At 45.8% G+C, this 72,089-nt stretch overlaps 1 protein-coding gene across 1 annotated transcript; it reads left to right on the top strand.

Annotated features, from left to right (window-relative positions):
• Nucleotides 1–37,233: 37,233 nt before the first annotated feature.
• Il12a (interleukin 12A) lies at nucleotides 37,234–44,047 on the top strand. The gene is made up of 6 exons (XM_041659451.1): nucleotides 37,234–37,467; nucleotides 37,934–38,067; nucleotides 40,066–40,179; nucleotides 41,082–41,123; nucleotides 41,328–41,471; nucleotides 43,623–44,047. Exons 1-6 carry the CDS (start codon nucleotides 37,452–37,454, stop codon nucleotides 43,776–43,778), a joined length of 606 nt encoding a protein of 201 aa, XP_041515385.1. The 5' UTR covers nucleotides 37,234–37,451; the 3' UTR covers nucleotides 43,779–44,047.
• Nucleotides 44,048–72,089: the final 28,042 nt, after the last annotated feature.

Here is a 72,089-nt window from a genome sequence, read left to right as displayed (position 1 = left end):
GAAAACCAGTTCTGGCCTCTGAGAAGAAACTGTTAACCAATATACCACAGTGTTGTTTCATTTTTCTGGAAAATGAGTCACGATTTCTATCCATTAACCTCAGCTTAGTTTAAATCCCATTTCCCATTCTGTCTTCTGCCCCTGGGGCAGAAACCATAAGAAGATCAAGGCAAGATTTATGAACAAACAATCCTTCCTAGAAATAAGAATACAGATTGTATAATGATGTTATGACTGCAAGAGGTCTCTGATAGCCATCTTGGAAAGCCTAGATTCCTCTAATCCTTGTGACCACACTGATTATTTCGGTCCCAGCTGAATTCTGAGCAGTACAAAATGCCATTTGCACCGATGCTCACTTATTTCGTCTACACTACGACACGGCGCGTTCATTCTGACATAGGTTGGGGTGATGAGTTTTTCCGGATATTTTAGTTGAAGCTTTTGGTCGGTTGTCAGTATGAAATAATATCAGCAATTTATGAATTAATCACCTGACTGTATAAAATGAAAATAAGAAACCAAAGGGCTTTCCCGTCTGGAGCTTTGGTTTACGAAGAATTGCCAAAAGTGGTTGGTTGCAGTGAGTTCTCTTGCAGAACACACTTCTTTGTACGTTTCTCTTCTGGGTTCCCATTGAGCTCCAGTCATTGAGCAGGTCCTCGCTTTAAAGGTTAGGAAATCCATTTCCCTGCACCAGGCTAAAGTACAAAGTAGACGGGGGATGGTTATGGGGAAAGTGATTCTGGTTTCACAGTCCGGACTCAACTTTAGTTTTGATTATTTACAAGATTCCTTCATCCTTTATATTTAATCAATATTTTGTTTTCTGGCTTCTTAGAAACTAGACTGTGGGTTCTGACTACAGCAAGGCACAGTGAGGGTAGAAATGGGTCCCTTAATTTTTCGCTTCATAAAGTTACCTCCTTCCTGATGTCATTTCTCAGAAGAAATCACAGCCCGTAGTGACACACCATCTCCCCTTATGTGTGGGCTCTTTTGGTCTCTGAGCATCGCTGTGTGTTACGCATGGCATTTTAATAGGCCTAGCGCCCATCACCTCTCAAACAGTTTACGGAGAAGACAGTAAGGATGCTATCAGGAGACGGGGCTTTTCTGTTTATCGCAAAACATCCATTTTCTTTTTCCAGTGAACTAAAAGACGCTTGTCCCCAATGATAAGAGTTTATTATAAAGCATGTCACTATCTCAGACACAGGTCAGACCGAGAGCGGAGCACCAGGCAGCTCTGTCAGACCGAGCAACTTCTTCAGTACCATTTTCTAAACTATAATTATATAATTTCTCCCATTCCCTTTCTTCCCTCCAAGCCCTCCTATTTATCCATCCTCGTCCTTTCTCAAATTCTTGGCCTCTTTTTCACTATACACACACACACACACACACACACATATATATATATATACATGCATGTGTGTACACACATATTATGTATATCCATACATATATGTATTCCTATATACATAAACACAGTCTGTACAATGTCACCTGTATGTACATGATCTCAGGGAAGATTGCATGGTCTTAGATAACCAGTGGAGAGGGGAGATTCTTCCCTGGAAAAACCATAGCTCCATGCTCAGCATTCTCCAGTTGGCCACAGTTCTTGTGTCTATGGCTGAGGTGCCCTACTAAACAACTCTTTAAGGGAAGTAATGAGTGCTTCAGAAAAATCACTGGAAGTGGGGATGTTTGCAAGTCAGCCCGTGAGAGTCATAAACCCATTTCCGGCTAAACCAAGAGTGGGCGTGAAATGGCGCATGGGCCTTTCTGGAGTTCCCAGGCAGTGTTACACAATGCAAGGTAGAGTGTGGGGTTTGCATGGAAACCCAGCTTCAATGGTCAGGTCTCCCCCAAGAGCAGAAGAAGGAACCTAGCCAAACACAAGGAGTGGGGAGAATGGAAATGTGACTCAGTGCAAGGCCTGGGCACCCGGTGGCACCTCTAGACCTTGTCAGCTTCATCTGAGGCCTCGCCACAGCAGTTTCCTCTAAACACACCTTGGTACGTTGAACTGTCAGGCCAAGCAACCTATCGCTGGATGAAACCTGTTGGTGAGAGAGCCGGAAGATCAAAGCCTACCTTTCATCAGTCTGCAGTTGCCAAGGAAACAGTCTCTAGTCAGCACAGTGGTACCCACTGACCTGAGCCCACCCAGTTCCAGGATCCAGAAGGCATTTGTCAAAGGTGGCTGAATAATTGCACATATTGTAGGCGGCACATAAACAACCAAAAGCCTCTTTTGCTGCGGCTTGACTATAGCCCAGTGGAGAGAACTTGTCTAGCATACAGAGGTGTCCAATCTCCTTGATTGTGTGGTGAAAAGTCTTGAGTGCTCCCTCCCCAAGCTGATCTTAGGGCCTGTCTCCTCCCAAACACTAACGCACACATTATTTGAGTAATATAAATCAATGTAACTTAGGAAGAAGAGACAAAACCAGTAATGAAAAAAAGAGAACGCTAAGGGGCTGATTAACGCCATTTTTTTGGCTATACTTCAAGTTTAGTGTTCATTTGCATCGTCTATAAAGGAGCCCTAGGCAAACCATCTTCCTTTTAATTCTGAATTCTTTGCCTTGCTTTTTGTCTTTCTTGTTTCTTTTCTAATCAGCGTAGTCCCCTGATTTGCATAGATGATGTGTCAATAATGTAGTAAGAATGTCCTAGCTAAGCCACTAAAAAAAAAAAAAATGCCCACTTCCTTCTTTTAGTATGCATATATGTATCATTTCCTCAATCGTGCTTTTTGTGAAGGACTGGGGGGCTACAGAATCGTAGAAGCCTTGGTTGGTGTCTTAACACTATTGACTACTCCTGTCAAACATCACCAATGCCTTGACGACGCACGCCAGGACCCTCTGGACGGACACGCTGAGTCCAGATGGACGCCCTTCTCAGGATTTTGAAACTGAAGGGAAGATGCTCATGTAGAAATGCATGCAGTTGCCTTTAGTCTGACCAAGCAGACCAGTTGCATTGCTTTCCCAGTGCACCAGAAAATGAAAGGCAGACCTCAGGACTTCTTCAGAGTTCTAAGACCAGTACTCCTTGCCATTCCCATCTCAGATTTGCCCCAAGCTAGAGACTGAAAGGGTTTTCACTGGGAATTCCTTGGGCTTCGGTTTCCAGGCCAGTTATGCATGCCATCACAAACAGGGACAGTTCTCGACCCACTGCAGATAAGGAACCGTTAGGAAAACAGCGGCTTCGCCCCTCAAAACTCTGCAGCCAAAATCAGAAACAGGGTGAACTGTGTGAGAACGTCATCCTCCAAAATTCTGGCTGAGAACAGAAGATAGGTTTGGTGAGACTAGTATTAGCGACATCTGCAAAGAAGGGAAGAGGACATCAAAGTGATTCCGTGTGTTCATAGTGTATAATGGGAAAACTTGGACTACCATGATTACACACATCCTGCCAGGGGTCACGAAAGCACGTAGGGACCAGGCTGATAAAAGTAATCAAAAGGATGAAACAAGTTAATGGTAAGGCCATGGGGATGATAACAGACTGAGGGGATTCATAGCCAAGCAAATGCTAGCTTCGTCTGTGTGCTGAGCTGACCTGATTTCTACCACACTCCTTCTGAGACTTCAAAACAGTCTTGGTTTATCCATGGATGGTGGCACACACCTATAGCTCCCAAAGTTGGGAGTCAGAGGACTGTCAAGTATCTGAAAGTTGCCTGGGCTATAGAGGGCTTCAGACCAGCTATGGATGCAGAATAAGAACGTGGCTTAAGAAAACACCCATAGTTCCAGAGAATTCTGATAGGGAGCTTGTCCAACATTCACAAGGACCTGGCCTCATCCCCAGTGTCACATAAAAAGAGACACGGTAGCAGGCACTTGGGAGGTAGAGGAAGGGTGATCAGGGGTCCAAAGTCATGCTAAAGTGCACAGGGAGTTTGGAGCTACCCTTGGACACATGAGGCCCTGTTGCAGAGGAAATTTAATTATTAATTTTCATTAATTATATGAAAATAAATCTAGATTCTGAGAAGAACACATTTCTCCTACCAAGCAATGCTTGGCAGGACGGCATTAATCACTGAAAATCTCTTTAAAGTCTCAACAGAACTCGCATTTACTGATATTTGTCGTGTTATCCAATGACAGCTTTGGGAGCACAAGACAGATGCTTCTTTGTGACGTCGGTACCAGGAATACTCGACTTTCCCTGATGCTCTTTGATAAAGCTGCGGTTTCGACACGGGCTTCCAGGAAGCAATGAGTAAGCTTGCCGTCTGTCTCTGGCACACTGAGTAAAGGCTCCAGGTAACAGTCTTGACTTTGTTGCATTATTACTCTAAGTTGCTTCAAATTATTTTTCGGGAACCAAGAGAGTTGCCTAAGGAAGTCAATCTATCTTTGACTTGTCTGTTTTTAACTCACGTATTTATCTATTAACTCAGGCCTGGCTGGCTACTTGGCATTCAGAATCTTCTCCCAGGGCAGCACCTGGGGCAGGGAGCTGCCAGAGGTGGAAGTCTCTTTTCAAGACCATGGGAATAAGACTCAAGTCCTGCTATCAATTAGACCTCTGCAAGCATCTGTGTCATGTTTCCTGCATACATACAATAAAACATGTCATATCATATCATATCAAATATATATATATATATATACACACATATATGACATTTCTCCCATACAGACTCCTCAATATAGTCCCCTCCTAACTTGGTTTCCTTCCTTCCTTCCTTCCTTCCTTCCTGCCTTCCTGCCTTCCTGCCTTCCTTCCTGCCTGCCTTCCTTCTTTCTCCCTTTTCTCCTTCCTCCTTCCCTCCCTCCCTCTGTGGCTTAGTCCCCTCTGCTTCCACTGTCTTCCTCCTTCAGTAACTGCTCCCTCATTTTCTAGGTTTTCCTGCTCCCTGTGCACAGGGAACATCATTTGTCTTTGCTTCTTTACTTCCATTTCAGCAAATGACACTTACCTGGATATACATATAATTTACAGGACCGAATGAGTAAATGAATGTCCCGTATTATCCTACTGGGAAATCCTACTTCTCGCCTCTCAGCTTCCTTGCATCATTTCTTCCTTCAGTTCTGAGGCAAACACATCTGCTTAAACTTTTATATATGTCTTAAAAATTGCTTTTTTTAATGTGTGTGTGTGTGTGTGTGTGTGTGTGTGTGTGTAGCCACACGTTTCAAGGTGTATTCAGGGAGGTCACAGGACAATTTTTAAGTTCTCTCCTTCTACCTGGTGGGTCCTGGGGGGTTGAACTCAGGTTGTCAGACTTAACAGGAAGCACCTTTACCCGCTAAGCCATCTCACTGGCCCCACACTCCGTGTCTTCTCAGATGAAGGCCCCAAGCCGTTGTAAGGCAGTCAATCTTTTCATAAGATCTTGAACAAGACCTAGTTCTAACGTATGTTAGGCATACTGATTATCAGAACCTAGTGTGCTTTATCAGTGAGTTACAAAATTTTAGGCACTTTTAAAAGAGGAAATAAATCATGTATCATAAACTGACCATCCTCAGGTATCCAAACATACATGAGGGTAGCAATACTCAGAACTCCATCAATGGTTTTGAGTGTAGGTGGCTGAGACTTTGTAGCTATCTGAGAAGAGAGTTTCAACTTCCTGACTGTCTTGTGTACATTTTTGGTTGTTCCTGTTGATCATCAGGGTGAGACTTTGGATTTAGCCTTGATAGACAGTGGATTCCCTCTGCAGAGGCAAGTCTCATGCTGTGGCTTTAGGTTGCTTTTCAGTGTTCAAATGACCTAATTGATCCTGGAACAGGTGGGGAGTCAGTCCAGAACACAGGTAGAAATAAGGTGATCTTTCCTTTACCTCTTTTGGGGAACTAACCAGTTTTCTTACAGCCCCAAAAAGTTATTGAAACTTCCCAGAGATGTTCATCTCACCCCCAGGAAACACTTCAGGTCTTTTCACAACACTTCATTATCTCATATGATTACAGAATTTTCCTAGGAACAAGGAAAGGCAAGCTGGTGTGATCTTTATTTTGCAGAAAGGGAAATATATCTAGGGGGTAAGAAGGGCATTTCCCAAAGCCTCACAGTAACCATAGGATCAGAATTAGATGGCCACGTGTGTAAGTTTGTATCACTGGGCCACTTCTTTGCAAATCACCCCCCCCAAAATAAAACGGCATATTCCCTACTCATGTTTAAGCCGGCCTCAAATTTTCTGCCCTATGTTTAAAGAATTGCAAATAACATTATTTCCACAATTTCCTAAATGTAAAAAGAATTAAATATATCTCACATTGCCAGCCGTGTGTGCCCTCTAGATGCATACAGTGAGATGTGGATTCTAGAGCCATTGGATCATGAGATCCAGTTTGAAAAGTGGACTGAGTGTGTGATTGACAGCAGACCGCTTGCCTAGCCTGCCTGAGGCTCCAGGTTCTGCTTCCCGCAGACTTTAAGAAAATATGTTTGTGTATGTATATAAGCATACATACATGCAAATATCTATACATATATGTGAATTCTTTTCTAATCAGAGAGAAAGAACATTTATTTGCTAGAAGACAAAACTTTTTTTTTTCCTATTCTACTTTCTCCTCATATTTCATTCCTAATTGTCTCTGTGCTTCTCTTTTGGAAATGTTTTCTTTCTCTATCAAACTTTTTTATATGAATAAAATCACTTTAAAAAGTGCCTCCACTTACTAAACTGTGTCCCTGGCCCCGTTTCTCCTTTTCTTGAAGTGGCCAATAAAAGGACGGCTGGCCCGGTAAGGTGACTTTCTTTTTAAGTTCCTTTGAATCGCAGGAAAATAACTAGGTCATTCAGAATGACTGCATCCTCACCCCAGAATGTGGTTTCTTGTTTTCAGTCTGAACAGTTGTGAATGGGATGTTTCATGAATGGGCGGCATCCACAGTTTCATAGTGAATTTCACACCTGGAGTCTGGACCAGAGAGGCTAAATTTCCCATCAGGGATTAGCAGGATGACGGTCAGGAAGGTTCCTGTGTTCTGAGGTCTTAGGGTCTGCCTTCTGCTCCAGAGGGAAATCCCTGCGGTCAGATAAGGAGGTTCCTCGGAAGAAAAAAAAACAAAAAACAAAGTCGTTTAGCTACATTGGCACAAATGGAAACCGAAGACCCAAACAAAGAAAGTGTTTCTAAGAAAGGAGTTCGCTTTGGTTTTCATGCCTGTCCCGTGGTTTCACTTTTCATTTCTGTGGCATTTGGGTGAGGAGACATTGTCTGAATAGTTCCTGCTGATGGCATTCTTAACAAGAATCCCTGGAAACACTGCGGAGTAGAGGCTGAACTAACTCCCAAGAGGAGGTCAGCTTATAGCTGGCCTTCAGGCTGCAGGGAGCTCTCCCAGATTCTTGGCTCTATGGCTGGCTTACCTCCCTTGTATCCTGGGCCTGGGATTCCCACTTGCTTGTAGAGGTCTCTGCTACAGAGGTCCAAAGTCATGTCAAGCCTGTTCCCACTGTCATTGCCCCTACAACGTCCCACCCTCCGCTTCTTCCTGCTAAGCAAGTAGCCGCACTTTCCATCAGGGAATCCAAGCCTAAAACTTGGAGCTGATGTTGGACACATCCGTTGTCTGTCAGCAGTTCCAATGCAGCCATCACCAGGTCCTCCTCCTTCTCCTCCTCCTGCTGCTGCTGCTGCTGCTTCTGCTGCCTCCAAGCCGTACTTTCCTCCTGAGCAGGTCGAGCACCAAAGCCTTCTGGGCATTTGTTAGTTCTCTCCAGGGCCACTATAAAACCTCCTCAAAGTGCCATTCTCTGTGAGTCACCTTTCATTCATCCTTGACAATGTCCCTTGTGATCTTTTCAAATGGAAAACACAAATACTCACCCTTCCGCTCCTGCGGTAGCTATGGCAACCAGGGCAGCTACAGAACACGATGGCAGAAGCTGGTTAAGTCTTTGAACCTAACCTGGCATTCCAACCCTGCTACAGTCTTTGGCAATGGGATAGGAACCTGTATTTTATATTTTACCACGAGGCTCATGGCCTACCAGCAAGGCTGCAGCATGTCTGTCTCCGGCAGCAGCTTCATGGCTTCTCTCTGACTCCAGCCTTCTTTCTCCCAGCATTCTGTTTACTTTTCCCCACCTAGCTCTGTTCCCCTATAGCTCTGCTATAGGCCCAAAGCAGTTTCTTTATTCATGAATGGTAATCACAGCATACAGAGGAAAATCCCACAGCAAGCCCACCTTCTTTTAGAACCTGGGACCAGCAGCCCAGAGATGGCACCCACTTACCATGGGCTGGGCCTTCCCCTATTAATCACTAAATGAGAAAATGCCTTACAGCTGGATCTCAAGGAGGCATTTCCTTAGCTGAGGCTTCTTCCTTTGATGACTCTTAGCTGGGTCAACTTGACATGCAAAGCCACCCAGTACACCAAGAAGCTGAACAAAGGAGAGTTACTTATTATGAAACCTAGATTGTAGACATCCCCTGGGGTGGACCAAGTCAGTGCATCATCTCTCTAGAACACAATGACAAAACCAGACAATATTGTCACTAAGGATTTCAGGGCTCGTCCCTGGAAGCTGGCCAGGAGCAGACTAGAAGCTGAGAAGCAGTTCCTTGCCCGTGAGGAACTGCTACAGTTGGTCAGAGTCTAAATTATGTGAGTGTTCACCCGGTCGAAGCCACTTCCTCCCAGATTGTCAGGGGACATCTGACCTCGGTGGCAAGCGCAAAGGGAAGGCCATTGCTTCGGTAACTTGATGGAGCCCTTATTGGGGAATGTCACAGAAGAGGACAGCTGAGAATTCCAACAGGGAGTTAGTTGGTGGGACTTGTAAAATCCCCCACGTATGCAGCCATCTGAATAATACAGATCAGAAGAGATCCCCCTGGCCTAAGGTTGGGGCTTTGCAAAGGAGATTCAGAAGGTAGGTGGAGTACCCGCGGGCCCATGAAGGGCTTCCTAAGGAGATAAGAATGCTATTCATGGCAATGCACCTCACCTCCCAACTCAGGTTGGCTCAGCTCCTCACACAATTGTTGGTCAGTAACGTTGTCCACTGTAAAGTTCCCCTGGAAGAAAACTCAATACAGTCAAATGACTGATGTATTCTTTGCTCTGAGAATTTCATGTATGGTATGTTTGTAGAAATGAGTGTTCACAAGAGATGAGTTAAATGAATGATCTGCAAAAGTATCTTCAGATTGTGTGTGTGTGTGTGTGTCTAACTCCTGCCTCTGAAGAGTTGCTTCCCTTGCTTCTGGTCTCTGTGGACATTGCATTCACATACACACCCATACACACAATGTTAAAGTAATAAAAATAAATATATTTTTTAAAATGTACATGGTGTATTTATAAGGTAGTTAATAACCTCTCCAGGTAGATCAAAAGCTAAAACCTAATTCTTGTCCATTCCCAACAGAATCTTGATATGGAGGCCTTCTGACCGAAGACAGCTGCTTATAGAATCGTATACAGTTGGAATCCTGAGACAGAGCTGAAAGATCAACAAGACTTTGTTGTTGGAGACACTGGCATACTGTATTTGAAACAGTGTAGCAAATCTAGTGTTTCTCTTATATCCAGAGAGAAAGATTTCTTTATGAATATATCAAAATGGCAGCATAGGAACAAACACATATTAGGTTGGTGCCCGGGATCTGGAGCCAAATTCCTTCAGATTGAACCCTTGCCCCCAAGCATACCCTTTCTCTGTGTTGTCTGAACTCTTGGGCAGCTTCCACAAGCTTCCTTCGCCTTGCCTGCAACAGCTGTACAGTGAGGAACAGGGTGTGGTTAATAAAAGCTTTCCCTAGAGGGGTTGGTTTGTGCGGCACTTCTTTGAATTGTGCCTGACCCAAAATATCAGTTTAATAAATGTTACTTCTTATTAATATCTTTAATCATCACTATTTCTAGGGTTCCTCAGTGTATCCCTGGTAAGAAGCCGTTGGCCAGAAGAATCTTCTGGTCAGCCCTGGACCTCAGCAGGGCTGATGTCCCTTGTTCCTGGGTCTCAGGCCCCTAACCACCTGCAACTCCTTCCAGCTGAGCATCCAAGAATCACAGGTCTCCTGGCTTGGGTGTGTCCAGCCTTTCTATTCAGGTCTTGTAGCCTCACCCCTGCCCAGGCAGCTCAGTGGGTTTATTGGCTTGCCAAAGTTCACATGATTCCCTGGTAGATAGATGAGTACTTGCTTGAATTTTGGACGCCTGATCATGGCCAGTGCTCACTGAGATAACACTTGGGAGCCCCAGAATCTTACTAGACCTCATAGATTTGCCTTTCTAATCATCTGAACTAACCAGTCAAAACTCAGTTGAAAGCAAAAAGCCCATGTGTTCCCATACTCTTCGTACGGAGAAAAATTGTGATTACTAATTGACTATAGTTCTTGCTTATGGATGTGTTACCTACTACGGGATATTTGAAACACCTCTCCAACATTTAGAAATACGTGCCAATCCCTTTTGAGAGACTGAAACATACAAGACATACTAACAGCCTTTGTCACGCTGGATCTCACGTTCATATATTAGGACATAAATGTAGATCTATGCCCTATAAATTTACTTGATAAGATCAAGGTTTAGGTCTAGGGCAATTGCTCAGTGGGTAAGAGATTTTGCTCTGCAAACATGTGGACCTGAGTTGCAACCCATAATTCCCAGGTAAAAAAGTCAAACATGGTGGTACATGCCTGCAACCCAAGCACTGAGGGGTGGAGACAAGAGCTTGCTGTCAGCCAGCCTAGCCAAAAAACAGAGAGCTTCGCTTTTAGTGACGGGCCGTTTCAAGGTAATAAGGTGGGGAGTAAGAGAGGGAGGCATTGGACCACCGTTCTGGCCTTTGCACAGGTATGCAGGATGCAGGGGTACACGCACCAGCATACTCTCATGTACATACAGCATGCATGCACGCACACCCCAAGATTAAGGCACCAAAGCAAAGAATAGCAGTGCAGTAGGAAAGCAAAATGTATAAGGTGGTCTACGGTTCAGTCAGTGAGCACAGGATACAAATGTCTTCATCTACCAGGCAGCTATGTGAATCAAAGCCCCGAGCCTTCTCTTCCATCTGGAGAGCAGGGATAACAGGAATGTCTGTCTCCTGCAGTAGTTCTAGGAAGTGAAAGGCGTGTGTATGACATCCTTAGAACAGTGTTCCCCACATCTCTGATGCTTTTGGTCTTCAGCTATTGCTGCTCTCACTATTTACAGTCAGGGCCACCGTGTGCCATCTACCAAGGCATAGAACTCTAATTGGCCACGAGAACTTAACACTAAACAGCGTTCATCTTTAAGATGCAAACCCACGTTAATTTTAATCAAGAAGGTAAGTTACAGGGTTGTCAGTGGTTTCAATACAATTCGTCCTTTCACTAACAAAAGAAAAGCATGAATTTTCAAATATGTGACTTTGATCCAAATAAATGTTGAAGAAGAACAGGGTTCCCTCCTTTCAGATGACCCTAGCTTGTGTCAAGTTGACATAGAACTAGCCAGGACAATGAGTAACCCACTATTGACAAAGGAGAAAGATAAAACTTAAGGGGTAAACTGATGTTTCCCCCTCATTTCCTCCCTTTAAAAAAAATCAGAAAGACACATTAACAAACAGCCTTGTTCTTAGGGGATTAAATTGCACCTTTTTATTCAATAATTCAGTCACCAAGCACTTCCTCAAGCTCGCACAGCTTGTGTTAGGATGTGGTACTGTGGGGAAGCGCAGGCGTGCTCACATTCTCCCAGGACAGGCATCTTAGTAAGAAAAATAAACTAAGTTTGAAAGTATTTTTTAGCAAGTTGTAAAAGAATTACAACTTTCTATTGATGCTGTGGCTAAATAAATAAAAACTTAAGGCCGGGTAGCGAGCATCCATAGCAAAGTGCTTGTCTGGCTTGAGCATCCTGTGGGTTTATTCTCTAGCAGCACGCATACACACGCGTGTGCACACATGTCTACAGACATATGGGTTGCGTTGGATTGTTACGCATTGTTAATATATGCGTGGCTTATGTTTGAATACTCGTGGCCAGTGAAGAGTCCAGGAATAAGAATATAGAATGTAGGTTCCAGAAATAAGAATGTAGAAATAAGCAAATATAAAGTTGTAAGTCTAGGAGCATGAGAGCAGACTCTCAGCAGCTCTCTCAACAGCTTTAGGATTAACTGTTAACAGCGGGTTACTTTGCTTTATAACCCATAGCTTCATCTGCAAGGCTAAAGTGACCCTCTGCAAACTGAGGGTCCGCTTTTAGATAACTCCCCCTAAGCCACTCCTGACCAGCGATTGACATGAGCTGAGTTAACCTTTAAATGGTGGGTTGTATGTGACTTTTTGGTTATGCATTTCCCTGCCACGTAAAACTGGCCGTATCAGAGAGTGTAGCGCTTTGGTAAACCCCATCAGAAAGTGCCAGAGAGAAACAATGGTCTAAATATAAACACTAGTTTAACTAAAAAATACTGTTAATGAAACTTGTAAAAAAAAAAAGCAATTTATATCCGAGTTTTACCTTGAGATTGTAAAAATTCTTTTGTTTATGCCTAGTGCTTGCTTCTTGCTATAAAAAGGGGAGTCCTGAAACTGCCCATTGCCTTGGCTATAGAAGTCCAATCTCTGGCTGTGGTCACAGCTATAGCTGATAAGCTTCGTGTGCCCCCATGGAGATTTTTTTCTTTTTCTGGAATAAAATTTGCTTCTGGTTTAATAGACTTTCGTGGTCTAGCCCACATCCATCGTTGCACGACCTCTGGACCCAGTAGCGAGTTGTTGCTAGTTCAAGTCTGTCTTTTGTGGTACTGAGCAATAAACAAACACACACACACAAAATGCTTGTAAAAACTACTCTCTAGATTTATATTCTATGGACTACTATCTCTCATTTACACACACACACACACACACACATACACACACACACATACACACACATACACACACACATACACACACACACACATACACACACACATACACACACACATACACACACACATACACACACACACATACACACACATACACACACATACACACACACACACATACACACACATACACACACACATACACACACACATACACACACACATACACACACACATACACACACACATACACACACACATACACACACATACACACACATACACACACACACATACACACACACACACACACAGCAGATCTTTAGTTTCATTCTTTAATCCAAATTCAGCCAGATTCAATTCTTCTTTTCTCGGTATTTCTTACTCAGGGACAAGTCATTGGGAAAATTTCCAAAAAAATTCAAACAAAGACATTCATGGCACTTTGAACCTGGCACCTTTGCTGGCCTGTCCTCTTGAAGGGCAGGAAACTCTCCCTTCCTTGTTAGTGTGTGGTTCCCTCTCGTTACTCAACAAATGGAGGCAGGTAGTCTGGGAGAGGAACCGAGAGGATCAAGAGGAACTCTCAAATAGCAATAGTCAGCAGAATCCCATGTTCAGAGCCAAAGACACGGCCTGTAGACCCAACCACGATGTACAAGGAGGTGACTGTGAAATCAGGCAGTACAAGGACCAAAAGCCCCTGCAGCCACTGAGTGCCCAAACAGCTGAGGACACTGAGGTTCGCTGGGGTGTAGATTTAAGGGGCGTGAAAGCCTGACTTCATCCATGGCATCACACGGTGGGGGTTTTCTACCAATTCTTCTCTATTTTAATGATTTACTTTGTGTGCATTGGTGTTTCACCTGCATGTTTGTCTATGTGAGGGTGTCGGAGGGAACTGGAGTTATAGAAAGTTGTGAGTTGCCATGAAGGTAGGGGCTAGGAATTGAACCAGATCCCCTGGATGATCAACCAGTACTCTTAACTGCTGAGCCATCTCTCCAGTCCCCTCTCTGCCAATTCTTGAAGCTCACCCACAGAAAGAAAATTACATAGAGCGTGACCTGAGTATTCTTCACGACCATAAACAGATTTTAGTATCAATGTTCCTTAAATGACTCCAAGTACATGTTAAAGTAATATCAAGTATTTGAGTTCAGTGTGTTCTAAAAAGCTTTGAAAATTACAGAATAAGTTTTTTTTTTTTGAGTCAATAAAACTTATTGCTTGTTTTGGTCAACAGCCTCATCAACCATAGGTAGCAAATTTAATGTACTCAGTTGAACAGAATACAGAAGCATTATAGAAAAACTGAACTGACCCATCTGTGGCCTAACCTTGACTGCGGGCTCTAAGCGCCTCTGCTATGGATTTGATGAGATTGACAGGACTCAGGTGATGGATTGACAGGACTCCGGTGATGGATTGACAGGACTCCGGTGATGAAATGGCAATGCTTTGTTACACTCAGCTGCTGGAAGACAGGATTGTCATTTCAGGAAGGGTTTTAGGCTCAATATTTTAGAGCCCTGTTTTTAAAATTCAAACTTTTCTGTTATGTTAGTTCAAGCATGATAGAAAGAGAGAAGAGGAGAGGAAGAAGGGAGAAGGAAAGGAAATATAAAACCTGTTGTTTGTGTCAAAGGTAGTCCGCCAGAAATCCCCCCCCCCCCTTGTAAAACTTTTGTTTAAGAAAGGGCCTCCCTGGTTCTGGAACTTGACAGCCTAGCGACCCTCCTTTTCCCTATTTCTTTGTTTCTTTTGCACAGATGATTTTTAGAACCAGTCAATCTTGAAAGACCATGAGGTCAGACCCCATCCGATAGAAATGAGACACAGTCTCCACCTGCATCACTGTAAAACCAAGTGAACTTCCTGTCCCAGGTGCTTGGTAACCAGGCTTCAATGGCGGCAGTTGTTCATATGTTTCCTTGTGCTAAATCAAGATTACTCTTTATTTCTAACAGAAGGAAAAAAAAAGAAAGAGAAAGGGGGAGAGAAAATAGACACATTCCATCCAGTTTTAATAAAGAAGTGTTTTGCAAACAAGTTTTCAATTGAAGTATTTTTAAATAATTAAAATATAATTAAAAATAATTAAAAATTAATGTTTGCTAAGAGTGATGTAAAAACTAGTAGTATCATGAAGCAAAACAAAATGAAGAAAGCATAAATTAAGATTTTTAAAATTTTTATTTTATTTCCTCATTAAAATACAATTACATCCCTGCCCCACACTCCGGCCATGCTCATCACTCCTCTCACACTCATGGACTCTTCTTCTTTAATTATTATTGTGACATGTATGTGTGTGTGAATAAATGAATAGCTATACGAACTCAACCTGCTGAATCCATTTAGCATTGTTTGGATGTGTATATTTTCAGGAATGACCACTTGGTACTGGGCAGCCAAATGGAAAGATGATTCTCTATCTCCCAATAGTCACTAATTGCCTGTACCTTTTCATAGGGGCGGAGCCCTCTGCCATCCCTCCCCCCCCCATCCACATAGGCATGACAACTGGTGTTCAGGTCTTGTTTAGGCAGCCATATTGTTGAGATTTCATGGTGGTAGCTTCCCTATCATATTAAAAAAAAAATCCTGCAGCAGACTTTCTGGTATTTTACGATCCTCCTGCCCACACCTCTGATATTCTCTGAGCCTTAGGTGCAGAAGATATATTGTAAATGTACCTGTTGGGGTTCGGCACCCTACGGTCAGCCACTCTCCACATTTTGATCAGTTGTAGTTTTCTGTAATGGTCTCCGTCTGGTGCAAAGAGAAGTTTCTCTGATGACTGGAGAGCAGTTCATTTAGCTGTGGGTATAAGGACGACTATTTAAAGTGCGGTTAGAGATTATGCTGGTCTAGAAAAATGGTAGTGGTAGGCTATCCTCTACCACAGGAGGTTGGCTAAGTTGATAATACCAGGCATGACTCTCCTCCTGTTGAGTGGGCCTCCAAGTAGACAGCTGTCAATCACCACCAAGCTGTAGGAGCCACTATAGACCCTTTAGGGATATCTTGCTATGTGGGGGCAGGTAGTGATTCATAGGTGTCACAGCTGGTTAGGACTCCTGGGTGTTTTCCTCCCTTGGCAACTTGCTCAGCACCTTTTAGAATACATTGGTGGAAACATCCAAGAGTTGGGGTGCAGCCAGGGAGAGTGTCTCAGTTATCAGAGTTGGGGTGCAGCCAGGCGGAGTGTCTCAGCTATAGGACTCAGGTGTTGTCTGATAACACTCTTAGCCCTTCGGTTGGTGGAAAGCTAGGGTTTTTGTTATGTTTATACATTCCAAAAAAAGTTTTATCCTTTAGGAAGTTAGGTCCAGCTTTATCTGTTAATGTCAGGGTGTTGGGGCACAGGTGATGGCAATTTGGGAGCTAAAGGAAGCCCAAGATAAACAGTAATTGGGCTCTTGGCTGGCAACATTCCATTCTCCCCACATCCTTAAGGTCCTAGTTAGTCCATCAGCTTCTTTCCTGGAGTTCTCATTCACAGATGTCTTCCTCTATCTTTTGAGGCAGGTCTCCCACCTAAACCTAGAGATCAACCCCTCGGCTAGTCTAAAACACATGCTTGTTCTGGGATCTCGTCTCTGCCCCACCAGCTCTTGGATTACAGACAGGCCTCCATGCTCTCCTGCACTTACGTGGGTGAGCAAGGGATCTGAACTCAGGTCCTTAGACTTGTGCACCAAGCACTTTACCCGCTGTGCCATCTCCCAAGACCGACCTCTCCATGCTAATTCAGGATTTATAACGCCAGCCGGAAGAGACATCTCCTTTCAGTTCGTCCATTAGGAGCGCCTCCCGTGCAATGCTCCTAAAGGCAGCCTTAGGGGTAGGGAATATTGGCAGAAAGAGCTGTAACTCGGATCTTCCAGCAGGAGACAAAGATTGGAACTACCATCAACCTCAGAAATACCCTAAAAGGCACCAGGGAGTGCTGACTCCCTGAAAGTGAAGAAAGGAGAATCCTGAGGGGCTTCCATCCAGATTATGGGGAAATCATTCAAATCTAAAGTTAGCTTTGGTTCCCATGATCACAACAGGTATCAAGCAAACTTTGATACCTTGTTTTGTTTTGTTCATTTAACCTTTCACAGCGGATCCGCTACCCAACGCTGTGGAAAACCCTGCTGCGTAAATCAGCCCCTTTCCAGAGAATCAAAGTATCTGTCAGCCCGACCCGGGGAGTTCATTCATGCTGAGGTTCATGAGTCAGAGCCTGTGAGCCTAATCTCATTATTAAAGAGTGTTCCTGTCCTGGGAGGAACTAGAGATGGGGACAGTGTCTCTTTCTGCCTCTTCTAGTTTTAGGATATGAGACTGGAAGGTGCGAAGAACATTTCTCTATGAAGCCACAGAAATCCCTTCTGAAATCACAGCCGAGCAATGCGCTTTTGTTTCTATCCTGTTACCATGGTCTCTAACAACTGGTAAGAAAATATTCAGGAATTTTTACACTTGGTGTAACTGTTGGAACAACTCACACTGAGCAACGCTGCTACTCACTTGGGGCTTCTAGAGAGAACTTCCAATTTCTCACACTAGCTATTTCTCTTTTTTTCTTTCGAAATAAAAAATTCTATTACTATTAAGTGTTGTGTATGAATGGGATTGGGGAGCTGCCATGATATGTGTGGATTCTGGGGTGCAAACTCAGGTTGCTAGGGGTTGACACAAAGGCACAGCTCTCAATTCAAATGGAGCAAGAGATAGTTTATTCTAGAGCCAAACCTAAGAACCCATGGCCTGGAAACACAAGTTTAGGTTACCCCAAATTCTATGCTCCAATGTGGAAGAAGATTCACGGAGTTTTTATAGTAACCAAACAAAGAAAAGTCAGAAATCAATGAAACATCATCTATTTCTTAGGTTAGAGATCCATGATGTGCCACCGTAAGCCTACCCTTTTGCTAAAACCTAAACTCTTCTGGGTTCAAGATTTTTAATTTTATGCTTCATGTCAGAATGGAAAATTAGCAAAAAGAGCCATGACAAGACTAACTGCTGTCCTGTATTTACCCAGAACTTTATATGCAATATCAGTTTTGATTATATGAATAAAGCCCGCATGGAACATTCTACCCTGGCTTCCAGAGTCAGGACACAGTATTATTAAGTATTATTATTAAGGCCCGACCATAAGAATTCCTTCTTGGTATCTGACCTGCCATAGACCTGGGCAGGAGTTTAGACCTGCACGCAGTGATGGAGAAGGGCTGGGTCTTGGGTTCTGCCCACAGGGAAAGAGGGAACATGAATGGAGAAATTTCGCTGTGGCTGTTTTCTTCAACAGCACACAGGCCCATGTAAATAAACAGAGTAGCCTAAATCTGCATTCACACTGTGCAATGCATGACATTTACCCTTCTATATAACTCTTAGCAGCATGCGTAGGATAAAGTTATGGTAGTTATGAAACATATCCAAAATTTTTCCCCTGAGAATGTAAAATGAATTCCTTTTGCTATCAACACTAGCTGTGTTTGGTGACTTACTTCTGGCAACCAGCATATATGGGAAATGGTGAGTCAGCTCACCTTTGATCACCATCCTAGGAGAGCCTGCAGCCAGTCTAGAGAGGACACAGCAACCCAAGACCCAGAGCTAAGCCCCCTTCAGCAATGGTAAAGGGCCACACAAAAGCCTCTATAGAAGACAGAGAAGGGTAATATAGCCTTAGTCACGTGTTCAGGTGACTGAGTCTGGCTTAGATCCTGATTGACTAAGCCAGAACAGAATTAGGCTACTCCCAACTCCTGACACAGAGAAACGAGCAATGAAAGCACAATTTACGCAACTATAGATAATGAATACGCCAAAAACTGGTCGGTATCTAGCGTTCTTCATTCTGATCCATACGGATTGTTGAGAGTGAAATATATCCACGCATTTATTTTGCGTTTGGGTGTTGTTTCTTTAAATAAACCAAGTAGTTAGGAGCAAGTCTTTAGGCCGTGTGTGAGAGACTAGGAGTTGGACAGACTCTCTGGTAGGTTAGACAGGTATGGAGAGGAGAAGAGTTGTGACTAATAAAGATGCTGGGTTTCTAAGTCCGGAATTGAGGTAAAAGCCTGACAGCTTAAAACAAAGACCTTGTTGGCTTTTGTCTCCGAGCAGCAAGCCCCCTGTTGATGAACTAGGGTCAACCACCAATCCCACTCAACCCCCGCACCTCACCCCTGCTCTATACATCAGTTTTAGGCCAATCAGCCATCCTAGCTTTCTTCAGTCTGACCAGCCCTAAATTAGGGAAGACTCTTCTTTGGGGAAGATTTTAAACCCCCAGCCCCTGGGGAATGGACAGGATGTTAGGCTTTCCAAGTCTCGGCTGGCTCTGCTTCCCTGAGGGTCTTTTTCTCTGCGCACCTGCTGTGCGTGTGTCCTCACCGCCACAAACGCCCCGCCGTCCTTAACTGCTGGTTCTGCCTGAGGGGCTGGAGATTTCTCTTCCACGACAGAGAAAATGAACTGATCTCTACCCCTAGGCTGTATCATTCTGGGGGCTCATCTCGGATTTCTTCCGAAAACTCTCACTTGCTTGGCAGCTTCTGGGCCTTTGCTCTGTGCCTGGTGACCTGGAGCGGGGAGCTGGCGACCAAGAAGCCCCTTCTTCGGTGCTGAATCGGGCTGCCCTCAGGGCGCTGCAGCCGCTCCAAACACGTGAGGGCCACTCTACAGAAATGCCGTTGGGCTTGGAAGAGCCTCTGCAGCCACCGCGGTGGATGAGGCCAGGACTTGCTTTGGGCAACTTGTCCCGGTTTAGGTACCACTTCTGATTGACTTCAAGAGAGGCCCGTGGTTAATAGAACCGGAAGCCGTGCACATGCATACACGGCTGTGACTGGTGGGATTGTGACCCAAACACATGAGTCACAGACTTCCCTAGCATATAAACAGGCTGGCCTTCAGGGAATACCCCTAGGTTTACAACATTGAGTTCCAACTGAGCTTTTCCTGAAAGCCCCTTTATTGCTGTATTGCAAGGTAAGCTGCTAACTCCGAGCAGGGGTTACCAGGTACCAGACAGCAACAGCTAGAAACTGCTTGGAGAGGGGCCCCAGAAGCTGTAAAGCTCCAGCAACCCTGTCAGCCCTCGGCTTTCTCCATACTTACGTGGTAGCGTAAGAGTTCCAGAGTGTTTTTTGGTTGTGAGCCTAGCCTTTAACAGCTAGGCCATCTGTCCAGCAGTTGGCGATTTCTCAGAAAATTAGGAAACAACCTACCTTAAGACCCAGCAATACCACTTTTGGGTATATACCCAAAGGATGCTCGATCGTACCACAAGGATATGTACACAGCTATGTTCATAGCAGCATTGTTTGTCATAGCCAGAACCTGGAAACAACCTAAATGCCCCTTGACCGAAGAAGAATGGATAAAGAAGATGTGGTTCATTTACACAATGGAGTACTACACAGCAGAAAAAAAATGACATCTTGAAATTTGCAGACAAATGGATGGAGCTAGAAAACATCATATTGAGTGAAGTAACCCAGATCCAGAAAGACAAATATAATATGTATTCACTCATAAGTGGCTTTTAGACATAAAAAAAAGAAAAACAGACAACAATGAGGACCCTAGGAGAGACATACATGGATCTAATCTACATGGAAAGTAGAAAAAGACAATTATCTCCTGAATAGACTGGGAGTGTGGGGATCATGGGAGAGGGCAGAAGGGGAGGGTAGAGGATGGGAGGAGAGTGGAGAAAAATATATAGGTCAATAAAAACAATAAAAAAGGACAGAAGAACTCTGTTTTAAATATGGATTCTGAAGTTTAGGTCAGTGTCTTCAACCTGAGCAAAACAACGCGTTTCAACACTGCTGCCTCGGGCCGTTCCTCGAGTGTCTTCTTCCGAAACCTTGTCCCTCAGAGGAGGAGAAACTGCTCTCACAAAGCAGAGAGGGAAAGTCTTAGGCCTGTCACAGCCCTGAGGCCTGAAATCCTTTCCAGTGGAGGAAGTGGCAGCTTCCCTTCAACAACAGCGCCTTTCCTACAGATGTTTTCTTTCTGACATCATAGCAGAATCCTTCACCTGGTATGCGTTGCCATGGAGTTATTTGGAGGTTGAAAAATAGAAGCTAGGAAGAAGAACATCTCCAAGGACAGTCGCCACGGCAGTTATAAACCTGAAAATAATTCCCCAAGAAGATGAAAACCGTCCATGGGGATCAGCAGCAGGAAGTCGACTGACTGTTCCACAGACACCATGGCATCATGAGAGACGGCCATTTAGCTCAGCCAGAAGCCACCACAGTACCAAGATGATAAACGGGTCGAAAGTCAAACTACCCCACAATGGTATAGAAAAATAAAAAATATATAAAAGAGTTCCAGAGTGGCTGGGAGATGGTGATTACAGAGACTACGAAGGGTTACAGAGGCCCTAAGAAGATAAACCATGAGCCCTGCTTCCTGGAGGCGTTTCAACAGCTGCCAGGAGTTAAGAGCAGCCGGGCCCCAATCTCCAAACTCAGAGCCCACACTACCAGCGGCTGCTGCAGGGCTGCTTGCTGGTTTTGGAGGTCCAGATACTGCTTTGCCCTGAGTGCCTGACCACCAGCACTCTGGAGCTTGGGGCTGCCAACACTAACGAAGCTGCTCCTTGCCTCCTTGTGATTTCTATCTAAATAGGCCCTAAGCCAGTCATGTGGAACAAAAGCATTCCGTATGATATGAATGGGTGGCACTGTGTATTATGTCCACACGGTGTACAGTGGTATTCTTGGGTGACAATGATGTCAGCATAAGCTCAACAATGGCACCAGACATGTGACTGCAGCGTAGTATGCAGATACAGGGAAACTGTGTATCGGGAGACATAGAGGGCGCATGGGATGTTTCTGTGCTTCCCTCTCAGTGTTGCTGCTGTGAACCGAAACTGTCCTTTTTTAAAGTGTATAAAAACATAAAACTGCACTGAGTGGCGAACCTTTTTAACGAGAAGGCTCCTCTAGGCACATACACTGTCTTAAGTAGAGACAGAGCGAGTAGGGGAATCTATGGATTTTAGGAAGCATCTAAATCTAGCATCACAGTATGGCCTCCAGGCCGCCGCGAGAACCACAGCAGAGTCTTATCCAGAGCTATAGACTTCTTGGCTGTGTGTTTCTCAGCCTTGAACTAGATGCTGCCGACGGTGGGGGCACAGTCCCTGCAGCCCTAAGGAGCAGTGTGATCACAGAAGGAGGAGGAGCGGGAACAACCAGTGCCACTCAGGTTGGAAGTGCCAGAATGTGAGGAGGGTGGGGGTGGGGGTGTGGCCAGTACACAGTGGGGGAGGGGGAGACTAGGAAGACAAGCACTAGAGGAAGATGCAGTGTGCTGAGACAACCTGCGGTGAAGGATCCCGAAGTGGGTGGTGGAGACTCAATTGAACAATGCCTAAAGAAGCTGCGTTCCAGTGATGTTCTGTTGTTTGTTTTGTTTGTTTGTTTGTTTGTTTTTTGAGACAGGGTTTCTCTGTGTAGCCGTGACTGTCCTGGAACTCGCTATGTAGACCAGGCTGGCCCCGAACTCACAGAGATCCACCCGCCTCTGCCTCCTGAGTGCTGGGATTAAAGGCGTGCGCCACCCCCTGGCCCCAAGTGATATTCTAAACACAGATTTTCAGGAAAGTAATTGTACTATAGATGAACTCCCTTTGACTTTCTAGAGACACGGAAAATGGGGAGGAAGTTACTTCTCATGCCCCCTAAGTGGCTACACACTTGGCATTGAGTGCCTGTTGTAGCAAGAGGGCAGGGTTTCCACCCAACCATTTTCTCTATTTCCACGCCTGCTCAAACCAGTTGACTGACCCTAGGTAAGGGTTTGAGAAGATAGAGAGACATAAGGGGAGGATGGTAAGGCCATGAGTTCGGAGCCCTGGCCACTCAGACAAAGGTCTGATTAATAATGGAAATGAAGGGTCAGGGTGGGGGCAATGAAAGAGGCAAACTGGGAAACTGCGGGAGACCCTGTGAGATGAGAAACCCAAGAACTAAAGCGTTGTTCTTCAGGGTGGAGAGGACAGTTCCGGTGCAGGTCTTCAACGGTGCCTTGCTTCATATGGTTCCTAAAAGTGTTAACTTGGGACACCAGCGGTATCTGCACTGTAGGGCTTCTGTGAGGATTAGGAAAATCCATCCATGCATAAACACTTGCAAAGCAGCTTGGCACCAGCTCAAAAAGATTAGCTTTTGTTGCTATTGTTTCTAGACAGGAAGAGCAGCGGCACAGGTCCTAAGAAGGAGGTCACCCAAAGCACCCACAACCACTCAAATACGCAGCGTTGGCTGCACAGCTAGCACCCAGTGGAGCTCATTGCCTTTGCTCCACATTCCCAGCCAGGCCCAAGTCACACAACTGTCACTCACACTCGGAGAGCCCAGTTTGGTCCTATGCAGGTTCCCCAGCTGTCAGTCAAGAGTCAGCTGCCTCTGTGGGCACTCTTAAAGCAGAACAAGGACCCATGCTTGTCCCTCAAAAGTCACCATACCTATGAGTGTCTTAGCCAAAGTCCCCCAAAATGACATCTTTCTCCATAGGTTAAGGAATTCAGAAAAGTGAGACTTTTACCATGTCTCAACACTAAGGGCAAGATTTCTTCCAAAATTCAAGCCACTTTCCAAGGGAAGATGATGTCAGAGTACCGTGCTAACAGATCATCATTTATCTGGTAAAGGATGTTAAATGGGTTTCCTGGGTATGAAGGAAGGTGGTCTCGGGTCTCTTTGGTAGCATCTGCTAAAATTAGGCATTATCTCAGCTATCAGAATCACCCTCTTTTGCGGAGGGGAAATCTTTGCTGAGAGGCAAAGGGTTCTGGTTCTTGCATTTTGACAGCCCATTTCTGGCTAAGAGTGACTTCACGGGATGATCGTAACCTCAAACAAAAGGGGAAGCGCTCTTCTTGCTTGGGGCATCCTGGAAAGAGACTTGAGCTCTCCCAGTGCCACTGAGCATAACCAAAATTAGGGTCCTGTCTTCCTGTGACCAAGGTCCTGCTGAGAGCAGGTACTTATTTTTACAGTAAACCAAACAAGAAGCAACAGCAAAATGGCGTTAGTTGTGTAGGCCAATGGTATATGCAAAGACAATGCTGTGTAAAAGAGCCCAGGCCACAGCCTAGAAGAGATGTAAGACACAGATCTTTACCGTGTCCTCAAGGAGGTAGTAACCTCACTGTAAACACAGCTCCAGCCACAGCATCCTGCACAGTCACCTCCATCCAAGGAATTAGGAGCCACTTGTACAATAAATGCAACACAAGGGACAAGGAAGGTGAGCAGGACAGGCCTGTGGGAAGAAGGGTCACAGAAGACACGGGGCAATTGCAACTCAGGTGACCTCTTCTGGGACTTGAGCCAGGAATTTGAACTGAACACAGAAGGAATACAGCACATTAATCTGCTGAAGTTTGCGACAGCTCGCCTATCCGTTATTATTGAACTATGAGTGGACGCTAACTGGGAAATTCTTGTTTTTATAAAATGAATGAAGTAGTTCAAGTGGAAATAAGTTGATATTTTTTTAACATGACTGAGCCAAATGAAAACAAAGATATGTATTCATTTGACAAACACTGTGTCTGTCCATGACAGGCAATGCTGTAACAGAGACACAGTGGGAAAGACGGTATATAGCATCCCAGCCTGTGTGGCGAACATGGCGTTAGATAGAACAGAAAATAAGGGAAGATAAGGAGGGAGGGAAGAAGGGAGGAAGGGAGGGAGGGAGGGAGGGAGGGAGGGAAGGAGGGAGGGAGGGAGGGAGGGAGGGAGGGAGGGAGGGAGGGAAGGAGGGAGAAACGAACGAAGGAAATCTGGCAGAAAAAAAAAACACAAGAAAAAACCCTCAATTATGCACGGACTCCTAACTCAGACTGAGCTGTCAAGGAAAGGATCTCAGGGGAAGTGACATTTAATAAGAAATGAGTGTAGGGAGTGAGGGCACAGGCCTTTAATCCCAGCACTTCAGAGCAGGGACAGGCAGGTTTCTGTGAGTTCCAGACCAGTCTGGTCTACCCAGTGAGTTCCTGCCCAGTCATAACTACAAAGTGAGACCCTGTCCGAAAAAAAACAAAGAAATGAAACAGATTTAAAAATTAAAAAAAAATGGAAATGACAAGAGGCACACAAAGCAAAGCTAGGAGATGGGGTAGCTCTGGACAAAAGGAGGGAGCATAACGGACCTTAAGCAGATGCAGACCCTGTGTCATGGCTCTTCCTGCCACTGTGATAAAAACAAAACAAAACAAAAAACCCCTGACAAAATCCACTTAGTGTGAAGGAGGACTGCTGTTTGGACTCACAATCTGAGGGGGCATCATGGCAGGGAAGTCTCGGCAGCAGGTGCTTGCAGAGCCTGGACACAGTACCCCCATAATAAGGAAGCAGAGGGGGGCAAATGCTGACAGGTTATCTTCCCCCAGGGAATGCAGCACCTTCCTTTAGAGTGAGGTTTTCTCACTTCTGTTAGATTTTTCTGGAATTACCCTCAGAGACATACTTAGAGATTGTCTCCTTGCTGACTCTCAATTGATTTCCCTCAGCATAATAGTAAAGGTTAGCATTCCAGGGCCAGCTGGAGAGCTCAGCTTGATGATCTGAGTTCTATTCCTGGGACCTGCACAGTGGACGAAGAGAACTGACTCACACAAGTGGTTCCCTGACCTCCACATGTTTGCTGTGATGCATGCACGCATGCACGGATCACTAAAATATAATAAAAGATCAATATCACTATTGCACAGATAATTGGCAAAATATTGTTGACGAGTGTATTATGAGGTTGTTTCTGAAAGAGGCTAGTATCCACATCAACAGATTGTGTGTAAAGCTAGCTGCTCTCACCCCTGCAGCCTGGCACCATCCAAAGGACAGAGGAAGGAGGAGTTTCTTCTGCCTGGCCTGGGACATCTGTCTTTTGCTATCCACTTAGTACTGAGCCATATCAGCGCCCCTGGTCTTCGGAAGTGATGCTCATCACACTCCCAGCCACCCCCTGCTTGTGCTATTTCTCCCGGTTCCTGAACTAGTCCAGTTATGGATCCCTCAGGGTCCCTCTGAGTGCCTCAACAAATTATGCACCAATCTAAAATTCGTTTTCCTTAGCAAAATGGGCAAAGGCGGGATCCTCTTTCACAAGTCACCGAATGTACAGAACATTACGCGAGATATCCCGAGTTTTAAGAGGCATTAGTGTAATTATTAGCCAGATGCCAGCTGCATTTAAAAGCTTTATTTTCGTAGTTAGCGGTCTCTGTTTTGTAAATTGGTCCAGACCAGTCATTCAAACTCTATTTTTGTGCCAGAAAATGGCTATGGCTGTGCTAGTGAGCCCTGCGTGGGACTGTTTATAAAAGAGTAATAAAGCCAGGGTTGGGTTGTAATGTCCATTTTATATGCATGGCTTGCATTGAGTCCTTTATACATAATTCATGTGGTCATTTATGGGCTTTTGCATGACTTCTCCATTAAGAGTTAAGTAATGAAGAGGATGTTTATCAACCATGTAACCAGGATGCTGTGCAAATCTTTCTGTCTCTAAGCCAACCCCAAGGGTTTGGTGCTGATTCGTTTAAAACACGGGGGCACTCGCGTCTCTCTCTCAGTGTTGCTTGTCACCTACTAATACAGCTAAGTGAAAGTAACTTTGAAGGGTGAGTGTGATTGCACATCACCTTTGGGTATGAAAGTACAGCGTCATCCTGAGAGCAAGCCCATGGATGAGTGAAAAGTACTTCTCTCCTTCTGAAACGAAGTGCTGGACACTGTGGCTCATAGGGACTGGTGCTATTGGGAGGTGTGGGCTTGTAGAGGGAACATGCCATTAGAGGCAGGCTTAGAGATCTCAGAAGCTCAAGCCAGGCCTAGGAGGCTCACAGTCTCTTCCTGCTGCCTGTGGATCCAGATGTACAACTCTCAGCTCCTCTCCGGCACCACGCCTGCCTGTGTGCGGCCATGTTTCCCACCATGATGATAAGGGACACAATCTCTGAATTATAATCCAGGCCCAATGAAATGTTTTCCTTTCTAAGAGTTGTCGTGGTCATGGTGTCTCTTCATAGCACTAAAACCCTAACTAAGGGGCGGGAGGGATTGGCTCAGTGGTTAAGAGCACGGACTGCTCTTCCAGATGACCCGGGTTCAATTCCCAGCACCCACATGGCAGCTCACAACTCTCTGAAGATCCAGTTGCAGGGGATCTGACACCTTCACACCAACGCACATAAAATAATGTTAAATAAACCATAAAACATATTTTTAAAAACATCTGTCTAACTAAGACAGATGTAGTATCAGGTGACATCAAAACACCCTCCCCTTCTCTTTGGTTTGAGTCTTGCTATGTAGCCCTGGCTTCCCTGGTACTTTCTGTGCAGTTCTGGATGACATTGAAGACATGAAAATGCTCTTGAGGTGTCTCCCAAGTACACAAACACACCTGGCTACCTTTATCCCAGTTTATTAACAAATCACTTAACTTCTTAGAATATCAGCTTGTTTATGTAGATAATGGCCATGGATCTAAAAGACATAGAGCCAATTGCACCAACTGTGTGCAAGGGCACTCGTACATGCATGTGCATGCACACACACACACACACACACACACACACACACACTGCTGTTTTTATTGGAAATGGCTCATGTGACTGTGGATGCCAAGAAGTCCCATCATCTTCCATCTGCAACTTTGAGACCCAGGAGAGTTGACTGTGCTGTTCAGCCGGAATCCAGAGACTGGGGGGCAGACAGAAGAGGATGTGGGCAGGACCGTAGCCTAACTCCTCAGATCTAAGCATCTCAGGGGGGAAAAAAAGTTTCTCTGATGTTTGAGGGCAGGAAGCAATGGAAGCCTCAGATCAAGAAGTGAGAAAGAAGCCAAGCATAGTTGATGCACACCTACCATCCCAATCCCAATACTCCGGAGGCCCAGGGAGAACGCTGAACATCCATCCTTTTTATGTTACCAGAATTGAGGTCATTTCCTTACAGCTGTTTAGTCTGCATCCCGGTTAAATCCCCACCACACAAAACTTAACACCACACAAAACTTAAAAGGGCAGCTGGAATTAGCTCACAAAGAGCCCCAAAGACAAGATTTAAAAGGAGCAAGCAAACCACTAATGATTTTTGGATACAGAATTAGCAGTGTTCAGTGGATATAGCAGGTGGTGGAGATCACGGTGGGGAGAGACCTGAGACAAGAAAACAGCCCTGGGGACCACACTGCCCAAAGGTAAACAATGATGTGGGAGCTAGGAAAAGGAACAGATGTGAGGGATGTGGAGGAGGAACTCAAGGACTTGAGTGGTTAGGGCTGTGGGGTAAGGTCATGTGGAAGAGACGCGACCTGGGGCTAGCTGTCAGGGGAATCTGAGATACTATGAGCTCATTCAGGAACAGGCCTCTCTTAGCTATTTGGGGAAAAATAATTTTCTCATAGGATAGCCCATGCTGGAAATTGCAAGCCGTGAGAGACGGGCAGTGAAAAGAGATTTGTCTGAGGCCACACTAAGCCTAGATGTTTCCATCAGACTTACCTCACTTCCCAGCTGTTTTCAAAACAGAACGGCTATTTATCCATCACGCCAAAGGTGGATGCAGTTACTTCTTAACATCTCCCGGTTACACTGACCCTTCTTCCTCAGCTCTCATGACATGTCCGTTGTCAACCTCCTCCAGATGGTCAGCATCCTCTTTGCTTCTTTGATCACTCTACTTTGTTCTTCTGTCCTGTCTGTCTGTCTGTCTGTGGGACAAGTCTGAATCCGTGCCTGCCTGAAGGCTGGCTTGGGAATCTGTTCCTGTGTCTGAGAGGGTCTGTGTGAATGTGTCCGCCCACGCCTGTCCCCTAACAAAGGGCTTGACTTTATGTAGCTCTAGATGACTCACTATGTAGACTAGGCTGGCCTTTGAATTTATAGAGATCAGCCTGCCTCTGCATCCCAAGTGCTGAGATTAAAGATGTGTATTGCCACACTCAGACTCAACTCTTTTTTTAAAAAATATATTAATTTTGTTTTAAAATATTCTAAAAATTAGTTTACTGAGTATTAGATTTCCTTATGGGTTTTTCCAATATCATTAGTTTTAGTGGGGCCCCTTCTACAACCTTCCTTTTCCTATCTCCTTGCCCCCCCACTTTAAACTTTTCCATCCAAAAGACAAATTCCTTTTCAGAATTTGATGTGTTTTCTTAGAGACGTTTTGATATATCTTTGGATATATCCAAATTGTAACATTAAATATTGTCTTTTGTCTCCTAGGAACAATGTTATAATTGGAGCTGCCATCTGGTTTAGATTTCAGGGGTTCGTTATATATATATGAGAAAGACCGTTACCAAGGAAAAACTGAAGCGAACCCCTTGCCTTCACTGCCTTGTTGACCTAAAAATCACTAATTTTGGAGCTCACACAGCTGAGCAACATTTTACTAGACTCCCATCAGCTTTGCTATAACTGTACTCAGCCGTGTGGGTCATGGCGTTAACTGTGACCCAGGTTACATTTCCAGGACTTGAGAGCCACTTAGCTGAAAATCCTGACTCCTGGCTTAGCCCCACAGGTGTCTGACATGGTGGCTAGAACATCTCTGTCTACAAACTGTGTCTCCTTTGTGGCCTCAGCCAGTGGGCTAAAGATACCTCCCAGCTACCACGGCCAGAAACACGGTGTCCTAAAAGGGGTAGCATTCTAGTTCCCAAAAGATCATCCCTCCCTCCCAGAAAAGACAAGGACTCTCCTCCCTTTTACTAGCCTTCCTCACCCCCTTCCCGTCATTCCTCCCCTGTATCTGTAGCTCCTCAGTTCCTCACATGGAGAAGTTGGTTTGTAAGCAGGGCTCCTCTCACCTGCATTGCTTGGCCACTGGATGACCTTTGCCCTCTCCTGCCGCTCTGGCATCATCATTGGCTCTATGGAGCTACCACGGGACCAAACGAGCCCTCTTCTGGGTTTCACAGCCACGGATGATAAAACTCTTCTACAGCTGCGAACTCGTCCAGTCATTAAAAGTATAAAACAACCACTCCATCCTTTAAAGGAAGAAACTGCTTCTGCTAACCGCACCCAGAATTCCAGGGAAGACAGCAAAGCATCAGAGCCTTAGAGTGGCCAGCAAATGCTTTAAGAAGAGAGCGTTAGGGAACTAGAATTGTTCCCCAAGCCTCCAGGCAGGGGACTCTCCAAGAAGAAACTTGCTCGCTGTTTCACTGGCTTCCCAGGAGCACCGGTATCACGGCCCCAGTCTCTAAGTCTGACTAAACTTCTGTCTCTGCACTCTTTCTTTAGATGGGCGAAGGTAGAGCCCATCTAACAGTGCCCTCATATTCTTTATTTAGTTTTTTTTATGTGTATTGATGTTCTGCCTGTCTGTATTTATATGTACCACGTGTTTATCTAGTGCCAACGGAGGTCAGAAGAGGGCGAAGAGAGCAGCACGCGTTTAAATCTAAACCAGCACTGGAGTAGAAAGAATCACGTCTCAGGCAGGCATAGCGGCACGTGCCTCTAATTCCAGCACACGCAGAGGCAGGTGAACTATCCTGCCAGTCTGAGGTCAGTCCGATCTAGATAGCAAGCCCCGGGCCAGCCAAGGCCCCGTCTAAAAAACAAAAACAAATTATCACATCTTGGTGCGTTAAAATATAGAGAATTATCGGTACAGCTGTATGTAGTTCGGCAGATAGAGTTACCTTGCTTGTATGAGGATGAGGCCTGTTTATAACCTGGCCCCTGAAGTCCTTCTTAAAATGATTTAGTTTCTTAGAAAACACAAAAGAAATAACAGACTCGTTATAAAAAAAGAACAGACATTTCTTTTTTTTTTTTTTTTTTTTAAAGAAAGGGATAGGCACAAAAACTCAGAACGTGGCTGGGTTTGTGTGACCCTATAAGTCCAGGTTTCTCTCCGTAGGATGAGAGCTGTACTTCTCAGGATGGACATGTCCCCAGTATCACGTGAGAGTGACCCATGCAGGTGAGATTTCGGGCAGCAGGGTAATAGACTAAGCGGGTCCTTGCAGAGCAGGAGAAAGGCCTCTAACGGCAGTTCAGAGGTCTTGGATTCCTTCTGGACCCTGACATAAATCACCAGTTTGACTTTAGGAGGTTACCTCCTCACTCTGGGTCATATCATTACCTCCGCTGACCAGCAGGTTTGGACCCGAAGGCCTTTAAGGTTCCTTCCAACAAGGACCACCCATACCTTTGTGATTACCTTGAAAGCGTAGTTTAGAAAACCCGTCTCAGAAATTACCTGCAGACACAGCCTCCAGGCTTGGAGCCATTTGTAGCATCAGAGCAAACGGCTCGACATGACCAGCACTTCACAAGGCCCGCTGCATGAATGTGCAGCCCTCTCGGTGGATATCTCGGTACATTTTTAAACAGCAGCTCTTAGGGTGGACAGCCTTTCTCCATTTGTGCTTTCCAAGCGCCTCTGACACCTCCGTTTCCCTTCCCGAACGCCACGGAAAGAGCTTGCTTCACTTCACATGTCGGTGTTTATCAGCACCAAGGCAGAGGACGCTCATCGGAACTGGCAGAGATTAAATAATAGAGACAGACATAAGAGCTTTTTATGCTTTTTATGCTAGTGTTCTTACATGCCATCTAGGGACAATCTAATTCGGTTTAATGCTTCCCTGGCCCATTTTGGGGCTCACAGACACATGCCAGGACACTGTTCGCAAGCCTACTCTTTAAAAAGCCGATTCTTTGGCAAGCAAATGAAATATCCTTGAAAGGTAGCAGTCAGCGTATCCATAGTAGTAACATTCCAACTCGGGTTCTGTGTTTGACATAGGAGGCATGTGAATGCTGGACATGACCCTAGTCCTTTGCAGGAGCAGCCTGTGCTCTTAGATGCTGAGCTATCTCTCCAGCCCATGCCTCAGGGCTGTTCTTTCACTTGCTAAATTTTTAGTCCTACATTGCCAAACTTTTTTGAAACTGTTGAGCTAATAAGCAAAAATATATTCATTTAAAAAATTTTTCTTTTCATTCTTTTTTTTTTTGGTATTAACTCTGTGGGGCATATTTTCACGCCTTCCTACCTTAACCCAGGGGTAGTCCGTAACCCTTAGCCTCCTTTGCCCCCTGTATTCCTGCTCTATCAGGACTGTACTTAAGCCAGCACTGGGGGGTGAGTTGAGTAACCAGTCCTTTGACTTTTGTTTGCTTTTTAAAATTGTGTTTGTTGTCTTCTTAGACCAGCTAGCCTAGAACTCGAAATCCTTCTGCCTCAGCCTCCCAAGGTGCAACCGCTGGCACGCACCAGGGTGCCCAGCTGTCGCCAGCCATTTCAAAGGTAAACAAGTTAGAAACGAATAAAGAAAAGAGGCAGTCAGCAGTAGTGAGTTTTCTGACGTTTACCCTCTCTGCCTCCTCACCACTCCGCCCCCACCCCCACCCGATGCGCTCCGCTTGGATGGGTGTTGTCATCCGATAAAGTTGCAATCACCATATTTGGCCCAATTCTACATTTGCTTATGTTATTAATATATGGGGTTCCAGTTACGAGAGCAAATCCAGGGACTTTGTGTGCACTAGGTAGGCGCCCTGCCACTCAGAGACACCCTTAGCCCTCTAAAGAAGGCAGCTTTTGGCACATGTGCCAGGCAATTACTTTTGTAAATAGTTCATTGAGCACTTCTCTCTTGCAAAATCTTACTTTTTGCTGTGCCCACGCAGCACTTGGTCAGAGATCAAAGCAGGAAAAGAACTGCCTACACCTTTCATACATAGTTTATGCATGATTTTATACATATTATCAGAAATAGTCCAAATAACTCGGAAATAGTTAAGGGAGGAAAAGGACTGGGTTTAAAATAAATATGTGTGGGTTTGGAGAGATGGCTCAGAGGTTAAGAGCATTGCCTGCTCTTCCAAAGGTCCTGAGTTCAATTCCCAGCAACCACATGGTGGCTCACAACCATCTGTAATGGGGTCCTGGCCTGCAGGCATACATTCAGACAGAATATTGAATACATAATAAATAAATAAATAAATATTTTAAAAATTAATTAAATAAATAAATATGTGTAGTTTGGGGCTTCCAAGCTCTGCCATTTCCTACACACAAGCCTATGCAGTCTGTTTCCTCTTGCCAGCCAGGGGTAGCACTTTGTGTTAGCTCCTGATACACTCCCGGGTGCTAGTGAGCCAGCGCCCGGTACACAGCACATAGTACACGCTTAATGACTTTCTGTTGAACAACTGGTAGCTCAGACAAGCACCCCCAGATGCCATCAATACCCTGACTTTCGCCCACTTCCCTCGGTCCGGTTCCAAACTTGAATTTACCCAACACGCATGTCTGTCGGCCTCTGATGTAGGGAAAACCACAGACATCTGCCAGCTGGACCCTACACGAACCCACAATGCCAAACCTTACATAGGCCCCGGGGGCTGGACCAGCCGTGTCTTTGTCTCCCGTTGCTTCCACAGGAAGTTGCGCCCGTTGGTGTTCAAATTCAGCTGCGGCCAAAGTTGTGACACCAACAGTTATCGTCGGCAACTTAGGTCGCATGTTCTTCCGCTTCCTATCCTAGCCCAATCCGTCTTCTCAGTTCCTCCATTGCTTCAGGTTTAGACCATCTTGCTGCACGTGAAGACTTCTCCCAAACTGCCTTTTCACTTCTTAAAATATAGGACTGATTTCCTTCTGGTTTTTTTTTGGTTGTTTGTTTGTTTGTTTGTTACTTTGGACAGGGAAGGTTTTACTTTTGCCAGTCCTGAGTTCTTCTGCTTTGTATTGTTTTATTTGGGGCAAGCCTCGTGATGTAGGCAAGGCTGGCTCAACCTGAGATGCTCCCGCCTCAGCTTCCAGAATGCTGAGATTAGAAGGTTAGACCACCACATTACTTCAGCCCATTCTATCCACAAAGCTAACTTCCTCTGCTCAGTTCATCAGAACCCCTCTATGTCATGAATGAAATACTCCCCAACTCTAGAATGAAAAACAAAAGACAAGACCGTTGAACCCAATTGTTCCAATTTTGTCTTTTGCCCAAGTACTGTTGTACCAGTTGGGACTACAGAGAAAAATAAGATGAACCATATTCCTGTGTCCTGGGGTGTATGTAGTAGCGCAAGGTGACAGCGGGTGAACAATTGCACAGGCTACACACAAACAATGATTCATAAGAGATATTATTAGCTAAGTCAATGAGAAACGTGGCCAAAAGTGTATTTACATTTGTGTTGAGTATTAGAGTAGAGGGAAAGAGGTCACCTTGCTTCCCTCCTTTATGTGTTTATACAGTAAAGTCTTAGGATGATGTCAATGTTGTCCCTGTATATAATCACTGTCTAAATTTCTGACTAATGTTCTTCACCAGGGTCTTAAAAGTACACTTATTTGGTTTTTGCATCTTAAAGCCATTTTAAAAGGCTTTTACTTGGGTACTCCAAAAACATTTGTCAAAAAAAAATTGACAAATTTTTTTGCATAATACTCTCCTCTCAGCACACAGTATTTTAAGAGAGCAGCAGCAGTGTGCTGGGTTCAAATCCCACCTCCCATGCTACCTCAGAAGATTACGGGGAGCTCTCCGGTGACGGCAATGACATCTGGCACACAGGGTTTGTGAGGACTGAGCGAAACGATCACGGAAAATGGTCTGGGACCGTCCCTGGCCACAACGCACACTCAATAAATGTCAGCATCTGCCGCTGGCAAGCAGTAATGTCACTCCCTCGGCCTTGGATCACTCTCACCTAGAATCATTTTGGGGTGAAAAAAAAATCCCCTAAACACGAGTGGGAAAAGTACCAAGCTTCCCTGAAGAGCAGCTCTGCTCAGCAACTGAAAATGCACGACTATTTTATTTACGTGACAGACCCAGGCATTAAAGATCTGGCAACTTGTTGGTTTCTACTGGAGAACACGGGGTCTTTCTGAAAGGCATTGTCTCCATTCTGTGTGTTGTCTTCACGATGGCATATTTTTCTTCATTATTCCCAAGGCAACAGCCGTTGGTTTTGTTGTTGTTATTGTTGTTTTGAGGGAAACAACTCCGGATCCAATTTAGAAAACACGCTTTTTCAGAAAGGCATGGGATTTATGTAAAAGGTCTCACAGTTCAACCCCAGAGACATCTGTCTGCTACATCTTCCCAAAGAGACCCAAATTATGAGGCTTTAAAAAGATAAAAATAAAAAAATTCCTTAGGCAATTTGGTCAAAAGAAAAGCATTCCTATTAATCTGAAAGTCTTTGTGGAATTTTGTGTACAACTCAGTGGCTGTTTTATTTGACGTATTCCCAATTTTTGGTTCAGACGACAATTTGTAGAATCCATTTTTGAGGATTTGTAGAAACCATTTGTCAGATGGCTGCCCTAAAACAATCGCAGGAAATTAGTTTAGCCCCGTTTAGATACAAAATAGATCATCTTCTATTGCATTACGAGAATGTGTTTGCTTAATCTCTTTATAGAGCTGTGTATTTTTTGGATGTGGGGATATTACTATCCAGTTTCTAGAGAGAAGCCAGTCAATGCCGTTCCACACCTGTTATAGAAAGGATGTTACAAGCAGGGGGAAATACGCAGAATGTGTTCGATGATATTTGGAGTTCTTTGACATAAGGTAAATTCGTATAGTTACTCAGGAGAGAAACACTGGGGCATTTCACACGGTAAAAACAACAGAGGAAATGAAATTACTGGATGCCGGAAAGGTCTCCTCCTGCAACTTCCGCTCTGGAAATCAACTAGATACAAAGCCTTGTTCCGCCACAAACGGAAGCGTTTAGCACAGAAAGCTAACCCGACTCTTTCCTCTGAAGCACAAATTGGCCCAGTGTTTTCCTGTCCTGATCTCCTTCTCCTTTCTTTGAAACAAATGTCATCATTCCCTGTAAATTCCCAAGCAGCGGGTCACTGAGTAAACAGAGGTGTCTAACAACAAACCACAGGTTCAGACTGTCATCCCTGCAAAGGGGGTCACCGACACAGTGAGGTCGTTCAGAGAGTCCCTATAACCAGTATCTAGAGAGAGGAGCATTGTCCACCCTGCAGTAAGGAACACAGTTTGGTCCAGACTTCTCCCTGGACTACACAAACATAACTCTCATTAATGTCACCTTAACCTTCTAGACACAAGCACAGCTTCACATAAACTATTATAACCCCTTTGGTTCTGGCCATTGATTGTCCCTTGTCCCCAGTTCACAGCTGCAGGGACCTTACAGATCCTAGCTGCTATGGTTTTCTTCGTATTGGCCTTGTTACCCCCTTTCAGGGGGCCCACCCTGCTGAGTGCTCACAGGGTGGTGGCTGACAATGAGCTCCTCTATCCAGGTTTCTGTGGACCTCAGAAGGAAGAAGAGCACATCCTTCTCTCCTGGGCTCTCAGTGGCTTCTTACTGTTGAAATGATTGCCTCTAGAGGAGGTGGACTCTGACAGCTCCTGCCCTAGGGGCTGGGGGCAGTCAGACACATGACTGGCTCCGATGACCAAGCAGGCCTTCCTCTCTCTGCACACCCAGTGAGACTCATTTGGGGTAGAAATGAGTAAAGTCCCACGGGGGCCTCCTACCCCAAGCCTCCAAAATACTGTCATTGCAAGCTCCAAACTCACACCCCTACTGGGGTGTTATCCAAATACACCCATGCAGCCTGGGGTGTTATCAAGCCTTAGCCTGTTGCCCTGCTGGGAATCCCTTCTGTTCACCTTGGTTCTCCATCTTGAACTGGGGTCTGGGCATTTCCATCCCCGTGCGGTCCTAGCCTGCCATCTACTCCCTTGGATCTGAGTTGGACCCTTCGCATCTGGCCCCTACATTGCTGGTGAAGGAATCTTCCCATCATGCAAATCCAAGGTTATCTCTCTGCTGAAACTCTGGAAAGTCTAAGGGTGCCATTCCCAACTCGGGTGACGGTCTATCTCCACCAGATCACAACTGGCAGCATTCCCTGTTCCCATCTCCCCTTTTCGCCTATTGTGCTGATTCCCGTTTCCAGGACTGGCTCAGAATCCATCCCTCGTCAGTCATGGAAAGCCTCCCTGCAGAGCGCTAGGCTTCCTCTCTCTGGGCCTTTTTTCCCAGGATGCTGTGTATTAAGCTGTCAGAACTGAGTTCTAAGCGGTATCTAGTCACACCGGTTTTTATGTTTAAGGCAGGACACTTTTGCAAAACAGATCGAGTCAGACTCAGTGTCTCCACGGCGGAGACAAGTGAGTGGAGCTGCTTCTTCCGAGGGGGCGTTGGGCAGCGTGCTGTGCAGGGCATCTAGACTAAGGGGGTTGTGGGGCGGGACAGACCTGCTGCAGAACAAGTGCGGCGACTCGACTCGCGGGGACCGCGGGACAATTTCGCTTTCGCTCTGAGTGCGGTGGGGTGGGCGGCGGTCCCGGAACCTAGCAGACGGGCACTCCGAGAGTTAATTCGAAAGCGCCACCCGCCCCCTGGGGACGATCTACGCACGTGTCCTTGAGAAGCTCCTGTAGAGACAGAGAGAGAAAGCAAGAGACACCATCCTGGGAAAGTCCTGCTGGGTCTCCAGACAATTATAAAAATGTGTCCCCTGGGGTTAGTGTTCCAACAGCCTCCCCTCCAGCACCCAGCTGCCTCGCTCACTGCCAGCCCAGCATGTGTCCATCGCGCTGTAAGTAAGCCCAGGGCCGGGGACCTGGGTGATAGGATCTGGGAAGGTGACCTGGGAAGGAGCAGGCAGGAGCCCTGGATCCGCTAAGGGAGACTAAAGAGCAGTCAGCAATTGCAGGCCAGGAAAAAGAAGACAGGAAGGAGGGTTTTATTAGATCTCTGCTGCACCTGGCATGGTCTCTTCATTACAAAACAGGCCGGGCCGTTATGCCCATTTCACGGAAGAAAACCAAGGCACAACCTTGGAGCTAGAGTAAGGAAAATGCAGATCTCGTCCAGTCCCCAAACAAGATTTGGGGAGTCTTGCTCGCTCTGACAGCCCTGAGGAAGGAGTTAAAACATAAGTGGAAGGAGGCCAATACCCAAAAGAAATGATTGGAAGAGATGGCCAGAATGGCGGAAGACAGAGGCAGACCAAACCAGGTTGACAAAGTCCATCTACTTTCCCGCCCCAATTTCCCTTTCAGGCCTCCTGTTTTTGGCTACCCTTCTCCTCCTAATCCACCTCAGCTTGGCCAGGGCCACACCAATCTACCAACCTGCCAAGGGTCTTGTCTACTCCCAAAACTTGCTGAATACCACCAACCAAATGCTGGAGAAGGTGAGTTTTTTGGGTCCTCCTAGCTTTGAGGCTCCCCTGTGGAAAAGATTTCCATCTGGTATCTGCGGGGGACCCCGCAGTTCATGGGTAGCCGGCAGGAGCGGTAGAGGAAACTTCAAACCTCCCAGATAGTATCTAGCTTAAACTGTGTCTCCAGAGGAAGAAAGGATGCTAATAAATTATAACAGCATCAGTTTGGACTGTGTCTTTCCAGAGGAAAGTAGCTGCTCACCATGCCCCTCCCAGCCTGCCTGCCTGTATGGCTTTGGGTCGGGTGCTCCCTGCTTCTGCTTCACTGCAGGTTGAATAGGGAGACAGTTGCTAGGTGCAATCTCTGCTTTAAAGATGAATTAGATCTCCTATTTAGATCTCCTGCTGCTCATCCAACACAGGGCTGCAGCTCCTTGTTGGATGCACATGTCACAGGGAAGATTGTGGCATCCGTGTTGTGTCTGACCTTCGTTTTTCTGGGGCAAGTGTGATCCGGTTTTATTTCTAGCTCTGTTTGTTTTTCTCGGGTTTCATATTTGAATGCACCGTATTCTTTTCTGTTATAAAAATCGCTGCTGCTTTCTGTCAGTGTTGCTTACTAAACTACAGCAAACGATAGTGTGTTTGGGACATTCTGGAGCTACTAAGGCTGTGGCTTGGTGGTAGAGTTACTTAATTACGGATGAGGACCCGTGTTCCAACCCCAGCAGGGCGCTCACTCATAAGCACATAGAAATGGAGGAGGGAGGGCGGAGAAAGGGGAGGAAGGAGGAAGGGAGGGAGGGAGACCCCTTCCTTCTTTCTGCTGTGTTTTAAAATCTTGAGGAACTTCTAGCTTGTTACCTTATGACAATGCCAAGATGAGCTCCATTCTACAAAGCCTCTTTGAAGAGTTCTTTCCTTCTCTCTGGTCTTTCATGTGCTGTCAATTGTCCCTCACTGCTCAAACAATCGTAATTACATGCGGGATTCCAGGCAGGAGAGATGGCTCAGTGGTTAAGAGTGCTGGCTGCTCTTCCAGATGGACCCCAGTTCAATTCCTGCCATTCCCATGGTGGCTCACAACCGAATCTGTCATTTCCTGGTCTTCTATGGGCACTGGGCCCTCATGGTACACAGATACACACACAGGCAGAACACTTGTTCACATGAAATTTTAAGATGAAGGAAAAATCTTAAAGGGGGGGGGGGGGGCTCCCTCAGGAAGGCCTGCCGAGATGAGTGACTGTTTTCCTCAGGTGAGGTTTGGCATGGAGGCGGTGGAGAAGTTCAAAGTCGACTAGACGTTCCCTGGAAAAGCCCACTGTGCTAGTCCCAGACAACTGCGCTGCCCATCGAGACATTGCAGAATTCGGTCTTGTCTCAGTTTGGGTTACTATTGCTACCAAGTCGAACTTGGACTCCAGTCGGGCCGATCACTATCCCTTCTTTCTCACTTCCCTAGTTCCATAGTTGAGTGGGAAGATTATCAGAAAGCTGTTGACGTCTTAATATATTGTGTAATTCTGTTCCTCGACGTTTCTCAACCTACCAGGGGGTAAGACAAGGTCCCTGCGTACTGTAAATTAAAACTCAACCAGTCTTTAGGGCTTGCAAGTTTGTTGCAGCCATCAAGTCGTGACTTTAACAGTTCCTCTTTACAAGTTAGCCTTGAAAAGGATAAGCACTCAGCGTGAGTGCTTGGCAAAAGGAAAAACAACGGGATTTGCCGGAAGCAAGCCTCACAGCACGGTGCTGAGGCTGATTAGCACAGCCCGCTGCAGAGTTCACCGTGTGGAAACAATGTCCTGCTGGCAGACAGCCTAGGCAAAGGGGGAGGGGAGGGAGAGGATGTAGGTGGCCTGTTTCTTCTTGTCTTATGAAATGTATCAATTTCCTACAGTTCAAAGAGATGATGATTCTGGGTGGCCAGCTCCGGTCCTGCTGGTACCCTGGGATGCTAACCTCAGAGGGAGTCAGCTCTCTTGCTCAGAGTATCTCCTCAGCTTCTCTTGATGGTTTTCACAGGCCAGAGAAACTTTGAAAGATTATCCCTGCTCTGCTGAGGACATTGATCACGAAGACATCACAGAGGACCAAACCAGCACACTGCAGGCCTGTTTACCACTGGAACTTGCCAAGGTATGGAGAGATCTTTCCCGCAGAAATCATGCAACACAATTAAGAATTGTGCATAAAATGTAAGCGGTCTCCAAACATTAACACATAGCTACCAAAAGTGAGGTTTTTGAAAAAAAAAGTCACAATAATATGAAGGCTTCAATAAGCTGAAGTATATACACAATAGCTATGAGTTGGGTGTGGTGGCATATAGCTTTAATTCCGGCATCTGATGGGTAGAGCAGGCTAATCTATGTTAAGTTAGAGGCCAGTCTGGTGTATATGGTGAGTTCAGGCCAGCCAGGCTACACAATAAGATCTTGAAAGAAAAAAAATGGGGCTGGTAACGCAGTTAGTAAAGTGCTCACTGCATAGGAACGAGGACCTCAGTTCAGATCCCCAGCACCATGTAAAAGCTGGGTGTGATGGTTCCACATGGCTTCAGTGCCAGGGTAGGCAGAGAGAGACAGGAGGATACCCAGGGCTGATGGGCCAGCAAGTCTGGCTCAATTGTGAGTCTCATGTTCAGTGAGACATCCTGAATCAGAAAAAAATAAGATGGAAAAATCACTGAGAAAGACGCCAAAGGTAGTCCTCTAGCTTCCATTGCACACTCACCTGCATATACACCTGCACACACACCTGTACACACACCTGCACACCTGCATATACACCTGCACACCTGCATATACACCTGCACACACACCTGCACACCTGCATATACACCTGCACACACATACTTGCACACACACATATCCGTGCACACTCGTGCACACATGAATTCCTACACATAGTCACACAAAAGTCACTATGGTGCTGAATTTTGTTATGTTTCTTGCTGAAATGAAAAGTTAGTTTGAGATAAACTATCAGAGAGTTTTATACTAAAAATTAATATCCTCGGTGTATATTTTTTCCTCTAGAACGAGAGTTGTCTGGCTTCTAGAGAGATTTCTTCCATAACAGTAAGTAAGCAAACTAAAGGTTCTCCCCCACGACCGATTCATAATACTGATGCCGGCTTATTCTTTCCTCTAGAGAGGGAGCTGCCTGCCCCACAAAACTCTTCTCTGATGATGATAAGATACAGCACTTTCCTCAAAGGCAGCAGCGGGATGTAGTTCTAACCCATTCCAATGGTTTCATTCTTATTTGGTCCCTTCACCTAGAACCTGTGCCTCAGTGGCATCTACGAGGACTTGAAGATGTACTGGGTAGAGTTCAAGGCCATCAATGCAGAGCTTTTTGACCACAATCAGAAGCAGATCGTTCTGGATAAGAAAATGCTGACAGCCATTGAAGAGCTGATGGAGGTAAGGTGTCCTCTTATCAACGCTGGCTCTTTCTCGTGCTGAAGAGAGGTCCTTGAGGAGATGCAATAAAAATCAGCTCCTCTTGGGTCGGGAAAGACCTGGACATGCTCCCTCCCTCACGAAAAGCCTTGCAAGGTTACATCTGCTAAGACCCTCTACAGTCAGGGCAAATGCAAGCAGCCTTCTACTTGTTGACTTCATGCTGTACACCGGGCTCTTTGCAAATGGTTTTTCTCATGCCATCCCCACAACAAGCAAAAGTGGTCTGTACAAAGAAGGACAGTGACACTTATCCAAGATCGCACAGTGTGCAAGAGGCAGAACTAGGGTGCCCTGAAAAACAGAGGTTTTTTTTTTTTTTTAATCCTTTTTTCTCTTAAAGGTCCAAGATGAGGCCTGCAGAGACAGTCTAGTGACTGACAGCACTAGCTGTGTAACTACGAGGGCTTGAGTTTGGCTGGGAGAACATATGTAGTCTTGAACAGAATGTGGTCTGGAACTGACCTATAACCTCAGAGAGTGGACACAGGAGGGTTAATGAGGCTTTCCTGCTCCAAGCCTAGCCACGAAAACTACAGGTTCAGGGAGAGACCCTGCCTCAAAGGAATAAGACGGAGAGTAACACAGGACCCCCTTCTCTGGCTTCTGCTTGTTGTAGGCACAGATTATATATCTGTTACGTGTGCATATGAGTGTGTGTGAATATAACGCACAAACATATATATGCACACATGTTGTTTCTTTAAAAAAATGCTGAATGGATGATCAAAGTGTTGCACACATATCAAAACATTACTAGGGAAGACAAGAGGGTTATAATATTGAAACAAAATGTAAACAAAATGAAAAAATCATCTATTATCTTGGGAAATCCAGTGTTACTCATTTGTGGGCACTTGCTGCATAGCAAGTTTGTAGCACAAAGCATAGAAATATACACATAAGAGAGGTGAGTGCCTTGGTAACTGGGGCATGAGACAAAAATACGTTCAGAAGTCACTGGAAAGCAGCTGATTTCTTTTTCCTTTCATACATACTGTCTTTGTTGTGGTTTCTATGTCTCTGACAAAGCACCATGACCAAAAGCAAGTTGGGGAGGAAAGGGTCTATTTCTCCTTGTAACTTGTTGAGAGTCCGTCATTCAGAGCAATCAAGGCAGGAACAGACGCTGAGGCTGTAGAGGAGCACTGGGTACTGGCTCGCTCACCTTCTTATAGCACCCAAGAACACCAGCCTAGGGTGAGCTGGCTGCTCCCACATCAATCATCAATCCAGAACGATGGCAGGTTTGCCCACAGGCCAGCCTGGTGGAGGTGGTTTTCCCAGTTGATGTTCTCCTCCTCCAAAACGACTCTAGCTTGTGTCGAGTTAACATAAACTCGCTATCACATTATACGTTGCCAGATAACTTTCTTGAAAGACAGCAACATGTATACAGGTGTCTAACAATCTACCATCCACAGTGTTGTAATTGCTACTGCATACGCAAGACCAGAAGTCAAGGGATTTGAGTGGGAGACAGGGGGCTCCTAGGAACTAGACAGCTGTGCCAAGAGAGCTGATGCTTGTTTTTCCTGTATGAAAATGGGGTGACTTCACACACCCACCTCTCTCTTGGGATTCTGAAGAGCAGACAAGAACATCAAGAATATCAGGGGTAAGAGTGTTCGTCTACTAAGTCAAAAGGAACAAATGGGAAACATTGCCACTGGTTTAGCAAACACAAATAGAATTTCTACCTCCAATAGGTCTGCAACTAATAGACCGCTCTAATCAATAGAGCCCCTCAGCTCCCTCTTCTCAAAGGACTGGAATTCTTAACACAACCTAAAAAACTTAACTAGCTATTGCTGCAGAGGTCACCTCACACATAGACTCTTACCTTCTCTGAGACAAGCCCTAAAAATGACTTTTCTGAGCCCTTTAGGGGTCTTTTGGAGCTCATTCAAGACCTCGGTGTGCTTGCAAGAGAGCATCTCTTCCCTCTGTCCCTGCAGGAGCATCACACCAGGGTGGATGTGGGGTGGGTCTAAGAGTGTACGCAGGACCAGGCTGCAGGCTCTGGACTGGGCATTGGCTTCGTCTGTTTTGGCAGACGACGGCTTCCATTTTTGAAATTGTAGATATGTGACGCTTGGTATTTCTTTGTAGTCTCTGAATCTCCGTGGTGAGCGTCTGCCCCAGACACCTTCCCCGAAAGGAGCAGACCCGTACAGGGTGAAGATGAAGCTCTGCATTCTCCTCCACGCCTTCCGCATCCGCGCCGTGACCATCAGCAGAGTGATGAGCTACCTGAATTCCTCCTGAAAAGCGCAAGCCCCTCCCGCTCCGTTCCCTTCTTACAGACATATGAACCAATGAAATTTTAATAAGAGGCAGGTTAAGGACCAGGAAGTGCTCATGAAAATCTTGTTCAGGAGAGAAAATGTCCTCTCTGAATAGTTAGCAGTAGAGCAAGAACTGATAAGCTATTATTTTTTTTTAACCCAAGTGTTTATGAGAACACTCATCACCACTTATTTAAAAATATTTATTATTGTATTTTATGTTCATGGAAGTATATGAGCTTATTTATATTTATTTATGTCCTATTTATTATAATATTTCTTGTCAAATGAATTTGAAATGTTCAGTTATTATGTGGTTCCAATAAAGTGATGTAAGCATTTCACACATGTCCTTGGAGTGTTTATTTATTTATTTAATAAATAAATAAATCTCACTGTGTAGACTAGGCTGGCCTCCAGCTCATGGAGGTCAGACAGCCTCCGTCTTCTGAATGCTGGGGCCAAGCCTGCGCACCACTACGCTTATCTAACTGGGGTAATTAAGTGGTCCAAGAAACATTGCAGGAAAACAGTTTGTTCTCTATTGCTGTGAGAAGTAACGCCATGACCAAGAGCATGAGGGGAGGGGTTATTCCAATCTTACAGCTTACAGACCAGCACTGAGGGAACCTGGTAACCTTACAGCTTACAGTCCAGAACTGAGGGCAGGAACCTGGAGGCAGGGACTGGTCCCCGAGAGGATGAAAGGGAGCTGCTTACCAGCTTGCTCTCCTCGGCTTGCTCAGCCTGCTTTCCTATATAACCCAGAACCACCAGCCCAGGTTTGGCACGGTCCACTGAGTGCTGTGCCCCCTCCATCAACCACTAATTAAGAAAAAATTTGGTGGAGACATTTTCTCATTTCAGGTTCCCTCTTTCCAGATGTCACTAGTTTGTGTCAAGTTGACAAAAAGACGAACCAGTACAAAAATTCTGATGAAATTCGAGCAAAATAACCTTACAAATACGGCCACAATTGGGCTGGGGAGTTGGCTCAGAGAGTAACGTGTTCCTCTCCCATGTGTGACAACCAAGGTCCAATCCTCGGCACTCAGGTAAATGCAGTTCACCTGTAAACCAGAGACAGGAGCAGCAGAGCAAGCCGGATGCCTGACTAGCCAAACGATAAGCTCTAGGTACTGTGAGAGACTATGGCTCAGTGTGTACGGTGGAGAGTGGCCAAGGAAGATCCACCCTCTGGCCTCCTCACCCATGTGCCTGCAGACACCCATACATCTGTACACATCTGAACACATGACACAAACACATACCACAGGCACATACATGGAAAAAATGGCCATAGTTTCACCTCTTGGAGACAACCAAAGGCAAAAGCAATAGCTTGTAGTACTTTGAGAGTCTCATGAATACTGATTTTTTAAAATATCGATTATCCATGTTGGAGACAATGTGAATACAGACACACTCTTTTACTTTGCTAGTACAAGTGAATTGTACTTTGTCACTACCTTTCATGAATGAAATTTGACGATACTTATTCAGAATCTTGAAGTGTTTGTTTAGACCTGTGACCCCCTCAATCCTCAGGAATCATTAGCTAGCTGTATAGATTATGTACGAATGTGTTTAATGCAGGATGTCTGGCAGCGAATTGCCTGAAAATGAACTAGCTTTCGCAAAACCGGATGGGTTAAGCAGTAAACTCCAAGTTTTCTATTGCTGTGTGTGGCTCACGCTGTCTACTTGTCGGGCCTAGGCTCACTTAGGACGCAAGCCTGTTGTCATGCCTGTAAAGAATTATCTAGATTGGGGCTGGAGAGATGGCTCAGAAGTTAAGAGCATTGCCTGCTCTTCCAAAGGTCCTGAGTTCAATTCCCAGCAACCACATGGTGGCTCACAACCATCTGTAATGAGGTCTGGTGCCCCCTTCTGGCCAGCAGGCATACACACAGACTATTGTGTACATAATAAATAAATATTTTTTTTTTTAAAAAAAAGAATTATCTAGATCACATTGTCTCCCGGGCCTGCTTGTAAGGGGATTGGCTGGATTAAATTCTCCTTTGGTCACATCTCTGAAACATTATCTAGATTAAGCTAATTAAAGGAGGAAGATCCATCCTGAGTACATAAGTCACTGCTCCAGGGGCTGGGGTCCCAGGACTCACCCCAAAGGGGACGGTCAGCCATGTCTAAGCATTCATTCCTGTGTTCCTCCTGATCTAGGACACAGGGTGACCTACCGCTTCAAGCTTCCGTTGTCCTGGCTTCCCATATTGACACCATGTACCCTCAAACTGTGAACCCAGATGAACCTCTCCTCAAGAGGTAGAGTAGTTTATTGTAGCCACCAGAAAAGCAACTCAGAAAGTACGTAACCAACTCTAAAAAAAAAAAAGAAAAAGAAAGAAAAGAAAAGGAAGAAAGAAAGAAAGAAAGAAAGAAAGAAAAAGAAAAAATGGCCATAGTATTCTGACTCATTTCCCAGTCCCTTTAATCTTGTTTTCCCAGGAAAATGGGGCAGGCCTCAATACTCAAGTGCTTGTGTAAATTATGGTTTTTAAGAATCACTTTACTATTTTTGTTCAACATTTGAGTCTCAAAGTAAAACACACGAAAATGTTCTCCCTGACAACCTCAGGCCACGACCTGCTGTGAATTAAACAAATACATTATCGTACTCTTCAACTTGGAAAAAAACGCACCTCGGGGCTCTCTGAATTATTCTAATTCTTGCGACCCTTTGGGCTCTCAGAGGGATGTCCTTTTTAAATTGCAAACAGAAAAGCTCTCTACTTGCCTAAATTATACAGCATGCTTTTTTGGGCCCCACGTGTAATTGCCTTCCTTTGGCTTAAGACATGTCTTCCTTCTGGTCTCAGTATTAATTCCGTCTTTTAAGCAGTGTGAATTTGCAGAGTCCCACAGCAGAATCCCACATCATTCGGTCCTGGGATAACCACGCTCCTTCTTAGCAGGAAAAGGCTCTCAGACCCTTCTTTAGAGAGGTGTCTTCTCTATTTCTTCCCACCAGGACCCCACTCATCTCCAGGGGTCCAGAGGGAAACAAGTGTGGCCTCTCCTCTGTGACAAACTCACTGTCCCAGGGCTCACTCTCTGCCCATCATCAGACAAAAATCAGTGGAGGCCAGATACACTGAGGGGCTGGGTAACTGCAGGCTCCTCCCAGGCAGGGACTCCTCCCAGGTGACTCCTCCCAGGTAGTGGCTTCTCCCAGGCAGGGACTCCTCCCAGGTGACTCCTCCCAGGTAGGGGCTTTTCCCAGGCAGGGACTCCTTCCTTTGAGTTGTGCTGGTCAGAGTCAGCACTTTAACCTGAGAAGACTCTCGAGGGTGTGTATGGAGCCTCCGACAACCATCCCTGGATAGAAGGAGCCTGAGGCCGGAAGTTCTCAAGGTGAGAAGGTGGCAAATGCATGTTAGTACCAGTGAACCCAAGCACATGTCTCCAAAATACCTTTCTCTCCCCATATTAAAGACACAGCAAATCAAGGGAACACACCTGCACACACAACCATGCGGTCACCACAGTGACCAAGGCCTCTGTCCTGCTTCACTTCCCGGGAGAAACCTGGCATAGAAGGTGTCACATTACTTATATTTTTGTGCCTCTAGCACCTGGCACTCGAAGACAGGAGCCACATACGAATGCTCCAGGGCTTCTCGTTTCTTTTTCTAAGCAAAGTGTAACCAACACAGTCTTTGTTCTTCATAAATTATTTCCAATTACCAAAAGCAAAGGTTAACATTAAAAATGCATATGCTTGCGTCCTTTGAAATAACTATGCATGCCATAACACCCAAGGTGCAGAAGTAGGCCTCCTGATTAAGTCAAAATAATTTAAATATCTGGTTTGGGGTTAAGTGGTTACCAGATTTTAAAAATACTTCTCTGCTAGCAGAGTCTACCACACGGGTGAATGTGGTTTCCTTTCTGTTAGGCTGTAGGAGGTTTAGAAACACATCCTGGGTTGGGCTGGAAGTTCAGTTGGTGGAGTATTTGTCTAGCATTCATGAGGCCATGAAATTCCCAGCAGTCTTAGAAGTCTCAGGGAATCGGCTCCATTGCCCGTGAGCCCCTTTATGGGGAGGCAAAACCATGGCCCGGAGCAGAGGTGGAGCAAACTGGGGTTCCTCACAGTGAGCCAGAAGCATAAGCCTCCGGGACAAGTGTCTGTGACCTCTGTCCTCCAACTGTGCTCCCAAAAATGTCACCAGCAGGCAACTAAGCCTGAGCACATGGCTTCCGATCCAAATCGTAACACCAAGTCGACATTGGATGCTCTGCTTTCCACTCTGCTCCTGACAGAGGAAGCTCCAGGTCCCAAAGGACTCCTGGTACTCACCCCCCACCCCTACCTCAGTGACCACCTGCACAGCAACTTCCCATCTGAGTGTTTTTTCAGTACATGTTCCAGGCAGGTTTTGTGTTCGATCATGTTTTAAATGTAAGATGCACCCACAAAAGCTTGGATGTTTGAGCGCTTGGTCCCCAACTACTGGCACCATCTTGAAAGAGTTGTGGACATTTTAAGAGATGAGGTCTGGTTGGTAGAAACAGGCCACTGGGTGCAGGCTTTTAGGATTATAGTTCAGCCAGCTGCCAGCTTGAGCCCTCTATATCCCATCTGCAGCCACGGTGCAACCAGCCACGGTGCAACCAGCCACAGTGCAACCAGCCACAGTGCAACCAGCCACGGTGCAACCAGCCACATCACATCCCAGGGTCAACGCCATGGCTTCTGCAGCCTTCTCAGCCATGCTGGACTAGATCCCCTCCAACAACGAGCTGTATAAATCCCTCCCCTCTAGAGCTGCTTTGTAGGGTGTCCCATCACAGGCCAGAAGAGGAACTAATACTCTCACTCAAATAGGTTTCGAAACCAAGGCAAACTGAAAATCTCACTGAATTCTTTCAAGCGTCCCATGTACTGATTGCTGTAAGTCTCATAACCTTTAGCTTTACTGGTTTTTTTCTCTTTCTTTCTTTCTTTCTTTCTTTCTTTCTTTCTTTCTGCTTTCCAAGTTTGCCTGAGAAGAAAATGCGGCTATAAATGCAAGGAGCATCCTCTCACCTGGAAATCAAACTCGTTGCTAATGTGTGTGGCCCTTCCAAGACAGGAGCCAACAGAGAATGGGATGGAGGTAGGTGGCAGGCTCAAAGGACTCTAACCAAGGATGTCCATCAACACAGGGCAAAATGGACATCACTCCATCTAAGGACTCCAGGGCACAGCCTCAGCCAGAATCTCAGATACCATCACCCAGAATTCACAGGACCTCCCATTAGGCACCAGTGGAAAGCCATTGTCAGAACTTCCCAGACCAAGCAGCATGTCAGGGAGGCCTGGAAATGCTGTCTGAAAACCCCCATCCCAACCCTGTATCGCTGGTCCCCTAGCCCAGGGTCAGGCAGGGACCAACTGGTCTACCCCAAGAAGGACTCCAGACCATGGACAATGTCCAGCCCCACCTGTTAGGAACCATCATTCTCATGGGGACACAGACAGCAAACAGGAGTCTTCAGAAAATGGCGTGAAATATGTTTCCACGTGAAAATTCATAGGAGGAAACTTCCTGAAAAACCAATGCCTCAATCTAATCCAGTGGGCCAAGATACAGAACAGTTCCCCTCTTCCTTCCTCTTCTGCTCAGGAATTAGTAGGAAGATATTTGGTTTTAAATCAAAACATCCTGGAAATGAAGAGGCTCTGATCACTCTCACAGTAGAGGAACAAGAAGCATACAGCTGTCCCACACCAGTGAAAATATCTGTGTGAGATACTTTATCTGGATTGCATCCACAGTTCAAGCACCAGAGAGCCGAGTTCAAAACCATCTGCTGCCAGCAGAACCGAGGTGACAGCAATCTCAGAACAGGAGGCTCTAAAAGGTGACTTGTGGAACTTGACACTCAGTGATTAAGAGCCCATGACCCAAGTTTGGGTCCCAGCACTCACATCAGGTGACTCACAATTACCTGTAACTCACAATAGCTCCTCTTCTGGCCTCCATGGGCTCTGCAAACACACACACACACACACTGAAAAATAAATAATAAAAAAAGTGACTCACTGAGTTGGGAGTGAAGCTCCATGGCAGAGCATGTAAGTAGCAAATGCATGGCCCTGGGTTTCATCTAAGTCCTCCCCCGCACCCATATTAACTTGTAATAAGCCAACAATAGAATAAAGAAAACACGAGCAGCTGCTAACTGGTGGTTTTTCTTCTCTTCATCTACAATTTGTGAATTCTTTTAAAAACAGTTGAATAGGGGGCTGGAGAGATGGCTCAGTGGTTAAGAGCATTGCCTGCTCTTCCAAAGGTCCTGAGTTCAATTCCCAGCAACCACATGGTGGCTCACAACCATCTGTAAAGAGGTCTGGTGCCCTCTTCTGGCCTTCAGGCATACAGACAGAATATTGTATACATAATAAATAAATAAATAAATATAAAAAAAAAACAGTTGAATAAACATAGCAATCATGTTAATGGCCACCAACAGAATGACCAGAGGCGGTGACGTCCACCACTCTCCCCCAAAACATCTTCCAAACTCCAAGAGTCAATGTGGTTCATTATTTTCTTGAGAAAGTTTTTTTCATGATACAGCAGGTGCTTGAGATACTTGCTGGATCCCTAGGAGGCAGAGGCAGGCAGAAACAGAGACAGCGAACAGGAAACACACTCTTCTCTCTGTTCTGGTTTGGCCAGAGGTATTTCTGTTATACATTCTCCCCTCTTCCTAAAGTAAATGGCCTTGAATTGAGAGTCAAGTCATGCAGAATTTGACCTTGTGGTTTTATGGGGGACAAGGGCATGAAACTTGAAGGTCCTCTCAAAAGACTCTTGAATTTCTCCAGAGAGACCAGCACACCCTAGCTCTTTAATGCAAGGGAATTAGAGAATTCCAGCAGCTCAGGCAGGATGAAGCTTCTGTATGCAAACGCCAGAGGGCAGCAGACCTCGGCCGCTGTTCTGGAAAAGAACTTGGAAAACACACTCTGAAAACAAGTCCCTTGACTTTTGTTTGTGTCTTGTTTTCTTTTTCCTGTTGCGGGGGATTTCTGAAGGCTTCCAACAAGCTAAGCAATTGTTCCACCATGAAACTTGGAATCAGTTTCAGGATACAGGGCTACAGTCTGTAATGGTGAGGACAGCCAGAGTGCCTGGCATGGCGGTGTGAGCAATTCTAAGTCTTGCATGATCAGCAGTAAGGGACCTGAGAGATGGAGGCCAGGACTTAGGTCTCGTCTTTTCCCATTTTTATTCAGCCCATGAGACGGTGCGGTCCAAGTTCAGAGTGGGTCTTCCTTCTTCTCTCAAACCTCTGTGGAAGCACCTTCACGGAGACAGCCGGAGGTGCATCTCCTAGGTGATTCTAAAGGTCATCATGTTGAAAATCTAACTGCACACGGCTGAAACCTGCTCTCACTTCTAGTGAAACCTAGTGGCACATTTAGACACTTTTGCCTTTTTAGAGTAGAAAAAGAGCAAGTGGAGTTCCAATAAGAGCCTCTGGCCAAGAGAAACTCCGTGTGTCTTAACCATATAAACAGTAAATAACGGTTTGGATTGGTTTGAGCTCAGGGTAACATTATGACACACACACACACACACACACACACACACACAGAGGAGAGAGAGAGAGAGGGAGGGAGAGATGGGGGAGAGGGAGAGGGAGACAAAGGGAGGGCAGCTTAAAAACAAAGGGAGGAACTCTGTGGTCTGGATTGCATCCAGAACAATTGCGGTCCTTACTGGTTTTCTGGGCTGGGTAAGGCGTTGGCCAAGCTTCACTGGTACCACCCCGTGACCTCCCCAAGCCCTGCTTCAGTGACTGGATATCAGAAGGCTTAGTCTATATATACTAGCTGGTCTATACTAGCTGGTCTATACTAGCTGGGTCTATACTATCAGGGTCTATACTAGCTGGGTCTATACTAGCTGGTCTACACTAGCTGGTCTATACTTAGCTGGGTCTATACTAGCTGGTCTATACTAGCTGGGTCTATACTAGCTGGTCTATACTAGCTGGGTCTCGACTGCCAACTTTCTACCTTTTACTGAGACTTCTTGCCTGCCTAGAATTTGACTAGCATCTGCCTCCGTCACTCTCAACAGAGGGCAAAGGGGATTTTGCGCTCCTGGGGCAATTGGGGACAGAGGCTTTGAAGCCAAATAAGCCCCTGCTGATGTCACCTGGACTGGAATTCCAGCCCTTCCTCTAACTGCACAGGAGTCACCTGTACTGACCAGTGGTAGGCACGGGGGCAGCCCTGCGCTTACCGCTGCATTTGCATAATTCTCTGAACTCAGGCTGGTGAGCGAGCAACCAACACTTCCCATATTAGAAAGTGGCCGTTTCCTCAGACGCACCTTGATTTCGAGTAAGCGATTAATTCAGTTCTATTCCTGCTCACCTTCCAGGTGTCTTTCAAGCAGTTATCAGAAGGCTGGGCAGGAGCAGCACACTGCTCCTTACCTGGCCTCAAATTCCGTGTCCTCAATGAACATATTATAACATCTTGTGATTTCCGTCCAGTGCTCCGGCTGGATGGCCATTTTTATCCGCTCTCCGCAGCCTCCCAGCAGGGACACTAACTACCCATTTGCTCATGCATTTATTCTGCGTAAGAATGAAAGAGGGTTTTCCTAGTTTCTATCACTTATAACAAAATAAACTCTCCTTATTTAAGAAGTACACGTTAACCGCCTTTAAGCTAAACCTACATATCCCAAAGCCAATTGCCTCGCAACAGTTTTTAAAGACAGAAAGGCAGGTCCCTTCATGTGATATACTAGTTAGGAAAGTGTGCTGGCTAGTTTATATCAACTTGATATCAGCTTGAGTTGTCAGAGAGGAGGGAGCCTCAGTTGAGAAAATACCTCCGGAAGGCTGAGCTGAAGACAAGTCTCTAGGGCATATTCTTAAATAAAGATTGCTGGGGGAGGGCCCAACCCATTGTGGGCAGGGCCATCCCCAGCTGGTGGTCCTGGGTTCTTTAAAAAAAAAAAAAAAAAGCAGGTTGGCTGGGCGGTGGTGGCGCACACCTTTAATCTCAGCACTCGGGAGGGAGGCAGAGGCAGGTGGATCTCTGTGAGTTCGAGACCAGCTTGGTCTACAAGAGCTAGTTCCAGGACAGGCTCCAAAGCTACAAAGAAACCCTGTATTGAAAAACAAAAACAAACAAACAAACAAGCAGGCTGAACAAGTCATAAGGAGCAAGCCATGACTATTGGAGCCTAGAAAGACAGAACAGGGTAGGGGAGGAGTAAGGCACCTGTCCTGAAATATGTTAGATAGTGGGAATAATTTCTAGTGTTCTATACCAAGGCAGTGTGGCAAGAGTTGGCAAGAATCTATTACATGTCTGTTGAGGAACAACATGGAAAGTGTTCAAAGGCCCCAAACTTGAAGAAATAAAATCAGGGGTGTATCTCAGAGGCAGGAGGGTGACTGCTACCACTTGCCAGATGAGACGGAGGTCATTAAAATAAAAATCATCTCATTCCTCTACCTGCACAGCTGAGGATGGAAGAGTCATAGGAAGCTTTGGTGCCTTTGGTGGTGTTAGCATCCTCCACACTAGAAGACAATGCGCTTGCAAAGGTCTCTCTGGATACTTCCATGGGTTTTAACACCACTTTCTCCATTTGAATCTAGCCTCTCTTCAACCAGATGTCTGCGTTTAGCACAACTTTGCACATCCCTTGAAGGAAGAGCCTAAAACCATGGTGAGTAATATCAACTGGCTATTGTCTTAGCCCAGAAAGACACAGAAGACACAAACATCTCATAATGCAGGAACTCACTTCAAATGTTTCTATAAAGTTAAACTGTTAGTTTGGCTTGGTGGCACACTAAGTCCTAGCCCTTGGCCTACTGAGGGAGGGCCATCTCAGGCTATGTAGTGAGAACCTGTCTTAAAAATGATTGAATCAGGCCAGAGTATGGCTCAGTGAATAAGAACACGTGCCTGCAAGTGTGAGAACTTGAGTTCAAATCCCCCGTACCCTTGTAAAAGACAGGCATGGTTACAAGTGCCTGTAACCCCTGCATTGTGGAACAGATATGGATGGTACCTAGGCTACCAGCCAGCAAGTCCCAGCGATCCTCCTGCCTCCGCCCCTTACAGTGCTGAGGTTACAAGTGCGTATGACCACACTGAGCTTTTGATGTGAGTTCTAGGGACTCACACTCAGGTCCCCACGCTTGGGCAGCCCTCTCGCCTGCTGAGACAGCACTCCAGCCCCCAAACTGGTTTCTTGAACTAAAATGTGTCGCTGGTTTTTCTAACTGGCATTTGTTGTCATCTGGCAGGCGACTGGGTTCATGGTGAACAGAATGGAATCATTTCGAAATGCGTTAGTAGTAGCTGCCAGGCACAGGCAGGGCAAGGGCATTTCGAGGCAGAGGTTTTGAGAGCTGGGAGCAATCAGCCATATATCTAAAAACCACTAGATGGCGTAAGTCCCCCTTTCAAGCTCCCGTTTTCAACCGGGCTTGAAAAAAAGTTGCTTTAACGGCACAGAATCATGGGACACTCTGCAATAATCTGAAACACACACACAATGCAAAGTGACCATATAAGGAGAATCAACATTTCCGTCTTGTTAAACTTGTCAATTTTTTTTTTTTTTTGATTAACACAACAGTTGTGAATATTTGTGGGGCATGTTGCTGCCAGTTAGCTACGTCGGTAACATAGGTGAATGCTCTCACCTCTTCCCGTGTCAGGCTTATTTAAAAGCAGTGAATCCGTGGGCTATGCCCAGGCTTCAAGTCACTGGGAGTTGCTTTCACTGATGCTGGTGGCCATTGAAAACATGGGTTCTGTATTCCCTCAGCCCCACAAACATATTCACATGTATATAGTGCGCACGCGCACACACACACACACACACACACACACACACACACACACGAGTGCAGATGAGGGGGCCTGCAATAAACAAACATGTTTCCATATTTTTTTTTCTTACCCACTGTATGAAGAAGCTATTTTCCCGTGAGTCAATTTCTTTCTAGAAGGTTCCCATTTCCGTTTATTTTGAGAGGTGCTGCTTTGGTCTGAGCCAGCTTCCCACTCACCAATTATCATGACAGTGTCGTTTCCTCAGAAGTCAGTTCACATCGTGCTTTTCACCCCGATGGCTTTTGCTTTTCAGAAGGTGACATGTTTTTGGCTGTCTTCCCAGATTCTCAACCTTCTGAGCTTTTAATCACCAACTGTAGGAAAATGTAACTCCTGTAGTAAGGCAAGGCACAAGGAAAAAGGGAATCCACGAGCGAGAGTCTTATCCAGTCACAGTAGCTGAGAGTCTTGCTGGGAGGCAAGAAAATACGACACCCCCATTTTGGTAACGGCTCATCTTGAAAAGCCATTTCTCTTTAGTTTCTTACACTAATTGCTTCTGCGATAAAAGGGAAATCCTGAGAGGTCCTAAATTTGATGAGAAAGGTCTAAGATGGAGGGAGGAAGGTCCAGGAGGTTAACACTGCCGGCCACTTCATGCTCTTCAGCCCATGTGAGAAACCTTATCTCCAATCCTTTGCACAGCATCCTGCTTATAACGCCAGGCCATCCAGGACCAAAAATGTCCTCACGCCCCATCCTTTCCCAAAGTTCTACTCCCATTGCCTGCAGTCTCCCCTTCTCTATGGTGAATGTAGGCTAAGCAATTACTCCTCTCCCCAAAGTTTTACCCAGTAAGCCTTCGGCTTCTGAGCTCGTTTGGTCTCTAGAGTTTTGTTCAACACTATGGTGACAGCAGCAGAATCTAGGATCTGGTCGTTGAAGACGTAGATATAGACATGGTGCTAGGGGGACTGGGTACAGCAATACTGTGTCTCTGAGACTCATCAGACCTGGCCAAGCGTCCCCTCTCTCACCACAGCTCATGGGCATCTCAATCTGGTCCGCTGGGTCATCTGTTGCTGCTCACCTTTAAGTGGCTGCCCTTGACTCCTGTGGCATAGACACCAATGTGGAAAACCAGGGAGCGATGAATTTGATGTTTTCCAGGAGGGTAAAAAGAATCCTGTGGATTGATGTATTTGTAAGGGAGAAGCACTTGAGTTTAAAAGTGCATGTTTAGGCTGGTTTGGGGGTGTACTGTCTAAAAATAGTTTCGATTCGTAGTGACATCTAGTGGCCATTTGATGCAACCACAATTTGGATTTAAAGAAATTTAACAACGGGGCTTAGGCAACTGAAAGCAACTCTTTTTTTTTCATTTTATATTTTTATTTATTTGTTTATTTTTAGTGTTCACTTTTTTATTGTGTTTTTAATGACTTCTACATTTTTCTCTGCTCCCCTCCCTGCTTCCCCCCTCCCCTTCAACCTACTCCCAAGGTCCCCATGCTCCCGATTTACTCAGGAGATCTTGTCTTTTTCTACTTTCCGAAAACAACTCTTCTAATTGTGGTGAGTTAAGGACAAACACTTCCCCAACTCCCCCTTTCAGGAACACCAGCTGATGCTATATGTAAGAAGGTACGGGGCCGACTTGTGCAAAATTTTATTGAAATGGGGTAACCTTTCTAATGTCTGTAACAGAGTTGGGTTACTACTCCCTAAAGAGAAGCTGTACCTAAATGACTAAGGTATTAACTGTAGCATAACTTTTCTCCAGCCTGGAGAGATGGTTCAGCAGTTAGCGCTGACTGTTTTCCCAAAAGACCCAGGTTTGAGTCCCAGTACCCACATGGTAGCTCATAACTATCTGTAACTCCAGTTCCAAGGAATCCAGCGTCCTCTTCTGGCCTCTGCATAAACCAAATGCGCATGGCGCATAGACACACACGTACAGATGAAACACCCATACATATATATGTCTTTAAGTTTAACTTTTAAAAGAAAACCAACATTTTTAATGACGATAGTAAATGTTCTCTAGATTTACTGAGTGCAGACACACCAGTACCACGAGTCACCTAGCACTAACACCCTGATACGAGGTGCTCGTCCGTGTTTGTTCATTCTGCTGAGTGACACAACCACAAGAAATATCCTGTGATTTTTAACTTGCAGGAAAGTAGCATTTTGTTACTAGTCCCAGGAGGTCAAGGTTACCTGCAACTCTGGAAAGAGCAGACAGACAGCTCCCAATGCTACCATGCCTAGCATGTACCTTCTGACTCTGTCCCTGCCCTTCCCTCCCCTTCTTGCATGGACTCTTGGTACCTTCGAGTTTCCTGAGACAGAGCTTTGAGGACAGCATTCTGTTTCATCTTCCAGGGTGGAAACCTTGGAGCAGAACTGATTTCCTGGGACTGACTTTTGAGAAGGAAGCAGTCAGACCTGAGCCATGTTTCCTAACAGTTTCTTCCAAGATTGAAACATTCCACTCTGTGCTGAAGCTCTTTAAGCACCGGAAGGTGAACAATTCCAAGGCGCTTCAGGAAGCCCCTGAAACCGACCAGATTCACTAGGTCCCTCCCTGCCACAGTAAGCAATAAAGGTTGAGTAACTCTCAGACAAGCCAGACTGTGAAGAAGACTCAAAGATGAGACAAGCTGCCTGGAAGAAGCAGAAACCGGCCGAGTAGCCTGTGGGGTGCTGGGGCCCCAGTTCTGACAGTAGCTGTTACCTGTGTCTGAGGAAGAAACGTTTGTAGAAATTAAAGTTTATCCCATCTCTGGTCATCTTTATTATGCATAAGAGAAGAGGTAGCCTGGTGAGTTAAAAACAGTTGTTGTTTAGAATTGATCGGTCTTGCTCCTTGAACGTCAGCTCAGTAAAATAATGCTTCCCTCTCTCTTTTCTCTTTCTCTCTCGCTCGCTCACTCGCTCTCTCTTCTTTTTTTTTTTCACCTTTGTCTCTCTTGAGGTCTCAACTGTCATTTTAGATTCTGCACCAGAAGGAGACAACGGCTTAAAAAAAAAATAAATCAGCCAACCTTCTTGAGAGTGAGCATAAAAGCTTTCTTTTCTAAACGAGTGAACTGGAGTAGAACTCACAAGCTTGCTTGATGCTTCCTTAGAATTGCAAATTGCATTAGAGAAGCGGCCCAGAACGTCAGAGCTTAAAAAAAAAAAAAAAGATGATGATGATCGCATTTTCCTATTAATAGAAGAAGAGATTGGGCCCAGGCTGTGCGGTAAGCAAAAAGAGCAGCTGTAGTCACAGATTGCTGGCTTCCAACTTGGGCCTAGGAAGCCTACCAGCTGGGTGACCGTCAGGATTCACTTAGTCCCTCTGTCATGGATCTCGCTTTATAACATGGAATACCTGCTGGGCCCACCCTCCTCGTGCTGAAGGGAGTAAGCCATATCTGTGGGCTGTACCTGGAAGACATCTCCACTGCAGGAAGAAAAGGGCTGAGCACCGGCTTGCATATGTGTGCATATGCAGTATACGTGTGTGCATGCTTGAGAGTGTGTGTAGGGAGGCCAGAAGTCGATGTCACGTGACTCCCTGGATCTCTCTCCGCCACCATAGATGGAAGAAGGGTTTCTCACTGAACCAGCTTGCTCTGGGAATCCTGTCTTCCTCATCTCCAGAAGCTAGGATGTACCAGCAGGCTGTCACAGCCACCTGGCTTTTTCTGTGGGTTCTGAGAACCAGACCCGGGTCCTCTGCTAGAGAAGTACTGGTTCTTAACTACTGGGCCATCTCTCCAGCTCCCTCCACCCCAGGCTAACTAAGGGAGAGTAAGTATTGAGTACAAAATCAATAGTAGGTGTTAGCCAGGGCCACACCATTTTGTAAAACTCCTCCATTTTTGTTGAGCTGTGACAATTCCCCAAAGTACAGTCATTGGGTTTCCAAAGTAAGCTATTTTTCTAGTCTTGTCCTCCCCCAACTCACAACTGACTCCCAGACAGCCTGACTGAAGGTACACACTATGGGCCAATCATCAGTCACGTGGCGTGGAACCTCCCTGCTTACTCTGAACTCTGTAAGGAGCCCCACTCTGCCACGTGGGCCTGAACTCTCCTCAGAAGCCCAGCCTTCCTGCTGTCTGCCTGACTGTCTGTGACATCAATAACCCTTCTAACAATCTCTTACCCAAGGCGACAGTCCGACTCAGAGTCCCTCTTGAGTCCCAAAGCAGAAATCTTTCAGTAGAAACGTACAAGCGTGGCCGGACCACTGCTAAAGACCGTCACTAACTGTGAGACAAAACTGACTGAGCTCCGGCAAGATTATGCATTACAGTCGTGGATCAACAATACAGAGGGAAAAGGGACGTGAATGACAGCCCTGTGTCGGGAAATCCAGAGCTGAGAAAACTAAGCAAAAGAAAATGTAAGGGGGGCTGGAGAGATGGCTCAGCGGTTGCCATGCCCTTCCAAAGGTCCTGAGTTCAATTCCCAGCAACCTAAATCACCTGTAATGAGATCTGGCGCCCTCTTCTGGACTCAGCAATCTGGGTATTAGCATCCCTCTCTCCGGCCAAGGATGACTGGATGACTTAGGGCCTGTGGATCTCTAGGTTTTGGGCTGCCCAGTCTCCAGAGTAAACTTCACAAATCGCCTCTCTTCCAAAATCCACGATGACGCTACCACACAACAGACCCATTGTGAGAACAGGAAATGCGATAGTTCACTTAATCTTCATGACAGGCTAGGCAACTGCACGTCACAGTTGCAGATGGAGGTATCTTGAATTTACCAAGGCAAAACTGGACTTGAACCCTGGCATTCTGGTTCCAGACAGCTGCAAGAACTGAAAAAAGGGGTTCAGTCTCCCTGGTCTTTACTTTAGAGGCAAGGAAGGAAAATTGGGAGCTGTTGACCGAGTCACCAGTGGCCTGCCAAATCTCCCTGGCCAGCTTTCCGGTCCTCCGCTGTTAGCTGTTCCCTCCTGTCTGCTGTGCACACGTGTGAGTCCAGCTCTCCAGCGTCACGCCCGCTGCCTTGTGTGAGCTACACGGTAGAGAAAACTCACAATTGCACTTCACTGTGGGTTTCATGTGGGCTTCATAATCACGCCTATCCCCAGAGAATGGCAGATAGAATGTGACAGGTGATCAGAAAGATTGGTCCAAGAGTGTGATTGATAGTTGGTATTGATTCTCGTGTGCCTGGGAAGGGATTGTTCAGCATGTATTGATTTAAACAAATGGGCAGCACAGGGGTGTATCTCGGGAAGAGATACGGTTGCTCATCACTGTATCTCTCAGGTTATTGGTGGATAGCCTGGGTCATGCTAGTCTCATGCAGTTATAGTGGAGTTGAAAATTAATATGTGGGGGGGTGGGATAGGAGGGAGGGTGAAAGAAGGGGAGAAGGGGACCGGGAGGAGGACTTGAGGGGATGGGATAGTCGAGATGGAGGAAGGAAAGAGATATTTTGATTGAAGGAGACACTATGGGGCTAACAAGACACTTGACACTAAAGAAATTTCCAGGAATTCACAAGGATGACCCCAGTTGAGATCCTAAGTAGTAAAGGAGAGAGTGCCCAAACTAGTCTTGCCCTGTAGTCAGATTGATGAATCTCTTAAATCTCACCGTAGAGCTTTCATCCAGCAACTGATGGAAACAGAGGCAGAGACCTGCATTGGAGCACGGGGCTGAGCTCCCAAAGTCCAGTTAAAGAGTGGGAGGAGTGAGAATATGAGCAAAGGGGTCGAGACCAAGATGGGGACACCCACTGAAACAGTTTACCTGAGCCAATGGGAGCTCACCAACTCTGGCCGGGCAGGGAAGGAAACAGCATAGGTCCAAACTAGCCCCTCAGAATGTGAGTGACAAATGTGTGACTGGGGCAGACTACTGGATCACTGGCAGTGGAACCAGAATTTATCCCTACTGCTTGTACTGGCTATATTGGGAACCCATTTTCTTTGGATGGATACCTTGCTCAGCCTAGATCTAGTAAAGAGGACCTTAGACCTTCCCCAAAGCAATGTGCCTTACTCTTTCTGAGGAGTGGATGGGGGGTGGGATGGGTAAGGGAGAAGGTGGAGGAAATGGGAAGAGGGGAGAGAATGGGAACTGGGATTGGTATATAAAATGAAAAAGATGGCTTTTTTGTTGTTTTTTTTAAAGAAAATTAATATGCGGTGAGGTCACACCTGTCAAAACATTTTTGAGCTATATATTTCTTATGGAGAAGTCTGAGACACTCAGGCTGCAGGTGTACCACCCGGGAGTCCGTGGGCACTTTCCCACCTGGAAGTTAGCATTACTAGGTGGGGGTTGAAGAGAGCTGGGGACAGCTCTGGGAATGTTACATGAGGATCCACCATGCCCTCTGCCTGTTCCAAGAAGACGGAAATGCCCTTACGAATTCCCCTGAACTCACGGTGTGGGTGACATCTGGAACAATGGCCAACAGACTTGATTGACATCTTAGGCAAGGATACTGTCATCAATCTGGCTAGGTAAGAAACTCCTGGTGGACCTCTCTCCAGAAGAACACTACTTTAAGGGATAGGAAGGGATTTAGGGCTAGAATTGGCATCCAGACCACTGAGCGTGGGGTTTCTTATTCTCCCACACACGCTGTATATGATGGGTGAAGATGCTTAAAACTCAAACGCACATGACATCCAGGGCTGGTATTTCCTCGAGTACAACCCTTATTTCTGGCTTGGAATGTAGCTGGGACAGTTGATAAACAAAACTCTCTTTATTTCTGGAGCCTGGAGCTGAAGAAAACTGCTCTTGGCCTGTCTGCACTACCCGTTTCAGATGGCACCGAACAACTCCCAATGACCCATTGACAACCTCTTCAAAGAATTCGCCCAAACTCCTTGCTCGCTTTCACTGCACCTTCCCTTGTCCAGGTAAAACTCCTTCCCACCCATCATTCAGCCTTTCCTCCTGTCCTGGAGAGAAGAAAGGAAGAAAGAATCCAGCTTCAAGGACCGAAGACCAGAGGGAAAGTCTCTTTGCCTGTCCTAAAAGATAGTACGATTCCATGGAAAAGCAGGGGCCATTGAGAGCAAAGACCTCATGAAGAGCGATGAAGTTGGAGGTTCAGGTGGAGGGGTGCAGGACCTGAAGATGTAGGAGCTCAAAGTACCAAGGTGCAGACAAATATCAGGGTGTAAGCCTCTGTAGAGGCACACTTAGGGGTGCTTTAGAAGTCTTTCCCCTTCTACCCCCACTCAGCGGTGAGGACAAGAACGGGTAAGATGGTCCAGTCCACAGCATTCTCCTGCCAGACGCGACCTCACGACTCAGCTGAGGCTCGGCCTCTGATACACAAAGCTTCTTCCCCTTGAGGATTCCAGCTACTCTGCCCTTCCAGAAACTGTAAGCACATGAGGTTCCGGCAAGCTGTTCAGGGAACAAGTTCTTTGAGTAGAGTAGAATGAGTATGGTTTTCCATGGGAGAAAGCCTTAGACAGTTGTGTACCATTTTCAATTTCAATTTTTTAACCTATCTAGTGTGCATGTTATTATGTGCATTCATATAATTCTATCTCTCTCCCCCACCCCGTGTGTGTGGGGGGGAGTAGGCCAGAGGTCAGTCAGGCTTGGATGATCTCTTCAATCATGCTCCACATTTTTGAGACAGACGCTTTTGTTTCTATTTCTTTTGTCATAACATTAAAAAATAGAAAATAAAGCAAGGGGGTGATAACATTGCTGCTTCATAAGTATTCATTCTCAAATACACATCAAATTTATCCAAGTTTGTATTGAGATTCTCCCTGTTCAAATACAGTCTCAATTAAAATCCCAGGTTTTTGGCTTCTGGATTATGGTGTGCTTTTTAATTCATTCCTCCCACTAACCAAAATCTCCATCTGTTTGAAATTTAATAATTATCCTTATAGTGTTCTTTCATTGGCCTAGATCCTTCATAAGCCTAGATCACTTGCTAGAGAGGAGAAGGAAGCTATTAGATCAAGCTATCCTGTGTGGGGTCTAGAACTGGCATTGAACTGATTGTAAGGGCATAGCAACTAATATATCATACGAAGCAAATAATCTTACATTTAACTCATGGCGTGTGGATGCTTGTCACCTGAGACAGGGCTCTTGTGATTTTCATTGCAAATTTCCAGCATGTGGAGCCTTGTGTTAGGAATTCTTCATGGACCAATTCCTCTAGGAATTGAGCTCCTTTCATTTAAATAATAAAAAAAAAGAATCCTGTGCTGTTTAATGGGATATATATTCAATTAGTAAATAAGGGAAGGAAGACTGTACTAGAGATCACACTCAAGATAATAGAATTTAACAATTTGCTTCAGCCTGATACTAGCTTTCCTTTTGGAACACTGTAGACATCACAGGAAATCTAGATTCTTCTACTCTTCACAGTCCTTTCTAATTTTTCTGCACCTGAGAAAAAAATAGCTTTTCTTGAGTTATTAGGTGACCAAATGTGATTTTTTTTTCTCAACCCAGAAGAGACTTTAATTACCATAGCAGCTCGTTTGTCTCAGCCCCTGCCCACAGAGACCTTTCAGAATGCTGTCATCCAAGGCCAGTTTATTGGTCAAGGTGACCCAAAGTAAATGCCCAATAAACAAGCCTTCATGGTATAACGGAACCTTTATAAAACGTACAAGGTCAAAGAAGCAATAACATTTTCATGAATCACCACAAAAAGGGAGGGAGGAGAAGTTATGAAAACACACACACACAGCCACACACACAGTCACACACACACACACAGCCACACACACACACAGAGCCTCACACATACACTTTAAATCAATGAGCCCTGAGCAATTAATTGAGTCACTTATGAGTGAAGTGTCCACATGAACGGTCCACATACAGAAGGCCTCTTGTCGGGGTTTCAAAATGCATAGCTTCAGCACGGGTTCTGGAGGACCAGCTTTGAAAGTACCACAGAATAAAGGCGTTATCCATCAAACACACTTGTGATAAATATACTTGAAATGCATAGTTATTCAAAGATCATGCTACCTAGATTTCCTCTGAGAAATTCCCTAGCCTTGACATTGGATGAACATCATCAACACAACCAAATGACAAAGATACTTAGGCCTGGGCCTGATGTTTCTCTGCATCTTCGCTCTAGGTCCCAAGATTATGTATCACCAACTATAACTTGCAACTATAACTATAACAAAACAAGGTTTTGTCCTGAAAGTGCCATTTCTCTTACTGTGATTTTGGTCCACCATACGTTCCCACCATGGTGTGAAACTTCTCAGAGGGTAGGCCCAAATAACCCTTTTCTCTTTAGAGTTGATTATCTTGAGTATTTTGTGATAGTCAAGGAACCTGACTAACAATGTAACTCTGCAAATTGCTACTTTCAGTCCATTTAGTTCCAAGGACAATTCGTTTTCCTTCTTTCTGAGTGTGGCAAGGGAGTGACACCCAGTTCACAGTGTCCTCCATGTTGTATGAAATGAAAAGCAGAAAAGAATTCCTGAAGATTGTGCATGATCAGGAAACTGCGTTATTCTAGGAAGGTACCTTTCGAGGTCAGACATTGACCTGATGGAGAAGAGACAGGAGGTATACCAGATGGCACCTGATGAAAAGCCACAGTCCTTTGAGAAGCCCACACCCACACTTGGGTATGTCTTATCCTGTCTGTGTGTCCTGCCACCCCTACCCACCCACTTAACCTCCTCCACCACTACCTCCCCAGCGCCTCTTTTTCTATTAACCCCTAAAATGCTGTGCCCTATAAGAGCTGGAGAGATGGCTCTCTGGGTAAAGTGTTTGCTGCTTGACCCTGAGGACCAAAGTGGATGTCTGTCCAGCATCCCTGTAAATGCTGCGTGGGCGTGGCAAACCACCTGTAATCTCAGGGAACCTGGGGAGCAAGCAGGCTCTCTAGACTAGCAGAATTGGGGCGCTCCAGGTTTGAGTGACAGACCTTGCCTCCATAGAGAGAGATGGGGGAAGGTGCCCCGTGTCACCCTCTGGCTTTCACACAGATTGTGCTCTCACAGACACACACACACGCACGCATGTCCACACACGTGAAAACGTGAATATACATAGTTACAAAAACAGCGCCTTTTGATCTAGCCCTGCCTCATGCTGCCTCATCCTCAGATTCCCTTGTATGTGTGTCAAGTATCTGGCTTAATCTGAGTGAGGCTCTCCGGAAAGGCCCAGGCTGCTCAGTGTCTCCATTCCGTGCCCACTGCTGCTGAGAACAGCACCGTGTGGCTCTCTGGTCAGATCCCACAGGCCCGGTCAGCAGACGCTAGGTTTCCTACTGTCTGCTTTTCCACATTTCAGGTGGGGAGCGGCTGAGACCTGACAGTGAGGCAGCTTCACACTGTTGTCACCCTAATCTGCTAAACAGCCCACACCCCAGAGCCCACATCTAACCCCCCATCCCCACCACTCACCCCACCCCCCCGCCACTGGGAGCCTTCACTGGGCTCTCAGATTTAACTCCAAGCCTAAGGTCCCCCCATCATCTCTTGCCTTCCCCTTCCCCCCATCATGACACTCAGGTCTCTGCCAACGTGTGCTTGGGCTGCTTCTTTGATGATTTCCATGTTACAATAAGGGAACCCTTTGAAATTATAGATAAAAATTGATAAAAAAAAGTTATATGATCTACTTACTGTTTTTCACAATGAAGCAGAATTGTAAGTGCTTTTGTTTCTTTTTATCTTTTTATTAGTTAATTTGCTTTCTAAAAAAATAATCTTTTCCCATTTTACATACCAATCCCAGTTCTCATTCCCTCTTCCCCACTCCCTCCGCCTTTCTCCCACCCCACCCCCATCCACTCCTCAGAGAGGGTAAGACCCCCATTGGTAGTCAACAAAGTCTAGCACATCACTTTGAGGCAGGACCGAGACCCTCCCCACTATATCTAGGCTGAGCCAGGTATTCCTCCAGAGAGAATGGACCACAAAAAGCCAGAACAAGGAGTAGGGACAAATCCTGGTCCCACTGCCCCACAGACTGCCCCAGCCATACAACTGTCACCTACATTCCAAGGGCCTAGTTTGGTCCTGTGCTGCTTCCCTTACTATACCAGTCCAGAGTCAGGGATCTCCCACTAGCTCAAATCAGCTGTGTCAGTGGGTGTCCCCATCATGGTCTTGACCCCTTTGCTCATATTATCCCTCCTCTCTCTCTTTGGCTGGACTTTGGGAGCTCAGCCCAGTGCTTCTCTGTGGATCTCTGCATCTGCTCCCATCAGTTGCTGGATGAAGTTTCTATGATGACAATTAAGGTGACCATCAAACTACAGGGGGTGCTTTTGTGTCTACATTGGTCAGAATTAGTATTTTACTATATAGTCCAAGCTGCTATGTAATTCATGGACTTCCTTCCTAAACCACCCAAGAGCTGAGATTACAGGTATAATCTTGCTGAAGGCAGCGTAAGAAGTTTTCTATATCTTGCTTCCAAGCATATGTCTAACTGATAACCTATTGATCTCCTGTCCACCCTATCTCTTGAGCTGGTTGATCTCGTCTGATACCCCAAATGACCTGGGAGCACCCCTAAATCATGTTGAGGCAGCCACCACTTTAGAAAACCCTGCGAGCGAGAGGTTTGTGTCCTGCTGTGTTTGGGGAGACTGCCCACATTGTATCGGGAGCCCGCTGATGGGAAAGCTTATTCAAGCTTATGAATAAATCATCCGCACGCCTTGCTCTTTGATGCCCTCTCTGGTGCTTCCTGAGATGTTCGGGCCTACATTGCCAAGCTTAGGGTTTCCACTGTCACCGCATCACAGGTGTTTTGTTGTTAAGTAACACCACCGACAGAGAGGAAACAAAAGCAAACCTATTAACTCCGCTAGCAAAACAGCGTCAAGCGAATTATTTAAACTGAAGTGGTTTCGCTTTAATGATGGGCCATTATTCAATTACGTCCCTTTTGACTACCCATAACTTTGGTTCAAGAGCACTTCCTATACAGATATCCCTAATCAAGCACAAAGCACTTTAACCCAATAAATGGAAGTACAACCAGGATGCATGACAATCTCCACGGTGAGTGGGGAAAAAAAATTAGCTAATACAATTGATCTTGACTGAGAAATCAGTATCAATTAGGGTGTCATGGGGGAGGGGAGTATGGGAACAATACTTAAATTTTATCTGCTCTTCAGAGCCCACAGAATATCTTAGAGCCATTCTTGCACCTAAATGGTGGGACTGGAATACAATTGGTTTTATCTCTAGACGACCGGCAGGAAAATGACAAGGTGTTGTTTGACAGGAGCCTAGGGTCTGCTCTTTCATGTGCCAGACACCCAGCCTCCTTCAGTAGCACGGGACACTGTTCCTGTGGTCCCAAATCGGGGGTTAAGTGGGACACGTGGACAAAGCAGAAGATACAAAGGTCCTGGCAAGGTCAAGATGAGCCCCGGGGGACAGACGGGATGGGAATTTGTGCTCTTTAGGGGGACACGGAGAGATCGCAGGGAACTCAGCGGAGGTTTTACACAGTGGTACCTGTGGCAGTTTGGCCTATGTGGCCACCTCTTGGTTGGCAAAGCGTAGACTGAGAAGGGATTAAGCAATTGGACCAGCAGTTCCTTCAGCAAGAGGAAAGGAAATGCAGGAGAGGTGTGGGGAGGGGTGGAGAATTAGGTGTCTGGGAAGCTGGTCAGGGGTCACACTAGAAAGGATGTGCTGAGCTATGGGACAGCGCTAGAATATCTGGGAGCCTCTGAGTCTGAGGGTGCCCAGGAAGCTAAATGTCTACCAAAATCACAAACTGAGAATTTTGAGGTTGGTTCTGTTTCTCCTTTTCACCCTGTGATGGAGGAACTAGAGACCTCAATCTGGCAAGTGATGGCCCTTAGTCTGGAAGTCTCTCCGCACCTCCTGCTTGTCTGTTGGATTTTGTCCCCTTTTCCAGTGAGGCTCTGGTGACAGATTTATCCTGCAGGTAATTTATCACTGTATTGAGCAGCCATTGAAGAAAACTTCACCAGGTCTCTGTACCAGGAGGAGACGTGAACGATCACTAAAGGTCCGCCTCTTTACTGCGTTTTGGAATAGATGCTAAAATTGTCTCCTTTGAGCCAGCAAGATGGGTCAACAGGCGAAAGGCAGCTGTAGCTCAGTCTGATGACCTGCATTCCACTTGGGTGGCGAGGACTGGCTCCCTCAAATTGTCCTCTGACCTCAACAGGCACACCCATGGCAAAGGGCACCCCTGTCCCGACACCCACAATTAAATAATAATAAGAGATAAAGATGCAAACATTATCTCATTACCACAGAAAATGCTGTTTTTATATTTTAGTGAGCAAAGATGAAATGTTTGATATGACTGAAATCACACGGCTCGTGGGGTCCAGATTCAGACACTCACTGTCTTACCGCACTGCCACAACACCCCCCCCCCCCCCCCGAACAACAATCAATCGCTATCTCTTATTGTCCTGTCCTGATGTCCTGATACTCTAAGCTCACATGTAACAGCCCCGTTCAACTGAATCCTCACCCTGTTAGGTCTTGTGATCTCTCCCTATTGATCATCCATTAGCACATCTGCGAAAATGCAGTCTTTCAGTCAATCCTTGGCTGGGCTGCAGAGTTGACCCTGCGCTCCTTTAAAGGGAGGTTTTTTCCACCATTAGCCACAGATGGTTTCCAGCTGCAGGGGACTTCATGCCCTCACACACACACCAGATGTTTTGAGTGTTAAGTTTCCTGCCCAGTATATACCCCCGCCTCCACCCCGCCGCAACCGGTTTGGTTTTTAAACAGCAAGCAGGCTGTAATCCACTAGTGATCTTGAGATCACATTAGGGCAGCGAAATAGCTTTTTCTAATATTGAACTAAAATGGACAGGCTCGAACAAAACAGGAAATACCAGAACGTTTCCATTTAGCAAAAAGTATTTTTGGAGAAACATACATCCTATCTCATTTCTGATTATACATGATAAAAAAATACATGTATATGCACACACACAGACACTCACATTGGATTTTGTGCCAAAAACTTGGGAAGCCCTGCTTCGGGGGAACCTATGTTATCATTCCTCTGTGGTCCCTGATGGATGGAACAGCTACCATGGCCCATGGGAGAAAGTGGACTTGCAAACAGAAACCAATAAACCCCCAAAGGACTGAAGAAACAGGCTGGAAAATAACAGCTCATGCTGGTGGATATGTCACCCAGGCTGCATATGGTTGGGGACAGCTACAAAAGTGACCCAATACAAACCATAAATATGAGTTTTTTCCCACAAAGAAAAAAAATGTTGTAACTCAACTTCATGATTCTTCATTATAATTTTTGTAGATTACAATGTTGAGCCACAATGTCAGTCAAACACACCTTCAGGAAATATTCTCGTCAGCGAGTGATCGTAGACCGGGGTCCTTATCTCTATAAGACCTTGTCATGCACAATCAATCGTTTTTATCAACTTTGCTGTTTCCCCGCGTTGCCAGGCTGTCTTGTGGATACTGTATTTGAGCGCTCAGCTGGGTCCTCTACAAGCTGGCGTTCAGAACGCACACGCGTGTGTTGGTTTTAGCATTTTATTATGGAGAATTTTAAATAGCTGGCAAACCATGAAGCTCCATGGTTTCTCCTCTATCTTCAAGGACCGAGCTGGTTAGGCACGTGCTCTCCCTCCCGAGACAGCGTCTCCTTTGACAACAGGAGCATCAGCATGTACTCAGAGAGGCGGTGTGTGAACATCTACCTCTGCCAGTTGCCTTCAAGTCTGGGCCTCACGCTGCTCTGCAGAGAACGGCACTGAGACTCGAAGCATCAAGAATGTGTCAGGCTTCATAAAAATCAGCCAGATGCTTTCTGCTCCCTTCCCTTCACCAAGACCTCAAAACAGAAGCTAATCACACAGCCCAGAATAGCTTTTCTTTTTTTTTTTTTTTTTTTAATATTTATTTATTTATTTATTATGTATACAATATTCTGTCTGTCTGCAGGCCAGAAGAGGGCACCAGACCTCATTCCAGATGGTTGTGAGCCACCATGTGGTTGCCGGGAATTGAACTCAGGACCCCCGGAAGAGCAGGCAATGCTCTCAACCACTGAGCCATCTCTCCAGCCCCCCAGAATAGCTTTTAAGGTGGAGAGAGGAAGGGGAACAGATCAGAGTTTTAAAGAGAAATAGGACATGGTTGACAATTAGGAGATGGTCTACCATGTGACTGTTAGAAAATGCCTGTACCAGCGTGGTCCTTATACAAAGGAGGTAAGTGAAGCTTGGAAGGTGACAGTTCTGCTTGTCCCCGAGGCCACAAGATTTATGCAGTTCATGAATACACTTCCAAGCCAGTGTGGGGAGAAGTAGAGAAGCAAGTATGGCCTGCGTAGGAAGGGCAGATTCATCACGGCGCCAGGCATGCTCGTGGCATGTCTATAAAGCAGCATTCTGTAGCTTCAGTTTCCAGTCATGTTCCTGTGAGTCTCCCTGAAGACAAAACAGCACAGCCCGGATCTTCTTCAGACTGTCTCCCTCCAAGAACAGCAGGCTCCGCTCCCGTGGCTCTGGCCTGCCTGAAGTCCAAACTCCCAGCACGCTCTTCTCCTGCCCCACGGATCCACATTGCTCATTTCCAAACGAAGCCCTTGGGTTGTCTCCCTGGTTCTTTCTCTGTTTCCGATGCCTCAGGCTGGCTCCCTGTCCACCTCGTATCTCATTCTTACCTCCTCTTGTTCCTAGGCTGTATCTGTCTTTCTTGACCTCCCTCAACTCATTAAGTTTTTGAAAGTTGTATCCAATAACCCCCGAACCGCCGAAGTCTGATGCCTATAATATTTCCTGTCTGATTTATTCACCCTGGAGATTTTTAATATTGCCTTTAAACTAACCTACCCTGACTAACCTAGACACTCATCTGGTCTCTGCTCTTCTTTAAGTAAATATCCAGGTCTTCCTGTGAATTAGCTCCCACACTGAATCCAACAGAGGCCACACTGAGTCAAGCCCCGAGATCTGGGGTCAGAGCTCCCTGTTCAGATGGCCACTGCTGGGTACCCACAAGACTGTGGCAGGTTCCTTGGCCATCCTAAGTCGCAAACTCCTAGTATAAGATCAAAAAATAAGACCTACCTAGCAGGATACAAAAATACCTGCTTACCCGCATATTTATAATTCATAGGTTTGTCTCGGAAAGCCACTGGACAGTGTGCAGACATGAGCCCAGATTTAATTCCATCATCATTAACTTTCTCAAAAGTGAGTCTAGGATAAAGCCGTGCGTGCCATCAGCCTCGCCCACGAGCATTAAGGGAGGCACTGTAAATACTGGAAGGGAGTGACGGATGGCGGCGTTTGGTGCAGTCAGAACCGATTCAGCCAGCAGAGAAGCATGCGTTAGGAAGACACCCTATCTGCAGTGATCTTAAGCTGCTGGGCCAGGTAAGCCTGAGCTCTCGGTGGCTAGCCCAAAGGAAGTCTGCTGTAGTTGCCGAGCTGAGACAGGAGAATGGCTTCCATCTTGTAACTGCGAACTTGGGCTGGTGAACAGAAGGAATGAGCAGACAGCAGTGTGCTCTGTCCCCGCCATAACCGCTCATCTAAGAAAACACATGTAGAACTATTTGGCCTAGAAGCCTTGCAAGGTGTCTCAGCCTTGAGAGGTGTGCCATCCCAAAGGGCAGACACTCTTAGGGCAAGGTTACTCAGAGGACACGCCAGGGGACACTGCTCCATGGAACTCTCTGTTCCCTGTAAATGTCCCCTAAAGATGCCTGTCTGTGCAGCTCTCCCCGCCTTGCCCTTCCCCCTTCTCTCACATTTCCAGTTAGCTGAACCTTGAACCAGGTACCCGCTAAAACAAGACAGCAGCCTGAAAGGAGGCTAGATCCCCCCCCCACACCCCCACCTGGGCCCAGATTTTCAGTCCCCCCCCCCCAAAAAGATTTTTGAATAGCAAAGATCCTTTCTTGCTGTGCACATGGAAGGATGCAAAGACAGTGCTGCTCCTGCAGCGGGGTGGGGGGTAGGCCACACCTACCTCCGTGTCTTTCATATCTCTGTACTGCTCATGATAGGTCAGCGTGGACAGTACCTGCCACTTTGTGTATTTATACTGCAAATCACCTGTAGGTATCAAATATGGCACAGTGTATGTAAAATGTCTAGCACACAGTGAGCCTCTGGAACTAAACATTATTGGAGCACTGACTAGTGAGATTAGTTCTCCAAACATTTATTTGCTGACGCCCCTCTGGATGAGGAAACAAAGACAGGAAAGGTGCCTGCCTGCCTTTACAGAGCTACTGCCTTATGGGAAATGTCAATCAGTTATGACCAAATAAAACCAACTGTTGACAAGTAATAAAGAAACCCAGGGTGAGATCAGAACTGTGGAGCAAGGAGAGTTCTGTCTTAGATTCCGAGTTCAGAAGATTTCACAGAGATGACACCTGGGAGGATAAAGGAGCCACCAAGGCGCCTGCTGTGTGCCAGAGGAAAATGCCGTAGGT

Source organism: Microtus oregoni, unplaced genomic scaffold, assembly GCF_018167655.1.
Source record: "Microtus oregoni isolate MIOR12 unplaced genomic scaffold, Mior012 000010F_ref0000083, whole genome shotgun sequence".
NCBI lineage: Eukaryota > Metazoa > Chordata > Mammalia > Rodentia > Cricetidae > Microtus > Microtus oregoni.
Note: the sequence above shows the minus strand (reverse complement) of the source record. Positions and strands in the feature narration are given on the sequence as shown.

Bases quoted from the DNA above. Each gene is read 5' to 3' on its own strand.
- Il12a (XM_041659451.1), top strand. The intron at 38,068-40,065 runs GTGAGTTTTTTG...TGGTTTTCACAG, and splicing joins CCAACCAAATGCTGGAGAAG to GCCAGAGAAACTTTGAAAGA. The intron at 41,472-43,622 runs GTAAGGTGTCCT...ATTTCTTTGTAG, and splicing joins CCATTGAAGAGCTGATGGAG to TCTCTGAATCTCCGTGGTGA.